At 37.9% G+C, this 71,862-nt stretch overlaps 4 protein-coding genes and 1 non-coding gene across 6 annotated transcripts in view; 2 read left to right on the top strand and 3 right to left on the bottom strand.

Moving 5' to 3' along the window:
- Positions 1–4,508, top strand: part of LOC112742290 (protein ALP1-like) — a 5,232-nt gene extending 724 nt beyond the window's left edge. Inside the window, exons 2-5 of the mRNA XM_025791528.3 lie at positions 937–1,089; positions 3,026–3,542; positions 3,628–3,850; positions 3,934–4,508. Coding sequence (XP_025647313.1) covers positions 3,027–3,542; positions 3,628–3,850; positions 3,934–4,382 — 1,188 coding nt within the window. The 5' untranslated portion in view covers positions 937–1,089; position 3,026 and the 3' untranslated portion in view covers positions 4,383–4,508. The remainder of the gene's footprint in view (positions 1–936; positions 1,090–3,025; positions 3,543–3,627; positions 3,851–3,933) is intronic.
- A 19,870-nt stretch (positions 4,509–24,378) lies between these two features.
- On the bottom strand, positions 24,379–28,077 carry LOC112741650 (nudix hydrolase 25). 2 transcript variants are annotated; one of them, XM_025790700.3, is made up of 6 exons: positions 27,777–28,077; positions 26,728–26,778; positions 26,203–26,295; positions 25,789–25,883; positions 25,055–25,166; positions 24,379–24,961 (listed from the first exon to the last, which is right to left on the bottom strand). In XM_025790700.3, exons 1-6 carry the CDS (start codon positions 27,840–27,842, stop codon positions 24,857–24,859), a joined length of 522 nt encoding a protein of 173 aa, XP_025646485.1. In that variant the 5' UTR covers positions 27,843–28,077; the 3' UTR covers positions 24,379–24,856. The 2 variants fall into 2 exon arrangements, with proteins under 2 accessions (XP_025646485.1, XP_072069930.1); XM_072213829.1 differs by having other exon boundaries at positions 24,379–24,957; positions 25,051–25,166; positions 27,777–28,075.
- Positions 28,078–38,207: 10,130 nt separating this feature from the next.
- On the top strand, positions 38,208–38,315 carry LOC112745381 (small nucleolar RNA R71). Its single transcript, XR_003173313.1, has one exon. It is a non-coding gene; the product is annotated as a small nucleolar RNA R71 (small nucleolar RNA).
- A 16,475-nt stretch (positions 38,316–54,790) lies between these two features.
- LOC112742289 (uncharacterized) lies at positions 54,791–55,546 on the bottom strand. The gene is made up of 2 exons (XM_025791527.1): positions 55,277–55,546; positions 54,791–54,976 (listed from the first exon to the last, which is right to left on the bottom strand). The coding sequence occupies exons 1-2, from the start codon at positions 55,544–55,546 to the stop codon at positions 54,791–54,793; spliced, it is 456 nt and encodes a 151-aa protein (XP_025647312.1).
- A 2,671-nt stretch (positions 55,547–58,217) lies between these two features.
- LOC112742288 (uncharacterized) lies at positions 58,218–59,306 on the bottom strand. Its single transcript, XM_025791526.1, has 2 exons — positions 59,029–59,306; positions 58,218–58,950 (listed from the first exon to the last, which is right to left on the bottom strand). Exons 1-2 carry the CDS (start codon positions 59,304–59,306, stop codon positions 58,218–58,220), a joined length of 1,011 nt encoding a protein of 336 aa, XP_025647311.1.
- Positions 59,307–71,862: the final 12,556 nt, after the last annotated feature.

Genomic DNA, 71,862 nt, shown 5'->3' with positions numbered 1-71,862 from the left:
ATTTTCTCCAATGTTGTGTTTGAGAGTTTGCTACTATGGTTGTTATTTTTTTGGACCATGCTTGATTGAGGGATTTCTTTGGACTTGTGTTGTATGCATTTGATTTCCAGTTGTGAAGCAAAAGAAGATTTTTTATTAGGCAAAAGAATTATTAATCCTGCTCTTGATATCATGAGAGCTTCAACAAGTAAACATAATTATGAGTGAAATGAAATGATGAATCATCAATGTAATATAACTATCTCATTAAATTTTGACTTGACTGTCCAATTTGCAATTTGTATCTCTAATAAGTACTCTTCCTTAATTTGAGTCAGAGTTTGCATTTTAGTTTAGTTGGTTCCAAGTCATTGTTATTGCATCATCATATAAATGACTCACTACTCAAGTCAAGCCATAGATTTAATATAAACCATAATTCGCACCAATACCATCTTTCACTTCTTTTATTTCGTATTAACATTTCTTTCCTATGAACAGAAGTTTTTTTGTTTTCACAATTCGCACCAATACCATCTTTCAACAAGAACTTATAGCTGTTGCTGCTTCTAATTGAGCATTTTTTTCTTTTTGGTATGTTGATGTTTCCTTCTTTTTCTCTCTTTTCAGTTTTGCTTTGATGATTTGATATGTGAGAATTTTAGATTGGTTGGAGTTTTATGTCAAGCTTTCTCTTTCTCTTTTTTAAAGTGAACTAAAGAACAAACAGATTCATAGTTTAAATCTGAGGTTCCACTTAAAAGGAAAAGTTCCATCTTAACGGAGAGATTGGTAGTAAAATCATGGTGTAAAAGGTTATTGGTTGTGGTATTCTTTAGTTTTTTCATGAAACAAGAAGCTGAATCTGCATCTTATAAGCCAAGTAGCTGTCTGATCTATGTTTTTGCTTCACATTTGAAAAGATTCAGATACTGTGCTTATGGTTTTATATCACAGTGTATTACACTGGTAGATCCACTGTCTGCTCATAATGCTTTTGCTGATATCACTCTGTGAAAATGTGAGAAGGACACACAAACAGGACTTCATGCTTTTCTACTTCTCAAACAATTAAATCAAGTGAAGTATATCAAATTTGAGGGTTCTGAGGTAGGCTTCTTCTCAAAAACCTCTTTTAACTTAGTGTTGACAACTTGACATGAAGGCCATATTGCATGTTATATAGTATATCTTTGTAGTTTCTTTTGTAAAATATTGTTTTGTTTGGAATTGATTTTGTGAACATGAGCTGGAGCAAAAGCTTGTTTTGTATTAGATTTTATGTTAAGAAACTTGCAATTGATTTTGGTTAATAAGTATCATGCATTTGAAACTTACTATAAAACTAGTTTTCCAAAATAGAGCTACATTTTATGGCCTCTTTACACTTCTCAAGCAGGGGTTTAGATGCAAATGTTTGATTAAAATTAATCAAAACAAAATTAGTTTAAGAATCATGTCACCTACTCTAAATGGGAGTTTATGATTGATACCATAAAACCAAACAAGCAATAAAATATGCTTCAATTGAGAACTTCCTGATATCAAATTGTAGTTTCCTATACCAATTGTATTAGATACTAGATAGTAACACTTTACTGTATTAGCTGAACAGCATTCTCATTGATGTTGAGTGCCACTGTCCTGTTGTTGATAGAAAATAGAAAAAGTAATTATAAAATTCACACTACAAATATAAAAATGGATTGAGAGAAACTTATCTGTCTATCTTGAATTCGCGATCTGGTTTTCAATCCACTGAAAAATATTTCTGTGAAAATTTGGATAAAACTCATTACTAATTTTATGACTAGTTTTTACTATTTACGATGGGAACGAACAAATGCCATTCAAGTGAGGGTTGGTTTGTTGCAATATATCTCATAGTTGTGTGATTCCTTGCTTCAAGATGATGAAAATGGGATTGCAGTGATTCTGTGATTGGCCTTTACTTACTGTTCTTTTCATACTTGTGTGATTCCTTGCTTCAAGTTTATAAAAATTGATAAAACAGCTTTACTTTTTCTGAATACCATGGCATTTAGCACATGGATTGTTATTATTGCGATTGTTTCCCTATAGCTTAGCTTATAGCTATATGGCATAATGTGTATGCTTTTTGATGTGTAGGAGTCACTAATCGTTAAGAAAGTAGGGTTCTGTTTTTTACTTCATTGCTCATGTTTCAATATTGAATTGTTAAAAAATTGTTAACATTATCTTTCTTGATATATATTATGAATTTTAATCAAAATTCATTTCCTTTATTTTTAAATTACCTCATACTCGTATACTAAATTATAAATTCAATAGACCTCAACTTAAGCTTTTAACTTACAATTCTTTTTGGGTATTTCTGGAAATTTAATATAAAAGTTTTTCCTTTTTTATTGGATTAAACATGCTAAATTTAAAATATTCAAAAATGCATTGTTCTGATGTTTCAGTTTATTCTCAATGTCTTCATTGCACAAATTCAAATAGTTACTGTTGTAGTTACTTCTTAGGCAGAACATATTTTCTTGTGTGAACTTTATTAATATGTATGTGAACTTTATACGAGTATACAAAAATGCTAGGCTTATGATGACATGGGAGTTCAATGAGGTTATGGTTATTATTTGAGTGGGTTCATTAGACTAGTATTAGTAGTATACCAGTGCCTCTGGCTGCTTGTGTTTTGGATTAGAATTGAAGTTCTCTAATTTGTATAAAGCATGGTTAAGACCGGGTTCTCTTTTTTGAATCAATATAAAAAGTAAGATATTTATCTTTTTGTGTCTTACTACAGGAGTTGCTGGTACTTCTTCATTACTCACATAGATTGAGCATGGTTTTCTTATGTAGCTTGTGTGCACCATCTGTTTGGACAAAATTAAACTTTGAAATAAAAAATATTTATATATATCATATTCTTATATTATATATATATTCCTAAACTTGTCTTTTCTTGTTGTTTCCTACTGCATTGACATTGCTACCAGAAAGAAAAGAAAAGAAAAGTTATTTATATTCCTAAACTGGCCCTGCTTGATTTTTTTTGCAGAATGGATTCCAAACAGAAGATGAAAGTTATTGCCTGCTTGATTTTACATTTCGAATTAATGAATGACCTTATGATTAAGTTGTTGATAATTTGCTATGTTTTGATTATATTGCAATTGAAAAAAAAGAAAAGAAAATGGAATGATAGTTATAGTAGGCAAGTAATAAGAGATGTTAGTGTTGATAGGATTATTTATTTTAGTGATCTAGCATGTATAGAAAACACAAGAATGGATAGATGTGCCTTTCATGCATTGTGTAACATGCTTAAAAGGGTTGGAAGGTTAGAACCAAGTAGGAATATGGGTGTGGAAGAAATGGTTGCCATGTTTTTACATATTATAGCACATGACATCAAAATTAGAGTAATAAAGAGACAATTTGTGAGATCTGAAGAAACAATTAGTAGGCGGTTTAATGATGTATTGCTTGCTATTTTGAGATGTCATAATCTCTTACTGAAGAAACCTCAACCATTTAGCCAGGATAAAATGGATGAACGATGGAAATGGTTTAAGGTAATTTATTTTGCTAATGTTGTTAAATCTCATATGGTTGGTGTTCTTTAGAATTGAGTTAATTGATCTTTGTTTTGGATTTTAGGATTGCCTAGGAGCCTTAGATGGTACTCATATCAAAGTCAATGTCCTTGAGGCTGATAAGCCTAGATATCGAAACAGAAAAGGTGACATAACAACCAATGTGCTTGGAGTGGTTGCTCCCGATATGCAATTTATCTACGTACTGGCGGGTTGGGAGGGTTCAGCTGCGGATTCTAGGGTATTGCGAGATGCACTATTTCGCAATGGGTTTAGTGTTCCCCAAGGTATTTTATTGAGACTTTAATATGTTATTAAAGTAACCATTTGATCTTTCATTAATTTTGTTCAATTGTGTATGTCACACTAGGTCATTATTACTTATGTGATGCTGGATATATGAATTGTGAAGGATTTTTGACACCTTATAGAGGACAAAAATATCATTTGAGTGAGTTTAATCCACATAATCAACCCAGTACAGCTCAAGAGTTTTTTAATATGAAACACTCACAAGCTAGGAATGTCATTGAAAGGGCATTTGGAGTATTGAAAGCAAGATGGGGAATTTTAAGGGGAAGATCATTTTATCCTATTAAGACTCAAGGAAGAATTATAACTGCTTGTTGCCTTTTGCATAATCATATTAGAAGAGTGATGGTTGTGGATCCTATTGATGAGACAGAAGATCAAAATATACTTGGAGTAGATGGTGAGACGATCCACCATATTGAAACGAGTGATGCTTGGGGTAGATGGAGAGATCAACTTGCACAAGAAATGTGGAACCAATGGAGGAGAAGACATCACGCTCGATAATTGTAATAATTTTTCTATGTGTAAGGTTGTCTGTCGTAACATTGATTTCATTTTGTTTATGTGTTTGTGTTCTTGTATAAGAGTTGTGCATGTATGCTTATTAGTGCAAGTAATTTTTTACTTTTGAGACTTCTTTGTAACTTTCATTTGGATAATAGTAATGTTTCTTTAGTGAATTTAATTGTGATAATGTTAATTTTAATTAAATATATTTGTTATTAGGGGTATTTTAGTAAATTTGAAAAGATTAGAATCGATAATAATTTTAATTAAACATATTTTTATTAAGGGTATTTTAGTAAATTTTTTATTAGAAGTATTTTTGTAAATTCAAAATGTAAAAAAAGTAATAATTTTAATTAAACATATTATTAAGTGAAATTTAGAATCAATAATAATTTAAGTAAAGATATTTGATATTGGGGGTATTTTGATAAATTTAAAAAAAATAGAATCAATAATAATTTTAGTTAAACATATTTGATATTGGAGGTATTTAAGTAAATTTAAAAAAATAGAATCAATAATAATTTTATTTGAACATATTTAATATTAAGGGTATTTTAGTAAATTTAAAAAAATTAGAATCAATAAACAATTTAGCTAAAGGTATTTGATATTAGGGGTATTTTAGTAAATTCTAAAAAAAATTAGAATCAATAATAATTTTAGCTAAACATATTTATTATTAGGGGTATTTTAGTAAATTTATTATTAGAGATATTTTGTAAATTAAAAAAAAACAATGTAAAAAATAATATTTAATTAGCTTTATATTTAATTTTTAGTCATTAATAATTTAATTTGAATGAGTAAGGGTAATTTTGACATATTACATAATATGACTAAGAAATTTAAACTCAACCAAACAAAAATTTATTTATTCCTAGGATTATTACATAACATTCCAAGACATTAAATTTTATAAACAAACATAGGTATCTTCTATTCCAAGTAATCTTATTCCTAGGTATTATATTCCTAGGAATAACATTCCTAGTAATAAAATTTAATCTTTGAACCACACACACCCTTTTAGAGTTTCGGGGGTGAGCGCTCTCTTCTATCTCTGTTTCACGCACTCTCCTTCTATCAGTTAATTGGTCAATTGTTATGAAAATATTATTTTAGTAAGAATACTACTAGCCATAACACTATTGCCACTAAAAGCTTTTAACTAAAAGTTTTTTTCATATATTTTTTAGTGGCAATAATAATAATTTTCATTATAATATATAGTTTTAGTGGTAAATATATAATTGCCATAAAAATATAACTTAAATAAAACAAACAGTAGCCATTAAGCTATTGCCGCTAAAAATTAGTCGCTATAGCTAATATTTCTTGTAGTGACATAAACATCCAAAATAGGAAAAAATAGATTCATCAAAGACTACATGTCTAGTGATGAGAATTATACCAATTTTCAATAGGCATTTATAGCCTTTATGTTAGGAGCATAGCCAAAAATTAAATTTAAAAGCAAGTTTAGTATCATTATATGAAGAAATGTCTCAAAAAACTTTGTTACTATATATCTTAGAAGAACTTAGACATAGTACAATTTAAAAGAGTCTATTTCACCTTAAGATTTAAGATCAAAGTATAGTACAATATTACTATCATGATTTTACAGTCAGAGATTCTGATCAATATAATGCATATTCTGATCAAAATAGGTCTTGGTGCTCTGCCTGGCCTAATTCCTTTCATAATTTGTGGACTACTCAATATACCATTTGCAAAGGTGATACAAAAGTCTCAGTTTCTTGTTAGCACAAGATGAGTGCTTAAGATCAACTTCAGAGATACTTAACAGCATGAAGATCATCAAGTTATAATCATAGGAGGAAAAATTCAAGAGCTTGGTTGAGTTGCTTCGCGCGAAAGAATTTATATGGTTATCTAAGACATAGATCATGAAGTGTTATGGCTCAATTCTTTATTGGATAGCTCCTACAATTGTTTCTGTTGTTGTCTTCCTAGGATGTGTTCTGTTCCATAGTGCTCCATTGCATGCAGGGACAATTTTCACAGTTCTTGCAACATTGAGGATCATGTCAGAACCAGTTAGGATGATCCCTGAGGCTCTCTCTGTTCTTATCCAAGTTATGGTATCTTTCGATCGGCTCAATACCTTTTTGCTTGCTGAAGAGTTAGGCAGTAATGAAATTGTAAGGAGTGTCAAGCAAAGTTCAGATGGTGACAACAATGCTGTAGAAATTGAAGGTGGAAACTTTACTTGGGATCAGGGATCAGTGTACCCAACTATTTTGATTATTTACCTTATCATTTTAGTATCTTACACATTTTTCTTATACTTAAATGGCATTTCATAATAATGCAAAACAGATTAATGTATATGGCACCATAGCATATGTTTCTCAAATTTCTTGGATCCAAAGTGGGACCGTTAGAGATAACATACTCTTTGGCAAGCCAATGAACAAGAAAAGATATCAGAATACCATTAAGGCCTGGCCTTGGATAAGGACATCAATGATTTCAGCCATGGAAATCTGATAGAAATCAGTCAGAGAAGGATCAGCATGAGTGGAGGACAAAAACAAAGGATTCAACTAGCTAGAGCAGTGTACAATGATGTTGACATTTATCTTTTTTATGATCCTTTCAGTGCAGTTGATGCGCACACTGCTGCTCATTTATTCAATGTAAGAAAGATTTCACTTTGGATTCTCAATCACAACAAAACTATAGCCCTAATATATTTGAAATAAACTAATGTTTTTTACATTTATGAAATTACAGGAATGTGTCATGACATCTCTCAGGGAAAAAAAGTTATTCTAGTGACTCATCAAGTGGAGTTTCTCTTAGAAGTTGATAAAATCCTGGTAAAGTATCTCAATTTTGTTGAGATTTCAAGCGTGAGTCATTTAATCTCACATTGGTTAAGTTTGACTTAAGTGAATGATATAAATTTGAAACAAAGCATAGGCTATTCATTTAAATGTTTTGGGTCAAGATGTAGCATTTTTGTTAAACTCTTTAGCTTTCTCTTGACCACTTGATACAATTTTGGTGTTATATTCCATTACACATTAAAGACTAATTCATGTCAAATGTCACAAAACATATTCCAGGTGATGGAGGGAGGAAAAATTACTCAGTCAGGTAGTTATGATGATATTCTAACAGCCAGGACAGCATTCGAACAACTTGTGACTACTCACAAAGATGCAATAACCAAATGAGCAAACACACTCTTTCTTTTATGCTCTATTTATAGGGGAAGATGAAGTGAAATAGTTTAGTTGCATATATAGTCTATGGAGTATTATAGTGTGCATTATACAACAGAAAATCTCTTAGAAATAATTTAGAAGTTTTTTATTTAAAAAATAGAAGAATAATTTAAAGTCTAGGATGTGATTTGTTTCTGATTTTTGCTCTTGCAGTTTATGATTGTTTCTCAAATTATTTTCAGGCGTTGCTTAACAACTGGTCACCAATTTCCTATCCACGTCTGAGATTGTCACATAAAGTCAGTGACTCAACATCTTCTATGTCACATAAAGCTCTGCACATGAAAATGGATCTGCATAGAGGGAAGCAAGTTCTGTTCTTGTCGAGTCTTCAAGTTTTTATTAATTTTTTTCATTGTTTTATTTTGTGATTTGTATGTTGATATTGAATGAGGAGTGAACCAAGACATGTTGATAAATACATTTTTCTAGGATTAGTATAAGGACCAAGTTTTTTATGTACTATGTATCACTTTTCTTTTTCTTTTTTATATGGAATGTTCATAGAGTTTAAGTGTTATAAGTATTTTTTTTCTTTTCTTATTTTATTTGCATCACGAAACAAACTTGTACAATAATTATTGATTAATGAAAGAGGCTATAAAAATTTCATTTTGTGAATTTGTGAATTTAATGAAATATTTCATGTTGTAGTAATTAATTTTACTATATTTATATTGTGTATAATATAAAATAAAAAATAGTATAATATAACTAAAAAAATGTTACTAAAGATCTTTTGTAATATTTTTCTAAGTGTTACAAAAAAATATCTATGGTAATATTTTTCTAAATGTTACATAAAATATCTATCATAACATTTTTTTAAGTGTTACAAAATATATCTATTGTAATATTTCTTTATGTGTTACCAAAAAAGGTCTATTGTAATATTTCTCATAATATTACTATAGAAGATCTATTGTGACATTTTACTAAATGCTGTTAAATCAAGGAAAAAGAGAACTATAACATCCTTCTAAAAAATACTCTCCTCATGAGTATGTGATGAACATTGAGACTGGGGAGGCAGAGAGCTACCAGGAAGCTATGTCTGAGGAGCATAAGGAAGATTGGTTAAAGGCCATGCCAGAAAAAATGAAATCCTTGCATGAGAATCATACTTTTGAATTTGTGAAGTTGCCGAAGGGTAAGAGAGCATTCAAAAATAAATGGGTGTTCAAATTGAAAGTTGATGAAAATTTCTCACGGCCAAGGTACAAAGATCGATTGGTTGTGAAAGGCTTTGAGCAAAAGAAAGGTATTGATTTTGAGGAGATTTTCTCTCCAGTTGTGAAGATGTCCTCTATTCAAGTTGTGCTTGGGTTGGCGGCTAGCTTGAATTTAGAGGTTGAGCAGCTTGATGTGAAGACTGCATTCCTTCACGGTGACATAGATAAAGAAATTTATATGGAGCAACCTGAAGGTTTCGAGGTTAAAGGAAACGAGCACCTTGTATGCAAGTTGAAGAAGAGCTTATATGGGCTGAAGCAAGCACCAAGGCAGTGGTACACGAAGTTTGATTCCTTCATGGAAGGTCATGGGTATAGTAAAACTTTTTCTGATCATTGTGTATATGTTAAGAAATTCTCTGATGGTGATTTTATAATTCTCTTGCTTTATGTTGATGACATGTTAATTGTTGGTCATGACACTAAGAAGATTGAAAGTCTTAAGAAAGACTTGAACAGATCCTTTGCTATGAAGAATTTGGGTCCTACAAAGAAAATCCTTGGCATGAGTATCACTTGTGACAGGAAAAATGAAAAACTGTGGTTGTCGCAGTAGAAGTACATTGAGAAGGTTTTCAAGAGATTTAGTATGAGTAATTCCAAACCTGTTAGTACTCCACCCATTAGTCATTTCAAGCTGAGTTCGCGGCAATGTCCTACAAGTGAGAAAGAGAAAGCAGAAATGAAGAAGATTCCATATGCATCTGCAGTTGGCAGTTTGATGTATGCTATGGTTTGCACCAAACCGGATATTGCTCATGCCGTTAGAGTTGTTAGCCGGTTTCTCTCTAATCCTGGCAAGAAACACTGGCAAGCAGTAAAGTGGATTCTCAGATACCTTAATGGTACTTCTAGAGTTTGTTTATGCTTTGGGAGTGGCCAACCTGTGTTGGATGGTTACACAGATGCGGATATGGCTGGGATCTTGATTCAAGAAAGTTTACTTCTGGTTATATGATGACTTTTGCAGGGGGAGCTGTGTCGTAGCAATCTCGACTTCAGAAATGTGTTGCTTTGTCTACTACAGAGGCAGAATACATTGCTGTTGTTGAAGCCTCTAAGAAACTCTTGTGGATGAAGAAATTTCTACAAGAGTTATGCATCAATCAAGAGAAGTTTGTGCTATTTTGTGACAGTCAAAGTACTATCCATCTCAGCAAGAATCTGACGTTTCATTCCAGATCAAAGCACATAGAGGTGAGGTATCATTGGATACGTCAAGCGCTTGAGATAAAGTCATATGCACTTGAGAAGATCCATACTGATGATAATGGTTCAGATATGATGACTAAGAGTTTACATGCAGTGAAGTTTGATTCCTGCAAAGAGAAGGCGGGCTTGGTGGAGCAGCCTATCCCCACCTGAGTTGGTGAGAGGGAGATTTGTTGGTGGATCCCCAACTAAGTGGGGCCCACAATTTTAAAAAAATAAATAAAGTGGCTTTAAGCCACGAGAAAGAGAGAGAGAGAGAGAGAGAGAGAGAGGAAGCATGAAGCTTCATTCTTTGAATGAAAAGAAAAATGGCATCGAGGGAGAAGAGAAAGTTTGGGGGAAAAGGGCAAGCTATCTTGATCCGATTGATTTGGTAAATTTGCTCAATTTCTTATGAAATTTTAGTATGTTATTCCTGGTTTAGAGATGAACATTAGGATATAACTTGCTAGTTGTATTGTCTTCTCTTTTGCCTGATTTGAGATATCCACTTTGTGGAGGTTTATGTTAATTCCATCAGTTTTGATGATGTATTTTGTTGATTGTTGAGATGCCCTAGTGTCACTAGGAAGACTGACTGTGTACCCGTTATTTTGATAGTGGAAGATTTTACTGGACTAGGTCCCATGAGTTTTTTGTCCCTCTTTTGGAAAAATTCTGGTGTCTGATTATTTAATTTCTGCCATTGTATTTGCTGATTGGAGTATCTTTGGTATTGCCTATTTAATTGCACAGGTTGTGGAAAAATTATTTTTGGTGCTTCCGCTGTTAGACAGGTTCTTATTTGAACCTTTGTTGAGTTTCCCAACAGTAGCTACATATGCCCTTGGATTATGAAAAGAAGGAGGAGGCGGTGCTGGCAGAGATGATTGATTTTTGAGAAGGTATGGAAGAAATAGGTTGTGGTTGAAAAGATTGGTCAAAACGATAAAAACATGAGAATGCGGAATGTCCAAATTTCCCACACACTTGGTATTGTTGGTGCATAGATTGATTCTGACCAAATCTACTACCCTCTTGATACGTGGTCAGGAGGGCATTTTCGTCATCTTAGAGCTAAGAGACGGAATGGTAATCTTGTCATATTCAAGGATCTGAATACTAGAAGAATTGTACCATGCCAGTCTTGGACATCAAAAAGACCAAGAGTTCGTCTCAAAAACAATGGTGCTGAAAGGGCGACAACTCATAAAGCCCATTGGGCTAAGTCAGGACAGCAAGAATCCCAATAATGCTTTTCAAATTCAATGAGAGGCATAATTTATTATTAATTTTCGAAATTTTAGGCATTTATGTTAGTTTGTTTTGTTGTTAGAGTTTGTTGAAAGATTTGAATTACTCCTGATTTGTTTAGTAGTATTTTTAGGGATTTTAAATTTAAATCAAATCTGATCTAATCCAATAAGATCAAATCTAATTTAAATTAGTTATCTTATCTTTTAGTTAGTTATTAGGTGCCTATTTAAACACCTTTTGTGAGACAATTTACATAACTTTGATGAATAAATTTCAGTTGCTTTTAAGCACTTTTTATTGTGTGAGAAGTGAGGTGAGTGATTTGCTTCACTTGTTGCATGAGGAAGATTGGAGGATCCAACACTAAGGTGATCTGGGTGGTGGTTTCTTTCAGTTTTCGTCCCTCTGATCTAGGTTGTCAAGGACAGGTTCTTTGAAGGTCTAGTAGGGAATCCCTTCCAGTGACCTAGGTTGCTAAGACAGGTATCTTAGAGGTCTAGTAGGAAAAATCCCTTCTCTATCTTTTTATTTTCTTATCATCTGGTATCAGTTACAGGTCGTAGGTAAATTCTTATTTATCTACACGTTCCATGGGTCTTGTTTAATCTCTTTGTTTTTTTCTTTAATTCACCTTAGAGTTCCCAAAAAAAAAAGAGTCGCAAAAAAAATGTTTGCGTATTACGATAGTGATGATGAAGGAAGCTCATATGCGAAAAAGGGTTCTCAGTTGCAAATCCCTGCATTCAAAGGGAGGAATGATCCGGAAGCGTATTTTAGATAGGAAAGGAAGGTAGAATCAATTTTTGCAAATTGCATCCTTTCAGAGGAAAAGAAGGTTCAACTGGTACAAGCCAATTTTTTTGATGCTGCCCGTATATGGTGGACTGAATTAGGAAGATCTAAAAGACGGTACGGAAAGAGCCCAATTTGCAGCTGGGAGAAGATGAAGAAAATCATGAGGAGGCAGTTTGTGCCATCATCATACCACATGAGGAATCGAGTTGTGCCATCATCATACCACAATGAATTTTTTGAAAGATTTTGTAAGTTGCAACAAGGTTCACAATCAGTAATGGAGTACCACACGTAATTTTTATATTTAATGGGCAAAGCTAATATTAAAAGGAGTCCTGAGGTTCTTATGGAACAATTTTTGTTTGGATTACGTGAAGAACTTGTAGATACAGTCCAACGTTACCGTTACGCAACCATTGAGGATTTGGTCAAATTGGCCATTGGCTGGGAGCATGTGCAACAAATGAGAGATCGCCATAACAAGAGAATTTCTTCTACAGCTATCTTTCATTCTTCTTCAAAGCCAGAGATGGAAAAATCTGTTGAGTATGCTGTAGATGGTGATGTATTCTTGGAAGATTCAAACGTGCAGAATTTCTCAACTGAGTCCTTGGGATATGAGCAATTTGAAAAATATGAGAGAAAAAAAATTGAAAAAGAGAGTGAGTGTTTGAGTGAAAAGAATCCATGTTTGTTTGAAAGCGAGAGTTTTGAGAGAAAAGATGAGAATAGTGAAAGAGAAGAGTCAATGAGTGACAAAGAAACTGAAAGTAATAAACACACTTGTGAGAGAGATCTAGAAAGTTCTAGCTTAGACAACAGTGCATTAGTATCATTGAATTTCACGGAATCCTTAGTTTCTCATACATCTAACCATGAAATTCCTAGTGTTTTTATATCAACTTTTACAGGCTTTGTAGATTCACTGATCAATTATGAAAGCATTAATATGGATGAAAAGAAAGGAAGACAAATTGTACACTTTGGACAAGATGGTGAACGTATGGTTGAAAAGATTGAACTGGCACACATGAATAGGGGTGGCAACGGGGCGGGTAGGGGCGGGTTTTTGCTCTACCCGACCCCGCCCCGCCCTACAAAAAACCCGCATGAAACCCGCCCCGCCCTACCCGCGGGTAGTAAAATGTAAAACCCTAACCCGCCCCTGCGGATACCTGCCCGCCCCTACCCGCCTCTATAATTATTAAATTCAACAAATAAAATAAAATTTTAAAAATTATATAACCACCATTTACATACATAACATAAATTAAAGTAAAAATTTATATATGATATAATATTATTAATCATTTTACTAATTATTTTATATATGTAACATATATTATATATTAAAAATATATATATTTATATATATATTATATATACCGGGGCGGGTTTAACCTAAACCCGACCCCGCCCCGCCCCGTTAAAACCCGCCCCGGTTACCCGCCCCGAGCGGGTAGGGGCGGGGTGGGTACCCGCGGGTTCGGGTAGTGTTGCCACCCCTACACATGAAGGACATAGCCACAATTCAGTGGGTAGAGAAAAGTCATCAAACCATGGTATTTAAACTTGGAGATTGGGTTTGGATTCCTTGGAGGGACGAAGAGCATCTCATGCAAGATTTGAGGACGAATCTTTTTGAAGAGGGAGAGAATGATACGTGGTCAGGAGGGCATTTTCGTCATCTTAGAGCTAAGAGACGGAATGGTAATCTTGTCATATTCAAGGATCTGAATACTAGAAGAATTGTACGATGCCAGTCTTGGACATCAAAAAGACCAAGAGTCCGTCTCAAAAACAGTGGTGCTGAAAGGGCGACAACTCATAAAGCCCATTGGGCTAAGTCAGGACAGCAAGAAACCCAATAATGCTTTTCAAATTCAATGAGAGGTATAATTTATTATTAATTTTCGAATTTTTAGGCATTTATGTTAGTTTGTTTTGTTGTTAGAGTTTGTTGAAAGATTTGAATTACTCCTGATTTGCTTAGTAGTATTTTTAGGAATTTTAAATTTAAATCAAATCTGATATAATCTAATAAGATCAAATCTGATTTAAATTAGTTATCATATCTTTAGGATTTTAAAATTAAATCAAATCTGATCTAATCCAATAAGATCAAATCTGATTTAAATTAGTTATCTTATCTTTTAGTTAGTTATTAGGTGCCTATTTAAACACCTTTGGTGAGACAATTTACATAACTTTGATGAATAAATTTCAGTTGCTTTTAAGCACTTTTTATTGTGTGAGAAGTGAGGTGAGTGATTTGCTTCACTTGTTGCATGAGGAAGATTGGAGGATCCAACACTAAGGTGATCTCCGTGGTTGTTTCTTTCAGTTTTCGTCCCTCTGATCTAGGTTGTCAAGGACAGATTCTTTGAAGGTCTAGTAGCGAATCCCTTCCGGTGACCTAGGTTGCTAAGAACAGGTATCTTAGAGGTCTAGTAGAAAAAACCCCTTATCTATCTTTTTATTTTCTTATCACCTCTGCCAGCTCTTTTTCTCTCCTTTGTACAAAATCACAATTACCTCCTCTACCATATTGAGTAAAATTGAATTGAATGATCCCAATTTTATGTTTTCGAAATTTTTCAACCATGGCTTCATGACCTAGCTACAAGGATTCAGCTTCTACCAGACTAATTGATTCAGATTTAGACATCACTATAAAAAAAAGGTGCATATTCCTCATTTAATCTGTTAGATATTTGCTTTAATATGATCATCAACAGAAAAAACATGACCAAGAAAAGCTAGAAAATGAACTATCTTTTGAATCTTGTTAAGATAATTTGTAGCAAACAAATCTTTTTTCTTTATGGATTTTAATTGTGCCTTTATTTGCTTAATCTGAACCTTAGAGGTTCGAAAAATGCTGTTGAATGCATTCCCATACCCGATACATGTAAATGTACAATCAAGAATATGATTCTTTAAGGAATAATCATCTATGGATGTAAGCAACCATATCATGAGAGAGTGGTCCTTTTGTTTCCATTCTTTGTATTTTTCAGATTTAGTTCCAGCTTGTTTCTCAATATCAGTGGAGAATTTTGGAAAAAAAAAAAAATTTCTTCTGAAGATGATCTTCCAGGCAGCTAACTCCAATGGAGTAAAGAGCAAGCTGCTCCTAGGTTTTGAACGAAATTTTGTCAGGTTTGTCTATGACCGGTATAAACAGAGAGGACTTTTGTGGTGGTGAGACGGTTTGAGACTATGACTAGTTGATTTGCCATGGATCCTCACCAAAACTCTTGATACTATATGAGATTAGTAAAGAGAGAATAAGATTGATGAGATCACAGAGAAGAAAATTGTATTCAATGTGAAAATGTATTCAATTGACTTTACATTGGTGAAAACATCTTATATAGCATAGCACTACCAAGAAAAAAAAAGCGGTTATAGACCATTATTCCCTTTTTTTTTTTATATTACTAGCTGTTATACTCTTATCAGCAAGGTAGTTATAATAGGTAAAAATATTTATTATGATAAAAATTAAAATTGTCAATCATACAATGAAATTATTTTAATTTAATCATGTTGAAAAGAAAAGAAAATGAGAGTCTAAATTTATTAGGTATTATATAAAATAAAATGATAGCATAAATTAAATAAAAAAATTCAACACTTAGTATTATAGTAGGAGAAAATAGTTATTAGGATAGAAATTAAAATTGCCAATCATACAATGAGACTATTTTAATTCAACCATGTCAAAGAGAATAAAAGAAAAAAACTTCGCTAGGAAAACAATGAAAAATCTTGACCATGTATACAATAGCTTTGAATTTGGCCCAAATACATATCAAAAATAAAAAACACTCCACAAATTATCTAAAATAACCATCTGGCTATTGAATTAATATTAAATGGTTGAGAGGATCAAAGACGTCAAGAGAGGAATATCGTCATTGATTTCGGCACCGTGCTCACATTCCTACCACAAGAGAGAGTTCTTCAATTGACTTCAGCTTTGGAATAAGCCATAAGCCTTCCCAGGACGACTGACCCTACCAAACAATTAAGCCTTTGTTACATTGTTGAGGGGAGAGTGAATTATCGAATATTACTGCAAATTTTAAGGGGGCTCATATGGTGCTACGCCAAATCAATACTTTCGTAGAGATTGCAGATGGTGTGGTGTGCTTGGCAATTTTGCAATCAAAACAAGTATCTATTTTTGGAAACATTGCCCATATCAACTTCTTAGTGGGATATGTTCTTGATGCTCGCGCGGTCAACATCAACAACTCCACGAGAGAGTTGTGCAACACCGCAGCAATGCCGTAGGGGAAGAGTGGCGCGAAAACAACGGCAGCAGTATTAGGCTGAACGTCAGAGGGCGAGGCGCGGGTTGACCGGCGGAGGTGGAGGCGGTGTCGGCGGGAGGCAGTGGCAGTGTCAATATGGCTGGCGAGAGCGGCGCGAGGTGAGGACCGGAGAAGATGATGGTAAGTTTTGGATTTGTATTGGAGGTTATGGTGAGATTAGGAATAACCATATGTAGTGTGAATGAGTTTAAATGCTAATCCTAAATTTTCAAATTTTAAATTTTAAAATTAAATAATTAATTAGGAATCTAATATTTAATTTTAATTTTTTTTAATTCATTGTACACATTGTACACTAATGTCATTGTCTCTCAATACTTTTTCAAAAAGAAATTAGAGCAGACACAAAGATGAGGCAGTGTCGACAATTATGTTGCGCGGAATAGTATTATAATAGGAGCAAATAGTTATTATAACAGAAATTAAGGTTGCTAATCATACAATTGAATTATTTCAGTTCAAGCATGTCGAAGAGAATACAAAAAATAGAATCTAAATTTATTTAGGTATTATTTATAAGTTGGAGCATAAATTAAATAAAAAATATCGAATACTTTTTAAGAAAGATATTTACACACGTTTATTCATCGTGTAAGATACACAGTACAAAAACTCAGACAAAGACTAGTGAGGCAGTTGCTCAAAGGAGGCATTGTTGGAGAGAGGAGGCTGCATGCATTTGATGCTTTCGAATAGGGGGGGGGGAGAGAAGAGTATAAGAAGGTGCTGCCAAAAAGAACTAATGTAATTCATTGGATGAAAGTTTGGAATGTATCACAAGATTGAAGAGAAGATAACAATTTTGATAGAGGTTATGGCGTAATATTATTTAACTATGGTAGGATTGTTAATAGGTTTATATAGAGGTAAGAAGGAAAGTGGTTCAATAACTACCACAAAGATTTCTATATAACTTCAAGGAGTAACTTCACAGGTTGTTTTGGATTATAGTAATAGGTAAAATAAAAAGAAAGAATTAGACATCAAATTCTTATACTCTCTCTAATTTATTAGGTATTAAGTAAAATAAAATATCACTATTTGCAGCATAAATTAAATAAAAATGTGCAATACTCAGTAATATAATAGAAAAAAAATAGTTATTGAAAGAGCCTAACAGCGGAAACAACACAAATGTCCAACACAAAAATAATATAGAAACACTCACAACACAATATAGCAGTAACTATAACAAGCAGATATAGCAAGTAAAGCAATAACAAGAATACACCGAGATTTTAACGTAGAAAATCCCTCAATGTGAGAGGTAAAACCCACGGGTCGTCCAGACCAATGAAATAGTTCCACTATAATCAAATGAGGTACAAGAAAGTCTCAAACAAAGCACAAAAACGTGCATATAACCAGCTAAAACATCAAATTACCAAAGCTTACAAATGAAAAGCAAGAAGATGAAATATACCAAAAAAACAGAGCTGCTGTCGAAGCTAATTTCTCCCTCTATAGACCTCCAATTAAAATCTCCACCGTCCAGAATGAAGAAAAAAATGTGAATAATTTACAGTTCAAATTTCCCATCGATCCAACGGTGAAAGAATGAGAAACTACCGTTCAAAGATTGCTGCTCTGTGTAAAAACGGGAAACCTAATTTCTCTCTTGCGAAACCAATTTCTCCTACTGAAAACCTCTAATCAACATCTCCACCAACCAGAATGAAGAACAAGATGAGAGGAACACGCAGTTCAAATTTTAAGTCGATCCAACAGTGAACAAATGAGAACTGTCATTTGAAATTTGCTACTTTACAAAAAACAGGAATTCTATTTTTCCCTCTTCTCTCTCTTTTGGTGGCTACTCTCTTTTTCTCAAATTGACCACAAAAATCTGAATAAGGTTATAGCACAATGGATGCAAAGAGACACCCTCAAAATGTTGGGCTTGGGCCTCACACAGGAGAGAAAAAACCCAACAAATCTCCCCCTTCTCAACTAGGTAGAGGCTCTCGCCATTCCGGCGATCAAACATGTTTCAAACTTTTCTCTTGACAATGCTTTTGTCATCATATCAGCACCATTGTCATTGGTGTGAACTTTCTCAAGTTTCAACAACTTGGAATCTAACATATCCCGTATCCAGTGATACCTAACATCAATATGTTTAGATCTTGCATGAAAAGTAGAATTTTTGGCAAGATGAATAGCACTTTGGCTATCACACAACAACACATAACAGTCTTGCTTGAAACCAAGTGCTGCAAGAAACTTCTTCATCCACAATAACTCTTTACATGCTTCAGTTGCTGCAATATACTCTGCCTCTGTGGTAGAAAGTGTAACACACTTCTGTAGCCTTGACTGCCATGAAATAGCTCCCCCTGCAAACTTGACCAAATAACCTGAAGTAGACTTTCGAGAATCAATATCTCCTGCCATGTCTGCATCAGTAAAGCCAACTAGCAAAGGTTTCTCACCACCAAAACTCAAACTTAAGTTAGTTGTACCTTTGAGATATCTCATAATCCATTTAATAGCATTCCAATGTTTTTTACGTGGATTAGAGAGAAAATGACTCACAGTACCAACCACATGAGCAATGTCTGGTCTAGTACACACCATAGCATACATCAAGCTTCCAACAGCTTAGGCATAAGGAATTTCATCCATTGCTTGTTTCTCCTCATCAGTGGTTGGACACTGCTTGGTGCTCAACTTAAAATGAGGAGCAAAAGAACTAGTAACACATTTGGCATCATTCATACCAAACCTTTGAAGCACCTTCTTTATGTACTTCTCCTGTGACAAATAAAGCTTCTTGGAATATCTATAACGAGTAATAGTCATGTCCAAAATCTGTTTGGCAGAACCCAAGTCCTTCATAGCAAAGAACTTGCTCAACTGTTTCTTCAACTCATTAATCCTCAAAGCATTCTTGCCCACAATCAAAATATCATCCACATAAAGTAAAAGAATGATAAAATCATCATCAGGAAAATTTTGCACAAATACACAATGATCTGAAGTTGTCTTACGGTAACCATGCTCCTCTATAACAGATTCAAATTTCTTGTACCACTGTCTTGGAGCTTGCTTCAACCCATAAAGACTCTTCTTAAGCTTGCACACAAAATCTTCCTTTCCTTTAACAACAAAGCCCTCCGGTTGCTCCATGTAGATCTCCTTGTCTAAATTACCATGAAGAAAAGCTGTTTTCACATCCATTTGCTCAATCTCCAAATCAAGAGACGCTGCTAATCCAAGCACAGCATGAATGGATGACATCCTCACAACATGAGAAAAGATCTCCTCATAATCAACACCTTTTCTCTGGCTAAAACCTCTAACAACCAATCTAGCCTTATATCGAGGCTTAGAATTGTGTTCTTCATTCTTGATTCTTAATACCCATTTGTTCTTCAAAACTCGCATACCCTTCGGTAGCTTCAACAAATCATAGGTATCATTCTCAAGTAAGGACTTCATTTCTTCTTGCATAACTTCGAGCCATTGAGCTTTGCTTTCATCTTCAACAGCCTCTCCAAAGCATTCAGGTTCTCCCCCATCAGTCAACAAAACAAACTCATGTGGAGAATACTTTGACGAAGACTTCCTCTCTCTTGTAGACCTTCTGAGTGCATTTGCAGGAATTTCCAAAGCTGGTTCTTCATCTTGATCATCATCACCAACTTCATCAAGTATCGGATCAACTGTTCCATCTTCACCTGCACTTGTATCATGCTCATTATTTTGAACTTCAACTCTACCAGCTTCCACCATAGGCATAGAAGGAGTAATATCAAAGTCAGAAAAATCATCACTAGACTGAACCATTGGCTTCTCTGCATTATCAACATCCTTCAGTGTTTGGTTTTCAACAAAGATATTATCTCTACTCCGAATCACCTTCTTGCTAACAGGATCATAAAACTTGTAACCAAACTCATCCATGCCATAGCCAATAAAAATACACTGCCTAGTCTTTACATCAAGTTTAGATCTCTCATCTTTGGGAATATGAACAAAAGCTTTACATCCAAAGACTCTTAAATGATCATAAGAAACATCTTTACTTGACCATACCTTCTCTGGCACTTCAAATTGCAAGGGAACACATGGTGTCCAATTCAAGACATGAACAACGGTGCTCAAAGCTTCACCCCAAAAGGATTTTGCCAATCCAGACTGTGACAATAAGCACCTAACTCTTTCAACCAATGTTCTGTTCATCCTTTCAGCCAAGCCATTCAATTGAGGAGTCTTTGGAGGAGTCTTCTGATGTCTTATACCATGCTCTTTACAATAAGCATCAAATGGACCTGAGTACTCACCACCATTGTCAGTACAAATACATTTCAACTTCTTCCCAGTTTCTCTTTCAACAGAAGCTTGAAATTGCTTAAATACATTCAAAACTTGATCTTTGGTCTTCAAAGTGTAAACCCATAATTTCCTAGAATGATCATCAATAAAGGTTATAAAATAAATAGACCCTCCAAGTGTTCTTGTCTTCATCGGCCCACATACATCAGAATGCACCAAGTCAAGTATCTCCGGCTTCCTTGAAGGTGGATGGCTCTTGAAAGAAATCCTGTTTTGTTTTCCAGCAAAGCAATGGTTGCACTTTTGCAAAGAAACCTTGCAACCAGATAAAAGATTCCTCTTGGATAACATATTCATGCCTTTCTCACTCATATGACATAATCTCTTATGCCATAAATCAGTTTTATCAACAAACTCAGCAGCATTAATAACATCTTTCACAATCTTTGCTTGAGTTAAATAAAGAGTAGAGTGTCGAGTACCTCTAGCAACAACCACGGAACCCTTGGTGAGCTTCCAGCTATCACGAGAAAATGAGCTATCCAAGTCTTCATCACACAACTTACCAACAGAAAGTAAGTTCAACCGAATATCTGGAACATGCTTCACACGCTTCAAAGTCAACTTAGTACCGTTGTAGGTTTCTAAGCAAACTTGTCCAATACCGGCACATTTTGCAACACCTTGATGAGCCATTTTCACATCACCAAAATCACCAGAAGTATAAGATGTAAACAAATCCCTCCTAGATGTAACATGAATAGAAGCACCACTATCAATCACCCAACTAGTGCTATTATCAACAAGGTTAACATATTCAAACTCCTCAACAAGAAGAAAATCATCATGAGTTACATTAACCTTGTCTTCATTGCTACCATCATCTTTATTTGTGCTCTTGCCTTTACTTGCCTTAGCTTTCTCCTTCTTTAGCTGCCAACAAAATTTCTTCACATGTCCCTTTTGACCACAATGATGACACTCAATATTCTTATACTTTCCTCGAGTCTTGCTTTTGCTTTGATCTCTACTTTTAGGACCTCGACTTTTGTTTCTCCCCTAGACTCAGAAACAAGAACATCTGAATGTGTAGTCGATGTACCTTGTGACTTTCTTCTCATCTCTTCATTCAAAACACTGCTCTTGGCAAGATCCATAGAAATTACACCATCAGGAGCAAAATTGGACAATGACATTCTGAGAATTTCCCACTAGTTTGGTAAGGAGCCAAGAAGTAAAAATCTTTGAACCTCTTCATCAAACTTGATACCCATGGAAGATAACTGATTCATAATTCCTTGGAAGTTATTCAAGTGATCTGTCATTGATGTCCCATCTGTATACTTCAAAGCCAACAACTGCTTGATCAAAAACATCTTATTACTCCCAGTTTTTCGAGCATACAACTGTTCAAGCTTAATCCAAAGGGTCCGAGCATGTGTCTCTCCAATAATATGGTTCAACACATTATCGTCAACCCACTGCCTAATATATCCATAGACTTGTCTATGCAACAGAGTCACATCATCAGATTTATCATTAGGCTTCTCTGTACCAAAAATTAGTTGATGAAAATTCTTGACATAAAGCAAATCTTCCATGTTTGACTTCCACAAATCATAATTAGGACCATTAAGAGTGATCATCCTACTAGTATTAGTATTAGCTTCCATTGTTCACAAAATCACAAGTCCAGAAAAATACCAACAAGCTCTGAGTATGAAAGAGCCTAGCAGTGGAAACGACACAAATGTACAACACAAGAACATTATGGAAGTACTCACAATACAATATATCAGCAACTATAACAAGCAGATATAGCAAGTAAAGCAATAACAAGAACACACCGAGATTTTAATGTGGAAAACCCCCTCAATGTGAGAGGTAAAAACCACGGGTCGTCCAGACCAATGAAATAACTCCACTATAATCAAATGAGGTACAAGAGAGTCTCAAACAAAGCACAAAAACGTGCATATAACCAGCCAAAACATCAAATTACCAAAGCTTACAAATGAAAAGCAAGAAGATGAAATATACCCAAAAAACAGAGCTGTTGTCGAAGCCAATTTCTCCCTCTGTAGACCTCCAATTAAAATCTCCACAGTCTAGAATGAAGAACAAAATGTGAAGAATCTACAGTTCAAATTTCACATCGATCCAACGGTGAAAGAATGAGAAACTGTCGTTCAAAGATTGCTGCTCTGTGTAAAAATGGGAAACCTAATTTCTCTCTTGCGAAGCCAATTTCTCCTACTGTAAACCTCCAATCAACATTTTCACCGACCAGAATGAAGAACAAGATGAGAGGAACACGCAGTTCAAATTTCAAGCCGATCCAACGGTGAACAAATGAAAAACTGTCATTTGAAATTTGCTACTTTACAAAAAAAACGGGAATTCTGTTTTTCCCTCTTCTCTCTCTTTTGGTGGCTATTCTCTTTTTCTCAAATTGACCCCAAAAATCTGAATAAGGTTGTGGCACAATGGATACCAAGAGACACCCTCAAAATGTTGGGTTTGGGTCTCACAAAGGAGAGAAAAAACCCAACAGTTATTACAATAAAAATTAAAATTATCAATCATACAATAATATTATGTTAATTCAACTATATCGAAAAGAATAAAAAAAAATAGAATCTAAATTTATTAGGTATTAAATAAAATAAAATAATACTATTTACAACATAAATTAAATAAAAAAATATCCAACACTTTTAAAATAAAAAAATTAGAGTCTTAAAAATATATACATAAATATTTATATACAAATTAGTCTTAACTAATACGGAATGTGAATTTTGTATAATATGAGTAACTGCACCATTTTAGATTATAATAATAAGAGTAAAATGATAAAAAATTAGATACTAAATTCTCATATCCGCTTTATATATTGTTATAGAGATTATAGTAGTAGAGGTAAAATGAGAAGAAAAAATAAGAACCAAACTTCTATATCCACTCCATAAGTAACTTTTTTTAACTTTTAACTTATGAAAAGTTATAGAATTAATATTTGGTACAATTTTTAAAACCAAATTGTAACATTTTAAAAAACTATTTAGGTATTTATAGAGAAGTTAAAAAAAACTTCTCTTATAATAAATTTTTTTTTATCACTTTTCTAAAATAAACCCTTTTAAGACTAAAAAAGTAAACACAAAATAACTTATTTATATACTATTTTTAATATAAATATTTATTGTTTATTTTTTTTTTTAAAAAGAACTTAATTAAACTATTTACTCTAACTAGGTCTAAATATTATATTGTATCCCGATATCTTATAAGAAATTAAAATTTATAGGTCTAAATATTATATTGTATCCCGATATCTTATAAGAAATTAAAATTTATATATCTATTTATTCTGTATTGTGTTGTATACCGTATCAGTATTATATGCATCATAGAAAGAAAAATCATGCGTCATAAAAAAAACTCAGTCGTTATAATTTACCTAGCCAAATTTAAAAAAAAAAAATTTCATTATAGAGGTCCATCGTAATTATTTATTAGCCTATGACTAATCTATTCTAATTATCCAAAAATACTTGACAGGATATTCCCAGCCTGGCAAAAAACAATAACAAACTTTGAAAATACCATTTGATAAATTCCAAACCAAATCTCAAGAACTGAGAGCCTCTCATGGCACCACAGAATTTTCCTAGTTTCATTAATTTCATCTGGCTCCCAATTTTGGCCAAATGTTATCTAGCAGAACTATTATCTCTTTCAGTAGCAAATAGCTGCAGTCAGTCTTACAAAACAAAGGCTCCCAAAAAACGCTTTAACATTCACTAACCATATTGTTCATCTATTCTGCAGCACCATATATGCTTCCCCTCCCACTTAGTTGACACTTCTATACACATCCACAAACCACAATCAACTTCTCAATAAAGAAAACTAGGTAAATTTTTTGCACATAGCCACATACACCTTATACATCTATTTATCTTTATTATTACAAAAAGTAGTAGCACCTAATGAGCAGCTTTCTACCTAGCATCCATTTACAAATAGTGGCAGTGGTATTCCAAACTCAGTAGTAAGTGAAAATTAGTGAAGAAAATGGATTGAACTACATTTTGAATCCATAACGTTCACCATTTTGCCGATTTGCACTTGGCAGATATTGCACTCCCTTGGAAGTAAGGCTTGAAGGTTCTCATAACTTCTTCATAGGTTGGTCTCTTGTAGTCTACTGCCTGTTAATCATTTAGCAGAAAAATTAGATCCTTGGAGAGAGAGATAATAAATTCTCACTATTTCATTTCAAAAAAAAAAAAAAGGAAACTAGCCTCCTCGATCACTTCTTCAGGGCTTGCCCATTTCCACTCTGCAAATTCCGGGTCTGCTTCCCCGGTAGCTAAGTTGACTTCAATATCATCATCTCTTAGTTGCATGAGAAACCTATCAAATGTTCATTTCAAGGTTAGAAGAAGCATAATTTTGGTGTGCTTTCTCAAAAGTAATAAGCATCAATGAGAAAAGACCCATGCTAATTAGTTTGAAATTGAACTCACAAAATGAATAATGAAGAAAAATGCATTATAGCAAATAGAAGTTATGTCCATATTTATAATACCAAGGCTTCTCATAAGTGAACAAAACTAGCAACAATAACAAACCTCTTTCTTTAATAGCTTAGTCTAAATCATAATTTGACAAATTGATTACCATGGGTAACCTTATCTGTCTATTGTGTATTACAATGTCTTCTCTAGATAGATACCGAATCGGTAATACTAGAGAGATAATAATTCAAAGTTAACTTAGTTAACATTTATAATTTCATACCTGTAATATATATAATCACATCTAATATTACTCATTTATTTCAGCGGTAACTAATAATTACAAAATAAAGTACTTTTGGACTGATTTAGGCTGATTTCTATTGTCTCCCAAACACTTTTTATACCAAATTACCAAACTTGAATGCATCAAAGTAGCATATAGAAATGTATTTTATATACACAAATAAACAAACTTCAATAAGTAGATAGAAACGCATCAACACACAAGTACACACCATTTTTGTGCCTGTCCATGCCATTCACCACCCCAGAGACGGTTGACTTTAGTCTTCACAGGAGGAGGGAAATCATAAGTCAACCATTTCGGAACCTGAAAATGTAAAGCGCAAGCTCAGTCTAATGTATGAAAAGATTAACATCCACTCATCTCTCAGATATGATCAAGAGTTCTGAAATAATGTATCTACAAAGATGTAAAATCCTTCTGTTAAATATGATTAACATTGCCCCAGTTTCTTACTTCTCTGAGCTTGGTTTCTTTTATGCAAAATGATAAAATTGTTCATAATTTACATACATCTGAATCTTGTAACTTATCAGTATATCACTCTTTTGTAGAGCTTAGAATGTAAGCATACACATTTGCAGTTTTCACTTCAGGAACAAAATTAATGATGTTCTGCACAAACCTCAGCAATTATCTCAGCAGAAGCTATTCCAGTTTCTTCTCGAAGCTCCCTAATGGCAGCCAATTTGGGCTCTTCACCGTCTTCAATTCCCCCCTGATATTTAAGATCCCAAAGAGACGAGCAATCGATTTAGCTGAAACTTTTAATACTATACTAGACCTAGGAAATAACTATAATATAACAGGCAACAAAATTAATATATCCATTTTTCTGCAATGACTTGGAACAATGCACAATTAATAATATAACAGGCATCAAAATTAATTCAGCTTCTGCACTCTGAACAAGCCTTTACTGTTGATGTATCTCTAACTTCAAAGTAGATATCTCGCAGGAAAGACAAAAATTAAAAAACAAATAAATAATTCTAACACTCAATCAGTGAACATAACAAATGGATCCCTTCCATATAATTCCTTGATCTAAATTTTTGGCTTTATTCTTTGTAAATAATTCAAACTTATGCTAAGAAAAGGAGGAAAATGGCAAAACAATTGAGCACGTAAAGTGAACTTGTAAATTCACCTGAGGCATTTGCCATGCTCCTGGAACATTCAATCTTGAAGCTACGAATATCTGATTGAAAAAAAAAGTGGGATAATTGTTAGTCATTTTTTTTTGAAACAACATAAGCTCAACACACTAATGTGGAGCAACAAAGGAAACAACAAGAATTTCGTAAAAACATAAAATCCCTATAGCTTCCCGCAACGCCATCAACCACCAAAAGAGACACTCTCAGTCCATTCATTTGAGATAATTGTTAGTCATGTTGCTCACACAGAGCAAAATATGATTATACTTTAGAACAATACTTTTTCTCCAATTCAAAAACTTGCACACTGAAAATTGTAGAACATACTCATAAAATTTCTAAATTATACACACAAATTCAAACTAAAAATCATAGCATATAATCTCAAATCTAAGCTATCAGACGGTTATTCTGCAACATTTCGGTTAAGCTCAAATAACCTTAGATAAATACCACACGTCACAATCACCAAAAGTCTGAACGAATTGCAAAACAGAACAGAGATCTCAGTATAGTTCATTAAATTATTGCATTTTTTCCCTTCTTTTGAATCAGTGGTCCAAAATACCAATCAATTATGACAAAGTAGCAAGGGAGTGAATTAAATTAAAATAAAATAAAATGTTAGCCAAATTTTCCATATCTAAACGACAAATATGCTGCACGCCTAAGAAAAATAAAAAATATAAAAAAAATTCCCGCTTGTGTTGCATATTTATTTTTGTCGGCGAACATATCTAAGTTTCGGATTTGAGACAGTATTGATATATAAGAATGCTTTACGAGTGAGGCATAATACACAAAATAGCATCAGAATTTTCCTTATAAGAAAAAAAAAATTACAACAAGTGAACATCCAATAAACTAAAAATAAGAAGAAAAAAATTCCAGCTGAATATAAGACTTAAAAACCAGAATATCTAAAACACCAAAATAAAAAATCAAATACTAAAAATAAGGTAGGGAAATAAGAAAACACTGCATTTATCATGAATTGTTAAAGAAAAAAGGAGTGAAGTGGGAGATGACAGATGAGGACCTGATTATGGGAGTTGATGAGACAGACTCCAACGTTGGGACGATAACCTTGTGGAAGATCCTCCATTATTGGATATGGGAGATGAAGGTGGTGAGGTTGATGGATTCGGATGATAATAACACACTGTACAGACTACAGAGAGAGAGAGAGAGATGATAACTTCTTGTTGTTGGAGGTGTCAGAATATGAGTTCCCGAATCCAAAAGGCAGAGGAAAAAGGAAAGAGAAAGAGAAAGAGAGAGAGAGAGAGAGAAAAAGAGAAAGTGGTGTGTGTGTTTTTGAGTGGGAAGCGCTGACTCTCGAGGACAGAATTTGTGGAGTTGAGTTTTTAATTTTTTTTTAGAAGCGCTAGAGGGCCAATAGTTTTTGTCATCTGTAGTTATCAAATAGTTATTAATAATAATTTTAATGATGTGAGATTGATGTGAAATTTTATTTAATAGCTTATTTTTTTTTGCTAATTACATAATGGTCAAAATTTAATAAAGTTGCTAGCTCTACACTTTTTCAATTTTTTTTTTATTTGCGATTCTTATCCTGCGCACTCCGCCTCCCCCACTTCACATATTTACACAATTTTGAGAGTCAAATTAGGAAAAAAAATTGTTTTAACTTCTAGCTCATAAAATACTAAAGTATTAAGAGTTTAACTTTAAGAAAGTATTATAGTTTTTTAATACTATAATAAGTTCATTCATGATCATCAAAAAGATAAGTTCATTCATAAAAAAATATTTATTAATAAATTAATTAGGATATTATTATTGTTAGTTCTTTATTAAAATCTATTAACAAAAAAAGCTGAATATTAAAGTGTTTGAGTTTTAAAAAATTTATTTTGAATGAATAATGTTTCAATATTCTGGTTTTTTTAGTGACCAAATTAAAATATAAAATATAAGATATAATATATAAAACCTTAAAAATACATGAATTATATATAGTATATTGTTTGTTATACAAAAAGCAGAACCTTGTTAAATATACTTTTTTTTAAAGCTAATTACATAAAATAATGGCTAATATTAAATATACACAAAAAATTATTATTAACGCACTTAATAAATTAAATATGATAAAATAAGATTAAAAACGATGTCTTTGATAATTTAACACACGGTTAATTATAACTAAAAGAATCTAGGAGAACTAATACACAAAATCAGTGTTCCTAAACATAGATATCCGCTCTAGCCCTTTCTAAATACTTCGATTTCCCCGTTATCAAATTTTAGACATTTAGTTAAAAGAAAATTAAATAACATTTTTTACTCAATCATATTTTCAAAATTAGTATGTTTAAATATTAAGTATGATACTTGTATCTCATTATTATTATTATTATTATTATTATTATTATTATTATTATTATTATTATTATTAAGTTGTGTGAATCTTTATTGAAAAGAAGTTTATATTTTATTTAATTATTTAATTTTACATTAATATTAAATACTTTATTATACATATATTTAATTACTTATCGTTACATTATTATAAAAATACTTTCTACCACATAAATAATTTTTCAAAAACAAAATTATATAATTTTCATTAAATAAATATGTTAGATATTTACAATATAAATATAACAAAATTAAAATATTTTTATCTAGTATGATAAAAATACTAATAATTAGCCGATGAATCCATCCAATATGAAAAAATATAATTGGACTACACATACACAGACGCATCTCGTACTATAAAGCGGTGCCACTCAACTTGTGGGGCCCATAAGCCAAGGCGTTGACTTTCTGTGCCTTCGCCAAGCATTTATCATCATTCATCAATCAACCCACAATTTCAACCTCTTTTCTCTTTTTTAAAATTCTTTCTTTTGTGTGTTGCTGCATGGGAATATGTTATATATTATTAAAATCGAATTTTTTTAATTAATGGTACAGTTGACGTTTGATGTTTCTAAAAGTATTTTTATTTATTTTATTTAACTAACTAATTAATTAATTTTAATTTAGATAAATATTAAATTATATAATATTTTTTTGATTATATTCATTATAATTAATCGATTATATTAATTATTTAATTTGATAAACATAAATAAATTTATTTTATTTTAATTTACATTAATTATTTATCTTATATATTTTAATTAATAATTTTAAAATATCATAATTAATTGTTTATTTTATTTGATTAAAATAAATATCAAACTATTTAATATTTTATTTACCCATATTAATTATTTAATTTGACTAAAATAAATAAATTAATTTAGTTTTAATTTGTATTATTTTTTTGTTTTGTGTATTTTAATTAATAATTTTTAAAAATGTTATAATTTTTATATGACATATTTATAAGATATTTTTTATTTATATAACTTACTTTATTAAACCAAACAATGATAATTAATTTATGAATTTAGTTAACATGTGTTTTTAGGTTATATGATAAGTTTATTATTAGTAAAAAAATTTAAATATTTTTTATTTAATAAATATAAAATAAATATATTAAAAATTTAAATTTTTTATATTTTTAATAAAAAATTTTTAATTTATAAATTTAACATATACCCTATAAATAAAACCCTTAATTTATTATATCAATACTTAATTTAATTAATTCAAATATATTTATTTAACTTATTTATATGGATGCATATTTTATTTTTGGATTGATACAAGAGAATATAAAATTTAATGACACCATTGTAAAAGCAAGTACATTGGCCTCAATATTACATGTGAGGAAGTTATTTGTTATTTTACTACTTTCTAATAATATCTCAAGACCAAAATATGTATAGAATAATTATTGACATGACCTCTTAATGATATTTTGTATCAATAAAGAATAATATCAAACATGAAGCATGAGTTTTATTAGCTACAATAATATAAATTTTAATTATTAATCATTTTAAATTGATTGAATTTTAATATTATTATATATTATGTATAGAATTAACTATATAAGATAATGAAATTGTGTAATTGTACTTATTTAATTTAAATAAAATTTTATAATTTTGTGATAAAATCTTAAAAAACTATTTTTTTTTATGTCTTTAACAATTATTGAAGTAGATATTTTTTTATTAGTTAAAAGAATAGCTATAAGAGAACTAAACTTTAAAAAAGATGAGTTAAAATAAATAACCTCAATTATATTGGCCAAAAAGAAAAAAAAAATATACATTTAATAAAGTTATTACGGTTATATACATAGAAAAGGGATTTTGGCTTTGTGTCATGAGATGCAACATAAAAAGTGGTATTATATCTTTATTCCTTTATATTAGAAGAATGAGATATACTTAAGATTCAAAATACTATTAAATGTAATTAAGAATTCTATATTCATGATCTAACTCAATCACTCCTAAAGAATATTGTTAATGAGAACCAAACTCAATTTAAAAAAAAGACTACTACTCCTTGGATAATAAGTATTGTTATAAAATACTTGATAAATGCTTGAGTGATATTTTGATTTTTTTTTTACACATAACAAAAATTTATATTTTGAAAAATAAGTTATTAATTTATTATACGACTTGACGGTCAAATCGACTTCAATTCTTAAATAATTAATATCATTTTTATTTATATTATAAGAAAAGATTTTTTTTTTTTAGAAAAGGCATGTATTAATAATAATTATTTTAAGTATAAAGAATTTAAGATTTTAGATACAAATTCTTCCTATCATTCTACAAGAGTTAAAATAAGATATTGTATATTTAATTATGTATTCATCTTATCTTTATTAGTAGTTTTTGTAGATCTTTAAACTAACAAAAATATAAAATTGGTTATAGGTAAAAATACAGTTACTTCAACTTAAGAATAGATAAAATATATTGATAAATTTTAACATGTAATAACGTTGGTCATATTATTTTAATTTCAATAATAAATATGATACTAAAATATAAAATAGTTTTAGATAAATTTTAACAAAAACAGTTCTTTGCAAATAACTTTATTTTTATGATAATAAAAAAGATAATTTAATGAAAAAATTTATTTAATGTTAGATTGTACTTATTCAAATCGATTTTAACATAAAAATATAAAGTTCTAAATTTTTCCTCATAAATTATAAAAAATACTACAAAGTCTACCATTAATATTATTTAAAGAAAAATCTTTAAAAAGATATGATTTCAGTATAAATATTTTAATTTAATCACAAATTATATATTACTATTAATGAATAATTGTTATATTTTAAAAATAAATTAAATTATTATTCATTGATTTTATTATTTTTAATATTAAAAATAGTTAAATTTTAAATTTAATTAACTTTATAAATTTTATATAACAAAAGTTATTGTGTATATTTTTATTTAAAAATTTTTAAAAATATTTTATATATTTTTGTATATTATTCCGTATAGCACACGGATATATATATTAATAAACCAATAAAATACTATCATTCAGAGATAGATGACAACAAAGTTTTAAGCAATGCCGTTAGTATTATAATAAAAAAGTTTAATTATTCTATTAGTTTTTATAATTTTAATAAATTTTTAATTAAGTCTTTATATTTTTTTAATTAGATATTTATATTGTTTTTAATTTTATAATTAGATATTGTACGGTAGCTCGGGTATCGGACGGTTCGGGGAGATCCTTCGATTGGTAAGGTGGGGTATCGCCTGGTTTCGGGTTGCAGGGTTGGAGCTAAAGCAGCCGACGTCCCGAGATCTTGGTGTGGAGAGGGGGTGCCACTTGCAAAGACACTCTGACGCTCTAGTCAGTCAGGTGTGCAGGCAAAAAATAGGTAAGGTGATGTATGTGACGTACCTTGGGGGAGGGGTAGGACTCTCCCCTTATATACTGGTGCACGAAATTGTGATGTCCAGGCTCGAACAATCCCTGGTAATGGCTCCAAAGCTTGGTGCTTTGATCTTAATTCATAATTGTCACAACTTCGATACAACTAACCAGCAAGTGCACTGGGTCGTCCAAGTAATACCTTACGTGAGTAAGGGTCGAATCCCACGGAGATTGTTGGTATGAAGCAAGCTATGGTCACCTTGTAAATCTCAGTCAGGCAGATATAAAGTGATAATGGTGTTTTCAAATTTAATATAATAGAATAGGGATAGAGATACTTATGTAAATCATTGATAGGAACTTCAGATAAGCGAATGGAGATGCTTTTCGTTCCTCTGAACCTCTGCTTTCCTGCTATCTTCATCCAAGCAGTCTTACTCCTTTCCATGGCTGGCTTTATGCAAGGGCATCACCGTTGTCAGTGGCTACATCCCCTCCTCTCAGTGAATAATATGCTCACGCACCCTGTCACGGCACGGCTATTCATCTGTCGGTTCTCGATCATGCTGGAATAGGATTCACCCTCCTTTTGCGTCTGTCACTAACGCCCAACAATCGCGAGTTTGAAGCTCGTCACAGTCATTCAATCATTGAATCCTACTCAGAATACCACAGACAAGGTTTAGACCTTCCGGATTCTCTTGAATGCCGCCATCATTCTAGCTTACGCCACGAAGATTCTGGTTAGGAGATCTAAGAGATATTCATTCTAGCTTAATTCATGTAGAACAGAAGTGTTTGTCAGGCACGCGTTCATAAGGGAGAAGGATGATGAGCGTCACACATATTCATCACCTTCATCACGTTCTTGGGTGTGAATGGATATCTTAGAAGTGAAATAAGAAGAATTGAATAGAAAACAGTAGTACTTTGCATTAATCTTTGAGGAACAGCAGAGCTCCACACCTTAATCTATGGAGTGTAGAAACTCTACCGTTGAAAATACATAAGTGAAGGTCCAGGCATGGCCGAGATGGCCAGCCCCCTAAAACGTGATCAAAGGATCATAAGGTAATCCAAAGATCCAAAGATGATCAAAAGATGGTCAAAAAGACTAGTAAAAGGTCCTATTTATAATAAACTAGTCACTAGGGTTTACATGAGTAAGTAATTGATGCATAAATCCACTTCCTGGGCCCATTTGGTGTGTGTTTGGGCTGAGCTTGAGTGTTGCACGTGCAGAGGCCATTTGTGGAGTTGAACGCCAGTTTCTGTGCCAGTTTGGGCGTTCAACTCTGGTTTTGGATCCTTTTCTGGCGCTGGACGCCAGATTTGGGCAGAAGGCTGGTGTTGAACGCCAGTTTACATCATCAATTCTTGGCCAAAGTATGGACTATTATATATTGCTGGAAAGCCATGGATGTCTACTTTCCAACGCAATTGGAAGCGCGCCATTTCGAGTTCTGTAGCTCCAGAAAATCCACTTTGAGTGCAGGGAGGTCAGAATCCAACAGCATCAGCAGTCCTTCTTCAACCTCTGAATCTGATTTCTGCTCAAGTCCCTCAATTTCAGCCAGAAAATACCTGAAATCACAGAAAAACACACAAACTCATAGTAAAGTCCAGAAATGTGAATTTAACATAAAAACTAATGAAAACATCCCTAAAAGTAACTAGATCCTACTAAAAACATACTAAAAACAATGTCAAAAAGCGTATAAATTATCCGCTCATCACAACACCAAACTTAAATTGTTGCTTGTCCCCAAGCAACTGAAAATCAAATAGGATAAAAAGAAGAGAATATACTATAAATTCCAAACTATCAATGAAACATAGCTCCAATCATATGAGCGGGACTTATAGCTTTTTGCCTCTTGAATAGTTTTGGCATCTCACTTTATCCATTGAGGTTCAGAATGATTGGCTTCTATAGGAACTTCAGATTTCGAATAGTGTTATTGACTCTCCTAGTTCAGTATGATGATTCTTGAACACAGCTTCTTTATGAGTCTTGGCCGTGGCCCTAAGCACTTTGTTTTCCAGTATTACCACCGGATACATAAATGCCACAGACACATAATTGGGTAAACCTTTTCAGATTGTGACTCAGCTTTGCTAAAGTCCCCAATTAGAGGTGTCCAGGGTTCTTAAGCACACTCTTTTTTTGCTTTGGACCTTGACTTTAACCGCTCAGTCTCAAGTTTTCACTTGACACCTACACGCCACAAGCACATGGTTAGGGACAGTTTGGTTTAGCCGCTTAGACCAGGATTTTATTCCTTTAGGCCCTCCTATCCACTGATGCTCAAAGCCTTGGGATCCTTTTTATTTCCCTTGCCTTTTGGTTTTAAGGGTTATTGGCTTTTTGCTCTTGCCTCTTGGTTTTAAGAGCTTTGGCTTTTTCTGCTTGCTTTTTCTTTTTCTTTCTATATATTTTTTTTTTCGCCCCTTTTTTTTTTTCTGCAAGCTTTGTTCTTTGCTGCTTTTTCTTGCTTCAAGAATCATTTTTATAATTTTTCAGATTATCAAATAACATGTCTCCTAGTCATCATTCTTTCAAGAGCCAACATATTTAACATTCTTAAACAACAACTTCAAAAGACATATGCACTGTTCAAGCATACATTCAGAAAACAAGAAGCATTGTCACCACATCAATATAATTAAGCTAAGTTCAAGGATAAATTCGAAACTCATGTACTTCTTGTTCTTTTGAATTAAAACATTTTTCATTTAAGAGAGGTGATGGATTCATAGGACATTTATAACTTTAGGACATAGTTACTAACTACTAATGATCATGTAATGAAGACACAAACACAGATAAGCACATAACATAGAAAACGAAAAACAGAAGAAATAAGAACAAGGAATGAATCCACCTTAGTGATGGTGGCGTTTCCTTCTTGAGGAACCAATGATGTCTTTGAGCTCTTCTATATCTCTTCCTTGTCTTTGTTGCTCCTCCTTCATTGCTTTTAGATCTTCTCTGATTTCATGAAGGATGATGGAGTGCTCTTGATGTTCCACCCTTAGTTGCTTCCAATAATTGTGTGGAAGAAAATGTATCCCCTGAGGTATCTCAGGGATCTCTTGATTTGCAATCAAATGTTCTACCACTGAGCTATAGACCCTTGATGGAAGCTTTTGTCTTCCCTTTCCTCTTTCTAGAGGTTTCTCTGGCCTTAGGTGCCATCAATGGTTATGGAAAAAACAAAAAAGCTATGCTTTTACCACACCAAACTTAGAATGTTGCTCGCCCTCGAGCAAAAGAAGAAAGAATAGAAGAATAAAAAGAAGATATGGAGGAGATGGAGGGAGATGTGTATTCGGCCATATGGGTGGGATTGGGTGGGAAAGAGATGTTGGATTTTGAAGGAAAGTGGGTGTTTGGATGTGAGTGGTAAAGGGTTAATTAGGGAAGAGTGTTTATTGGGAATAGAGGATGATTGAGAAGAGAGAAGAGAGTGAGTGGAGGTGGGTGGGGATCCTGTGGGCTCCACAGATCCTGAGGTGATCCTGTGAGGTCCACAGATCTTGAGGTGTCAAGGCATTTACATCCCTGCACCAATTAGGCATGTAAAATGCCCTTGCACACAACTCTGGGCGTTCAGCGCCAGGTTGGTGCCCATTTTGGGCGTTCAACGCCCATTTGCTGCCATTTCTGGCGTTGAACGCCAGAACCATGCTTGTTCTGGGCGTTCAGCGCCAGGATGCTTCCATTCTGGGCGTTCAGCGCCAGAACTATGCTCTGTTCTGGCGTTTGAACGCCAGACAGATGCTCCTTCAGGGTGTGATTTTTCTTCTGCTGTTTTTGATTCCGTTTTTGATTTTTTTTTGTTTATTTTGTGACTCCACATGATCATGAACCTAAGAAAACATGAAAAATAATAATAATAAGAATTAGATAAACATTGGGTTGCCTCCCAACAAGCGCTTCTTTAATGTCAATAGCTTGACAGTGGGCTCTCATGGAGCCTCACAGATGTGCAGAGCTTTGTTGAGACTCTCCAACACCAAACTTAGAGTTTGGATATGGGAGTTCAACACCAAACTTAGAGTTTGGTTGTGGCCTCCCAACACCAAACTTAGAGTTTGACTGTGGGGGCTCTGGTTGACTCTGCTTTGAGAGAAGCTTTTCAAGCTTCCTCTCCATGGTTGCAGAGGGAGATCCTTGAGTTTTGAATACAAGGGAGTTCTCATTCCATTGAAGGACTATTTCACCTCTGTCAACATCAATCACAGCTCTTGCTGTGGCCAGGAAAGGTCTTCCTAGGATGATGGATTCATCCTCTTCCTTTCCAGTATCCAGGACTATGAAATCAGCAGGGATGTAAAGGCCCTCAACCTTTACTAAAACGTCCTCTATTTGTCCATAAGCCTGTTTTCTTGAACTGTCTGCCATCTCTAATGAGATTTTAGCAGCTTGCACCCCATAGATTCCCAGTTTCTCTATTACAGAGAGGGGCATGAGGTTTATCCCTGAACCAAGGTCACACAGAGCCTTAAAGATCATGGTGCCTATGGTACAAGGGATTATGAACTTTCCAGGATCCTGTCTCTTCTGAGGCAATGTCAGTTGATCCAGATCACTTAGTTCATTGATGAACAAGGGAGGTTCAACTTCCCAAGCATCAATGCCAAATAATTTGGCATTCAGCTTCATGATTGCACCAAGAAACTTGGCAGTTTGCTCTTCAGTGACATCCTCATTCTCTTCAGAAGGGGAATACTCATCAGAGCTCATGAAGGGCATAAGGAGGCTCAATGGAATCTCTATGGTCTCTAGATGAGCCTCAGAGTCCTTTGGTTCCTCAGAGGGAAGCTCCTTATTGACCACTGGACGTCCCAGGAGGTCTTCCTCCTTGAGATTCACGTCCTCCACTCCCCTTGTAGGTTCGGCCATGGCACTTATGTCAATGGCCTTGCACACTCCTTTTGGATTCTCTTCTGTATTGCTTGGGAGAGTACTAGGAGGGATTTCAGTGATCCTTTTACTCAGCTGGCCCACTTGTGCTTCCAAATTTCTAATGGAAGACCTTGTTTCATTCATGAAACTTACAGTGGCCTTAGATAGATCAGAGACTAGATTTGCTAAATTAGAAGCATTTTGTTCAGAGTTCTCTGTCTGTTGCTGAGTTGATGATGGAAAAGGCTTGCTATTGCTAAACCTGTTTCTTCCACCATTATTAAAGCCTTGTTGGGGCTTTTGATCCTTCCATGAGAAATTTGGATGATTTCTCCATGTTGAGTTATAGGTGTTTCCATAAGGTTCACCTAAGTAATTTACCTCTGCTATTGCAGGGTTCTCAGGATCATAAGCTTCTTCTTCAGAAGATGCCTTTTGAGTACTGTTGGATGCAGCTTGCATTCCATGCAGACTCTGAGAGATCATATTGACTTGCTGAGTCAATATTTTATTCTGAGCCAATATGGCATTCAGAGTATCAACTTCAAGAACTCCCTTCTTCATAGGCGTCCCATTACTCACAGGATTCCTTTCAGAAGTGTACATGAACTGGTTATTAGCAACCATGTCAATGAGTTCTTGAGCTTTTGCAGGCGTTTTCTTTAGGTGAATGGATCCACCTGCAGAAGTGTCCAGTGACATCTTTGATAGCTCAGATAAACCATCATAGAATATATCCAGGATGGTCCATTCTGAAAGCATGTCAGAAGGACACTTTTTGGTCAACTGTTTGTATCTTTCCCAAGCTTCATAGAGGGATTCACCTTCTTTCTGTCTGAAGGTTTGAACATCAGCTCTAAGCTTGCTCAGCTTTTGAGGAGGAAAGTACTTGGCTAAGAAAGCCGTGACCAGCTTATCCCAAGAGTTCAGGCTGTCTTTGGGTTGAGAATCCAACCATAATCTAGCTCTGTCTCTTACAGCAAAAGGGAAAAGCATGAGCCTGTAGACTTCAGGATCTACTCCATTAGTCTTAACAGTATCACATATCTGCAAGAATTCAGTTAAGAACTGAAAAGGATCTTCAGATGGAAGTCCATGAAACTTGCAGTTCTGCTGCATCAGAGAAACTAAATGAGGTTTCAGCTCAAAGTTGTTTGCTCCAATGGCAGGAATGGAGATGCTTCTTCCATGTAAATTGGAATTAGGTGCAGTGAAGTCACCAAGCATCCTCCTTTCATTATTATTATTTTCGGCTGCCATCTCCTCTGCCTGTTCGAAAATTTCTGAAAGGTTATCTCTGGATTGTTGTATTTTAGCTCCTCTTAATTTTTTCTTCAGAGTCCTTTCATGTTCTGGATCTGCTTCCACAAGAATGTTCTTATCCTTGCTCCTGCTCATATGACAAAGAAGAAGGCACAGAAAAATAATAATAATAATAGAGATCCTTTATACCACAGTATAGGGATCCCTGTGTGAGTAGAAGAAGAGGGGGAGATAAAGGATGTGATGTAAAGGAAGAAATACAACTGTACGGATGGAAGAGATGTGAGATGAGATGTTAGGATATGAATGAATAAATAGAATGAGATGGGAGAGAGAGAATTTTTTCGAAAAATATTTTTGAAAAAGAGTTAGTGATTTTCGAAAATGGTTTTTGAAAAATGTTAGTAGTTTTTCGAAAATTAAGATTTAAAATTTAAAATAATAGTTAATTAAAAAGAAATTTTGAAAAAGGGGGAAGATATTTTCGAAAATGAGAGAGAGAGAGTTAGTTAGGTAGTTTTGAAAAAGTTAAGAAACAAACAAAAAGTTAGTTAGTTAGTTGAAACAAATTTTGAAAACCAATTTTGAAAAGATAAGAAGTTAGGAAGTTAGAAAAGATATTTTGAAAAGATATTTTTGAAAAAGATAAGATAAGAAGATATTTTTGAAAAGATGTGATAGGAATTAGTTTTTGAAAAAGATTTGATTTTTAAAATCTCAATTAATGACTTGATTCATAAGAAATCACAAGATATGATTCTAGAACTTAAAGTTTGAATCTTTCTTAACAAGCAAGTAACAAACTTCAAATTTTTGAATCAAAACATTAATTGATTATGTTATTTTCGAAAATTTGATATAAAAGTAAGAAAAAGATTTTTGAAAAAGATTTTTGAAATTTTCGAAAATAACTAAGAATTTTGAAAAAGATTTTATTTTTGAAAAAGATTTTGAAAAAGATAAGATTTTCAAATTGAAAATTTGATTTGACTCATAAGAAACAACTTTGATTTTTAAAAATTTTTGAAAAAGTCAACTCAATTTTCGAATTTGATGGGAGAAAAAGGGAAAGATATTTTTTTGATTTTTTTGAAATTTTTATGAAAAACATGAAAATTATGCAATGCATGAAATTTTTAGATCAAAACAATGAATGCATGCATGAATGATATGAATGTCAAGATGAACACCAAGAACACTATGAATGTCAAGATGAACATCAAGAACATAATTTTGAAAAATTTTTAATGCAAAGAAAACATGCAAGACACCAAACTTAGAATTCTTTAATGCTTACGCACTAAGAATTCAAGAATGCATATGATAAACATGAAAAGACACAAAACAAAAATTCATCAAGATCAAACAAGAAGACTTACCAAGAACAACTTGAAGATCATGAAGAACACTATGAATGCATGATATTTTCGAAAAAAATGCAAGATGCATATGCAAGTGACACTAAACTTATAATGTGACTCAATACTCAAACAAAAAACAGAAAAATATTTTTGATTTTTTTATGATTTTCTAAATTTTTTTGTATTTTTCGAAAATTAATATGAAAAAGAAAAATAAAGATTCCAAAATTTTTAATATGAATTCCAGGAATCTTGCATTCTTAGTCTAAAGCTTCAGTCCAGGAATTAGACATGGCTCACTAGCCAGCCAAGCTTTCAAAGAAAGCTCCAGTCCAAAACACTAGACATGGCCAATGGCCAGCCAAGCTTCAGCAGGTGATCATGGATCAGCAGCAGGTGGATGAGCAACAACTAAATTGCTCTTGATAACAAATTGCAAGCCTCAGTCCAAATGAATTTAGACATGGCTTTACAGCCAGCCAGGCTTCAACATGCTTCATGAAACACTAGAATTCATTCTTAAAAATTCTGAAGCCATAGAATAATTTATTTTTGAAAACATTTTTATATTATTAATTTTTTTTTCGACAACAAAGGAGAAATTTTTGAAAGATTTTTGAAAAATATTTTTTTGAAAAGAAAATAAAAAGAAAATTACCTAATCTGAGCAACAAGATGAACCGTCAGTTGTCCAAACTCAAACAATCCCCGGCAACGGCGCCAAAAACTTGGTGCTGTTGCCGGATCAAAAGGGAATCTGGCACTGATGTTACCGGACCAAAAGCTTGCCGAAAACTCAAACAATCCCCGGCAACGGCGCCAAAAACTTGGTGCACGAAATTGTGATGTCCAGGCTCGAACAATCCCTGGTAATGGCTCCAAAGCTTGGTGCTTTGATCTTAATTCATAATTGTCACAACTTCGATACAACTAACCAGCAAGTGCACTGGGTCGTCCAAGTAATACCTTACGTGAGTAAGGGTCGAATCCCACGGAGATTGTTGGTATGAAGCAAGCTATGGTCACCTTGTAAATCTCAGTCAGGCAGATATAAAGTGATAATGGTGTTTTCGAATTTAATATAATAGAATAGGGATAGAGATACTTATGTAAATCATTGATAGGAACTTCAGATAAGCGAATGGAGATGCTTTTCGTTCCTATGAACCTCTGCTTTCCTGTTATCTTCATCCAAGCAGTCTTACTCCTTTCCATGGCTGGCTTTATGCAAGGGCATCACCGTTGTCAGTGGCTACATCCCCTCCTCTCAGTGAATAATATACTCACGCACCCTGTCACGGCACGGCTATTCATCTGTCGGTTCTCGATCATGCTGGAATAGGATTCACCCTCCTTTTGCGTCTGTCACTAACGCCCAACAATCGCGAGTTTGAAGCTCGTCACAGTCATTCAATCATTGAATCCTACTCAGAATACCACAGACAAGGTTTAGACCTTCCGGATTCTCTTGAATGCCGCCATCATTCTAGCTTACACCACGAAGATTCTGGTTAGGAGATCTAAGAGATATTCATTCTAGCTTAATTCATGTAGAACAGAAGTGTTTGTCAGGCACGCGTTCATAAGGGAGAAGGATGATGAGCGTCACACATATTCATCACCTTCATCACGTTCTTGGGTGCGAATGGATATCTTAGAAGCGAAATAAGAAGAATTGAATAGAAAACAGTAGTACTTTGCATTAATCTTTGAGGAACAGCAGAGCTCCACACCTTAATCTATGGAGTGTAGAAACTCTACCATTGAAAATACATAAGTGAAGGTCCAGGCATGGCCGAGATGGCCAGCCCCCTAAAACGTGATCAAAGGATCATAAGGTAATCCAAAGATCCAAAGATGATCAAAAGATGGTCAAAAAGACTAGTAAAAGGTCCTATTTATAATAAACTAGTCACTAGGGTTTACATGAGTAAGTAATTGATGCATAAATCCACTTCCTGGGCCCACTTGGTGTGTGTTTGGGCTGAGCTTGAGTGTTGCACGTGCAGAGGCCATTTGTGGAGTTGAACGCCAGTTTCTGTGCCAGTTTGGGCGTTCAACTCTGGTTTTGGATCCTTTTCTGGCGCTGGACGCCAGATTTGGGCAGAAGGCTGGCGTTGAACGCCAGTTTACATCGTCAATTCTTGGCTAAAGTATGGACTATTATATATTGCTGGAAAGCCCTGGATGTCTACTTTCCAACGCAATTGGAAGCGCGCCATTTCGAGTTCTGTAGCTCCAGAAAATCTACTTTGAGTGCAGGGAGGTCAGAATCCAACAGCATCAGCAGTCCTTCTTCAACCTCTGAATCTGATTTCTGCTCAAGTCCCTCAATTTCAGCCAGAAAATACCTGAAATCACAGAAAAACACACAAACTCATAGTAAAGTCCAGAAATGTGAATTTAACATAAAAACTAATGAAAACATCCCTAAAAGTAACTAGATCCTACTAAAAACATACTAAAAACAATGTCAAAAAGCGTATAAATTATCCGCTCATCATATACCTTGTTAGAAAAGTGGGCCCCATAGGAGAAGACCTCCTTCCAGGAAGTTTCCTTCTCCCCAGCTGTTATGCAGCTGGCAAGGAGGGTGCGTGGCCGGGTCACCAGATAGGCGGGTACGGTGACTCGCCCAACCGGGTCGGTAGGTCTTCAGGCTAGGTCGGTCTACACGCCTAGATGGGCTGGGCCATAACAGTGCCCCCAACGCGCCAGCAATGATCGTGAGTGTTTTTGGTGGCGTGTTATGTTCTCTCTTGTGCGTTGTTGCTTGGTCCGCCGCTCGTGGAGGGGACGCGCTTCCTGTGCGAGTGAGTCTGCTCCTTGTCGTTGGGATAACCTTTGTCGCCTCGTTCCTCGCGCTAGGCATTTAATGCTCATAATGGGTTGTTTCAAACCCTGCGAGTAAAGACTGTTTTGTCCTTGCCTTTCGCGCTTCTTGAGTTAGTTTTCTACCCCCCCAGTTTTGTGTTCCATTTTCTCTTGAGTGCCTGGTTCTTTTCTACCTTCATCTTCTCCCCTCTCGAATTTCCTACTGCGATTTTTGTTTCCTTGTGCATTTGCCCCTTCTTACTTCCTTTCGAATCCCTTCAATTGTCCTGGTAAGAACTCATCCCTCGCTCTCTGTTTCAGGTTTATCTTCATTGTCTATGCTCCTGTATGCATGCTGCTCTCCTGATTTGACTTGTATGTTGGATGACATTAGTGTTAGGTAGGTACATTAGGGGGGTTACCATTCCAGGGTATTAGTTTTTAGGCTTTTACTTAGGATTTGCTTTGGCCATGCTTGGTTGCGGTTATTGAATAGGCTAAATGTAGTTTCTGGACCTTTTTCAAACTCCCGACCTCGTAGACTAACTGAGTGGTGCCCCCACTGTAGGTATGGCCCCCCGTCATGTTACACGAGGTTCCGCCTCAAGCGCAGCTTACGACCGCTATGCCTGGGTGACTTCTGACGTGAAGGATTTCCCAAACCAAATGGGTGAGGAGGAGCTGACCGAATTCCGCCAAGCCGAGTACTTGTGCGGCGGGACCGACGAGGAATCTAATTACGATGTTTTCGTCCCCGCTCCTCAGGAACAGATATACAAACTCAACCCCCACTCCCCCCGAGTTGTCGATTGGATCTGGTTCTACAAGGCAATGTTTACCCAATTGGGGGTTCGCCTTCCTTTTTCTCCTTTCCAAATGGCGCTCCTTAACCGGTGTTCCGTAGCGCCGTCGCAGTTGCATCCGAACAATTGGGCTTCCATCCGCTGTTTCGAGATGGTGTGTGAATATTTAGAGCTGCCGGTGTCCGTCAACGTTTTTCTTTATCTCTTTAACCTTATGAATCCTTCCAAAGAAGGGAAAGCAAGGAAAGGGTTCATGTCCTTCCGATCTGCCAGGGTCGGAGGATTTTTGGCTTGTTTGAGGACTCTTACCACGGGTTCAAGGACAAGTATTTCAAGGTGCGCCCAGTTAAAGGTCACCATCCCTTCTGGCTGTCGTTGGAGGGGCAGCGCCTCATCCCGACATATTGGAGTTTCGGGGCGGGGTCCAATACCTTTATCAAGGTAACATACAAAGGAATGTCCTCTGTGGACAAAAAGATTGCCGACGTGTTGTTGGCTGTTTTTGGGAAAAACCATGTGAACCCTCATCTCTTTATGGGTGATCGGGAGGTCGCTAGAAATTATATTTGTGAGTAGCTTTAACTTGCATTCCTTGCGCTATTGTTGCTTTGATTTATTATGCCGATTTCACGACTAACCTGTTTCACTATTTTGCTGCAGTGAGAATATCTGCCGAAGTGACCGGTCTTGAACATTTATTCAATACCTTCCTTGCTGATGACAGTAACGAGGAGCAGTCCAACGAGAACTAGGAAGCTCCACCTGAGAATAACGAGAATCAGGCGGTGCCTCCCCCCAATGCCGTCGAGGTGCCGGCCCGGAATGCTGACGGGGCGCGTGTCTCTCCCGTCCGAGACGAGGCGGTCGGCACTGGTGGGGACTCGACCTCTAGTCCACAACTCGAGGAGGATGATGTGAAGGTCATAAGCAACCCGAAGAGGAGGAAGTCGTCCTCCAGCCCTGAAGGAGTCCTCACTGTGATGGAGAGAAACTTCGATGCCGGGAACTTTATAGATTCCCAGTTGCTTCCTAGAACGGAGGAATATTTCTATGGATCCGACCTCCCTGGGCAGGTGAGGTGGATGTAGCGTTCTCTCTTTCGAGGCGCCACCATCGCAAGGAAGGCCGAGTTTGAGCTGTCGGGAATGCAGTCGGTGCAGAGGAAACTCGAGGCTTCTGTTCAAGCTAATAATAAATTCAAGGTTGAAGTGGAAACACTTCGGGAGCAACTGTCCAGTGCCGATAAGAAACTCAAAGCTACCGAGATTGAAGGTTTCAGATGCGGCTGTTTCCTGGTTAACTGAGCGGGAGCTGACTTTGGAGAGCCAGCTTAATGCAGCTCAGGGTCGGGTGGCTGCTTTGGAAAAGGAACGCGACGAGGTGACCTCATTGGCCAAGACTGCTCAAACCGAAGCTGAAGAATTTAAGAAGAAGTACAAAGAGACCGTAAAACAGGGAAAGAGCGCCATTTTGATGACTGAAGAGGCCCTTAAAGCCCAAGTGAAGCTCGTGGCTCCTGACTTCGACACGTCGGCAATCGGGGTCTTTAAGACCATCAAGGACGGCAAGATTGTCGATATGCCGAAGAAGTGATCTCCGTACTCTTGTATGTTTTGTAATTTTTTTTGTTCTTGTGGACCTTGTCGTGCGGTTTGATGAACTTTATTGTTGTGCATGTTGGATCTTGTAATTTTGAACTGCTTTAGTAGTCGCCTGGTCGGCTTATGATTACTGTTTTTCCCCGTTCACTCGGTAGTGCATTTTCGTTCTATTTTATTACCGTTTTGTTGGTATTGGCTTGTCGCTTGCATTTGTTTACCGTTGCGTTGGTAATTTGATGAAACCAAGTCGTGGCTTCATTATTGCTACAGCCGTTTGTTACGGTGCTAACTTAGTTAGTTTCCGGGGTGATCAGTCCTTGGATACCGTGTCATTGCCTCGTTTAGCAGGTATCATAAGAAGTTTGTTGTCGTGGGATGTATAAAAGGGAAAAAGTAAATTTAACCACAAGTGAACATTAATCGGCAGTTGAACAAGTCTATTGCAATGATAAGTATTTAACAAAAGTAAATTATTTGATGATGAAACGAAACCCGGGTCTTACTGAGCTGGTGGTCGCCTACTCGGCGTGTTTGGACTAAGAATAAAACCTTTTTAAGTTACCCGCGTTCCACGTTCTCGGGACTTCCTTGCCGTCGAGTCTTTCCAATTTATAGGCACCCTTTCCAATCACCTCTTTGACCCTGTAAGGGCCTTCCCAGTTAGCCGTCAGTTTACCTTCCCCCTGACAAACATTAGTGGATATTCCTGGATCAGTACAAGCACAAGCCACCATGACAAGGAGCTCACCACATGTCCAACTAAAGGACTTTAACTAAAAGTGCTAGGTGGGAGACAACTCACTGTGGTATGATCATTCCTTTTCATTCTTAGCTTTATTTTGTTTTATTTTTATTAGTAGTATTTTTCTTACTTATTTAATTTTTGCTAAATTTTTACTGTTTTTCAGATCATGCAGCTATCTTAGAAAAGGAGCCGAACAAAAAAAAAAAAAAACAAACACATGACGCGCTAGCGTCGCTGACGCATACGCATCATATGTGTGTTCGTGAAAAAATAAAATTGAACAGAGAGTTGCGCGGGACTAGCGCAGGAATGATGCCTTGCGCACAAACATGCTCACGCGTACGCGTCTATGACGCGTCTGCATCGTTTGCAATTTTGGCACTCCACGCATACGCGTCAAGCACGCGCACGCGTGGATGAGTAAAATCGGCGTAAAAGGTGTTTTGGCCAGAGAGTTATGCTGGTGTGGGGCTGGAACTATGCTGGGCGCACAAGCCCCACCACGCGTACGCGTCCCTGACGCGTTCGCGTCGTTTTTCCATCCTGGCCGTCCACGCGTACGCGTCCCTGACGCGTACGCGTCACTTGAAATTCATGCGATCCACGCGTACGCGTGCCTTACGCGTACGCGTCGCATGCAACGCCCAATTAAATCACCTCAGCGCCTGATTTCAAATCATTCACCCCCAATCCTAATTTTCTCTTGTTCTTTTATACTTTTATTCTTCCTTCATCTTACTATTTGTTTTTATTTTCAGTTCTTCTTTGCTTGAGGACAAGCAAACATTTAAGTTTGGTGTTGACGCTTCACTTAAGGGTTTTCTGTCTATTCCGATGGCACCAAAAGGGAGGCGAATCATCTTCATTGAGGAGCATGACCTGAAGAGTAAAACGACCGCTCAGATAACTAAGGAGGTTGAGTTCCTTTCATTTTTATTCCCTCCCGCTTTTATTATATATGTTCCGGTTTTCTGCTATTTTGCTTTGTTTGCTGCATGATCCTTTATTAGTAGATTCATAGGTTCTAGTTTAATTTTTCTATTAAGTACTTTAATTCTGAAAGATGTCTCATGTATTGCCCACTAAGCTTGAAATCAAAAAGAAAGAAGAACAGATGTAGGGCATGAGAATTTGAGTTTAATTTTTAGAGTAGTCTCATTTACTTAGATGTGGTGATATTTTCTGTGATTCTGAATGAATGTTTGAACAGTGCATATTTTTGATAGTGAAGTTTATGAATGTTAAAATTGTTGGCTCTTGAAAGAATGATGAAAAAGAGAAATGTTATTGATAATCTGAAAAATCATAAAATTGATTCTTGAAGCAAGAAAAAGCAGTGAAAAACACAAAGCTTGCGAAAAAAATTAATAATAATAAAATAAAGAAAAAGAAAGGAAAAAAAAAGAAAAAGCAAGCAGAAAAAGCCAATAACCCTTTAAACTAAATGGCAAGGGTAAAAAGGATCCAAGGCTTTGAGCATTAATGGATAGGAGGGCCCAAAGGAATAAAATCCTGACCTAAGCGGCTAAATCAAGATGTCCTTAACCATGTGCTTGTGGTGTGAAGGTGTCAAGTGAAAAGCTTGAGACTGAGCGGTTAAAGTCGTGGTCCAAAGCAAAAAGAGTGTGCTTAAGAGCTCTGGGCACCTCTAACTAGGGACTCTAGCAAAGCTGAGTAACAATTTGAAAAGGTTCACCCAGTTAGGTGTCTGTGTCATTTATGTATCCGGTGGTAATACTGGAAAACAAAATGCTAAGGGTCACAGCCAAGACTCATATAGTAGCTGTGTTCAAGAATCAACATACTGAACTAGGAGAGTCAATAACACTATCTGAATTCTGAGTTCCTATGGATGCCAATCATTCTGAACTTCAAAGGATAATGTGAGATGTCAAAACGATTCAGGATTGTAGTTGTAAACTCCACTATAAGAAGAGACATAAGCTTAATCGAACTCTCACTCTCATTCAAATTCACACCCTAAGCCTATATTAGCTTTGGTTGCTTGAGGACAAGCAACAATTTAAGTTTGGTGTTGTGATGCGTGAGCATCTTTCCTATTTTTTCCTAGTGAATTTGCATGTAATTTGTTGAGTTTAATTAAGAATTAACTATATTTTAGCCACTATGGATGTTATTTTGAGTTTTGTGCAATACTGTTTATTTTAGGTAGCATTCGGCTGGATTTGATGGAGTTTCTGCAGCACAAGAATCAAAGGAGATGGCAGCAAGGAGCGACGTGCACGCGTGCTTGACGCGTGCGTGTGAATTTGGAGCTTTACATGGCGACGCGTGTGCGTGACTGGCGCGTACGCGTGATTTGAAGATTTGCTCAGCAACGCGTGCGCGTGACCAACGCGTCCGCGTGACTTGCAGAAAAGACCATCGACGCGTACGCGTGACATGCGCCACGTGCAGGAAACGCAGAAAAACACTGGAGGCGATTTCTAGGCTGTTTTAACTCAGTTTTCCAGCCCAGAAAACACAAATTAGAAGCTGCAGAATGGACAAAACAAGTGGTCCCCACCCATCAATTGAAGACTTGATTATTTAGTTAATTTTGATTTAAATTCAAATTTGAATTCTAGGAAAAGATATTATTTTAATTTTATCAATTAGATTTTAAATTTATTAGGATTGGTTATAAAAGGGAGAAGAAACCTCTCTTTTGAAGGAGGTCCGGGGGGAGGATCCCATCCTATTCCAAATTTATATTCCGTATTCCATAACATTCTACCATGAGCAACTAATCCTCCATTGTTAAGGTTAGGAGCTCTGTCTATTGTATGGATTGATATTACCATTTTTCTATTTTAATTCATGTTTTGATTTATATTTCAATAATTGTTTTCGTTCTTTATTTTATGAATTTGGGTGGAACGGAAGTATGACCCATATTCTGATTGAGTTTTTATATAACTTGGAAAAGCTCTTTACTTGAACAATAGCTTGAAAACATATTATCTTGAATTTCTAATTGTTTGTATTTAACGGGATACGTGACATATAATTCCTTTATTTTTGGATAATTAGGATTCTTGTGGCATATAAACTAGAATTTGATCATCACCCTCTAATTGGAATTAATTGACCAAGGAATTGGCAGTTGATGAATTTTAGAGGAGACTAGGAAGGACTAAGGAATTAGGGTCTAGTCAAAAATAGTTTGCCATGAATTAAATCTTACATGATTAAAATTAGTTAATAAGAAAAGTCAATCCAGAAAATAGATAACTCTGAAGCCTTAACTGCTTTCTCAATATTTTATTCCCAACTTATTTATCTGCCTATCTTTAATATTCTAAATTTACTGTTAATGCTTTTGAACTCTCAATTACTCTTTTCTATTTGTCTAACTAAGCCTATCAAACACTATTGTTGCTTAATCCATCAATTATCGTGGGATCGACCCTTACTCACGTAAGGTATTACTTGGTACGACCCGGTGCACTTGCCGGATTGTCTGTGGTTATAAATTCCGCACCAAGTTTTTGGTGCCGTTGTCGGGGATTGACTGTGATTGACAACTACTCGTTGTTTGATTGCTTAGATAAGATAATTTTTCTTTTAATTAAAAAAAAATATTATTTATTATTAATTTTTATTTTTTATTTCTTTTGTTTCCTTTATATTTTTTTTTCTCTTCTTGTTCGTTTCCCATCCCCGTATCCCTGTTTTCTTTTTTTTCTTACTTCCTTTTAAATTTTTCTTATTTAAATCTCGCCGCTCTTTCTTTTATTTTTATTTTTCTTTTTATTTATTTTTTTATTTTCGTTTTATTTTGTTTTTCTTTTCATTATTTTTCACTTTCTATATTTTTTAGTTTTATTTTATTTTTGTCTTAAAAAAATTTAAATAAATAAATAGTAGTAATATTTTTCTTAATTTCTGAAATTAACTTTGGTGTTTCCTAATTAGTTTTATTTTTATTTTTCTTATTTTAATTTTTAGAATTCTGTTCTTTCTTCTTTGTTCTCCTGTTTGTCACATGGTGCGTTTAATTCTGTTTGGTGTTTTGTGCTAAGGAAAAATAATGGAGAGAGATCATATAGGTTACTACTCACACCCAAGTAGTAATTCATATGATTGTGGGTGAAGGAACTACCAGAATTTTGGTTGGCAAAGTCAAAACCAAAAAAACTTCAATGCTCCATGTTTCAACTATCAAGAAGCACCATCTCCATATTCATATCAAGAACCATCACCTCTCTATCCATATCAAGAACCATCATCTTTCTACCCATGTCAAGAGCCACTATCTCCCTATCCATACCAAGAACCATCATCTTTTTACTCTTATCAAGAACCATCACTTCCTTCTTATTCATATCAAGAGCCACCATCTCCTTATTCATTTCAAATACCATCAGGCTTTAAGCTTCTCATGAAAGAATTCCTACATGATATAAAGACGAGTGTCAAAAATGTAGAGAAACATGTGCAGTCAATGATCAAGAACCAGGAAGAGGAACAAGCAAATTCCTTTCCAAGAGATACAATGCAAGAGCCTATGAAAGAAAGTGAGGAAATTAATCAAAGGAGTTCATACTCCAGTGAACTAAAGAACTTTCCATCCTCACACATGGAAGAAGAGGAAGATGCAAAAACAAAGGAGGAAGATGCACCCACAAAGGAGGAAGATGCACAACCTCCCATGCCCTTGGTAAGCAATGAAGAAGAGGTTGAAATTGATGAAGCTTGCAAAGAAGTGGAAGAATTCAAAGAAGAACACAAGGGAGTGGAGCTTGCAAGACCTCTCTCAAAGCTATCACCATCCAATACAACATTCAAGTGGGTGAAATTCCTATCCTTAACCTTTACGTTTCCACTTGAATATGGGCTACTGGAGACGGATGGTCAACTTAGAGCTCTTTGTGGCATTAAAAGTAAGAAGAAGATGGTTAGTGGTAAGAGTTGTCAAGCAAGGTTCAATATGGTTGCATGCTCCAAATTGAAGTGCAAGGATTGGTGTAGAGCTCAATTGAATGGGTCTAGAAGGTTGTTTGGATGTCTCTGTGGGAATTCAGATCGCTTGCCACCCGGTGAGAACAATGGTGATCCACAAGGAGACGGGTATAAAAGCAAGGTTTGGGACCCTTGAATTCATTCTCACAATCAACACTCTTGGGGCCTTTTCACTTGCTTCAACTTGCTCGAAGGCGTTATGCGCCTAGTTTGGAATCCCGGTAGCCATTGGATTTACAAACATTGGTGGAGATTCTTGGATCAGTACAAGCACAAGCCACCATGACAAGGAGCTCACCACATGTCCAACTTAAGGACTTTAACTAAAAGTGCTAGGTGGGAGACAACCCACCGTGGTATGATCATTCCTTTTCATTCTTAGCTTTATTTTGTTTTATTTTTATTAGTAGTATTTTTCTTATTTATTTGATTTTTACTATGTTTTTACTGTTTTTCAGATCATGCAGCTATCTTAGAACAGGAGCCGGACAAAAAAAAAATGAACACATGACGCGCTAGCGTCACTGACGCATACGCGTCATATGTGTGTTCGTGAAAAAATAAAATTGAAAAGAGAATTGCGCGGGACTAGCGCAGGAATGATGCCTTGCGCACAAACATGCTCACGCGTACGTGTCTATGACGCGTCCGCGTTGTTTGCAATTTTGGCACTCCACGTGTACGCGTCAAGTACGCGCACGCGTGGATGAGTAAAATCGGCGTAAAAGGTGTTTTGACCAGAGAGTTATGCTGGTGTGGGGCTGGAACTATGCTGGGTGCACAAGCCCCACCACGCGTACGCGTCCCTGACGCGTTCGCGTCGTTTTCCCATCCTGGCCGTCCACGCGTACGCGTCCCTGACGCGTACGCGTCACTTGAAATTCATGCGATCCACGCGTACGCGTGCCTTACGCGTACGCGTCGCATGCAACGCCCAATTAAATCACCTCAGCGCCTGATTTCAAATCATTCACTCCCAATCCTAATTCTCTCTTGTTCTTTTATACTTTTATTCTTCCTTCATCTTACTATTTGTTTTTATTTTCAGTTCTTCTTTGCTTGAGGACAAGCAAACATTTAAGTTTGGTGTTGACGCTTCGCTTAAGGGTTTTCTGTCTATTCCGATGGCACCAAAAGGGAGGCGAATCATCTTCATTGAGGAGCACGACCTGAAGAGTAAAATGACCGCTCAGATAACTAAGGTGGTTGAGTTTCTTTCATTTTTATTCCCTCCTTCTTTTATTATATATGTTCCGGTTTTCTTCTATTTTGCTTTGTTTGCTGCATGATCCTTTATTAGTAGATTCATAGGTTCTAGTTTAATTTTTCTGTTAAGTGCTTTAATTCTGAAAGATGTCTCATGTATTGCCCACTAAGCTTGAAATCAAAAAGAAAGAAGCACAGATGTAGTGCATGAGAATTTGAGTTTAATTTTTACAATAGTCTCATTTACTTAGATGTGGTGGTATTTTCTGTGATTTTGAATGAATGCTTGAACAGTGCATATTTTTGATAGTGAAGTTTCTGAATGTTAAAATTGTTAGCTCTTGAAAGAATGATGAAAAAGAGAAATGTTATTGATAATCTGAAAAATCATAAAATTGATTCTTAAAGCAAGAAAAAGCAGTGAAAAACATAAAGCTTGCAAAAAAAAAAAATTAATAATAATAAAATAAAGAAAAAGAAAGGAAAAAAAAAGAAAAAGCAAGCAGAAAAAGCCAATAACCCTTTAAACTAAAAGGCAAGGGTAAAAAGGATCCAAGGCTTTGAGCATTAATGGATAGGAGGGCCCAAAGGAATAAAATCCTGGCCTAAGCGGCTAAATCAAGATGTCCCTAACCATGTGCTTTTGGCGTGAAGGTGTCAAGTGAAAAGCTTGAGACTGAGCGGTTAAAGTCGTGGTCCAAAGAAAAAAGAGTGTGCTTAAGAGCTCTGGGCACCTCTAACTGGGGACTCTAGCAAAGCTGAGTCACAATCTGAAAAGGTTCACCCAGTTAGGTGTCTGTGTCATTTATGTATCCGGTGGTAATACTAGAAAACAAAATGCTTAGGGTCACAGCCAAGACTCATAAAGTAACTGTGTTCAAGAATCAACATACTGAACTAGGAAAGTCAATAACACTATCTGAATTCTGAGTTCCTATGGATGCCAATCATTCTGAACTTCAAAGGATAAAGTGAGATGCCAAAATGATTCAGGATTGCAGTTGTAAATCCCACTATAAAAAGAGACATAAGCTTAATCGAACTCTCACTCTCATGCAAATTCACACCCTAAGCCTATATTAGCTTTGGTTGCTTGAGGACAAGCAACAATTTAAGTTTGGTGTTGTGATGCGTGAGCATCTTTCCTATTTTTTCCTGGTGAATTTGCATGTAATTTGTTGAGTTTAATTAAGAAATAACTATATTTTAGCCACTATGGATGCTATTTTGAGTTTTGTGCAATACTGTTTATTTTAGGTAGCATTCGGCTGGATTTGATGGAGTTTCTGCAGCACAAGAATCAAAGGAGATGGCAGCGAGGAGCGACGCGCACGCGTGCTTGACGCGTGCACGTGAATTTGGAGCTTTACATGGCGACGCGTGTGCGTGACTGGCGCGTACGCGTGATTTGAAGATTTGCTCAGCAACGCGTGCGCGTGACCGACGCGTCCACATGACTTGCAGAAAAGACCATCGACGCGTACGCGTGACTGACGCGTACGCGTGACATGCGCCACGTGTAGGAAACGCAGAAAAATGCTGGGGGCGATTTCTGGGCTGTTTTAACTCAGTTTCCAGCCCAGAAAACACAGATTAGAAGCTGCAGAATGGACAAAACAAGTGGTCCCCACCCATCAATTGAAGACTTGATTATTTAGTTAATTTTGATTTAAATTCAAATTTGAATTCTAGGAAAAGATATTATTTTAATTTTATCAATTAGATTTTAAATTTATTAGGATTAGTTATAAAAGGGAGAAGAAACCTCTCTTTTGAAGGAGGTCCAGGGGGAGGATCCCATCCTATTCCAAATTTATATTCCGTATTCCATAACATTCTACCATGAGCAACTAATCCTCCATTGTTAAGGTTAGGAGCTCTGTCTATTGTATGGATTGATATTACCATTTTTCTATTTTAATTCATGTTTTGATTTATATTTCAATAATTGTTTTCGTTCTTTATTTTATGAATTTGGGTGGAACGGAAGTATGACCCATATTCTGATTGAGTTCTTGTATAACTTAGAAAAGCTCTTTACTTGAACAATAGCTTGAAAACATATTATCTTGAATTTTTAATTGTTTGTATTTAATGGGATACGTGACATATAATTCCTTTATTTTTGGATAATTAGGATTCTTGTGGCATATAAACTAGAATTTGATCATCACCCTCTAATTGGAATTAATTGACCAAGGAATTGGTAGTTGATGAATTTTAGAGGAGACTAGGAAGGTCTAAGGAATTAGGGTCTAGTCACGAATAGTTTGCCATGAATTAAATCTTACATGATTAAAATTAGTTAATAAGAAAATTCAATCCAGAAAATAGATAACTCTGAAGCCTTAATTGCTTTCTCAATATTTTATTCCCAACTTATTTATCTGCCTATCTTTAATATTCTAAATTTACTGTTAATGCTTTTGAACTCTCAATTACTCTTTTCTGTTTGTCTAACTAAGCCTATCAAACACTATTGTTGCTTAATCCATCAATCCTCGTGGGATCGACCCTTACTCACGTAAGGTATTACTTGGTATGACCCGGTGCACTTGCCGGATAGTCTGTGGTTATAAATTCAGCACCAGGAGGTGAGTTCGTCAGTCCATGCTCCCTTTTTCTTATCAAGCCGCTTCTTGAGGCCTAGCAAGATAACCTTATTCACAGCTTCAACTTGGCCGTTCGTCTGGGGGTGTTCCACATATGAGAACTTTTGCTTTATGCCCAAACCGGCGAGGAACTCTACGAAATTCTTATCCGTGAACTGCATCCCATTATCAGAGATAACGACCTCAGGGATGCCAAATCGAGTTACCACTTGTCTCCACAAAAACTTCCGACAGTTGGATGAGGATATGCTGGCCAGTGGCTCAGCCTCTATCCCCTTGGTATAGTAGTCGATAGCAACTATGAGGTACTTGACTTGCCCCGGACCGACCGGGAAAGGTCCCAGGAAGTCGATTCCCCAATGTGTGAAAGGTCGGGAAGACGTCAATAGGCTTAGCTCGGTTGCCGGCGCCTTGTGGAAATTGGCGTTCTCTTGGCACTTGACTCATTTCCTTACGAATTCTTTGGAGTCCTTTATCATCGATGGCCAGTAATACCTTGCTCTGATAAGCTTTCTTGCTAAAGCTTTGCCCCCGATGTGGTGACCACAGCACCCCTCATGGACCTCTCTGAGCACATAATCCGTTTGGTCGGGATGCAGGCATTTCAACAAGGGTTGGCTGATTCCTTTTTTAAACAACTGGCCCTGTATGATTGCATACTTGGCTGCTTCCCGCCTTATCGTTTTGGCCAGCTTGTCATCGCTGGGGAGCCTTGCCTTCTCCATAAAATCAATGATCGGGTCCATCCAAGAGGATTCTGATTGAGTCAGTTGTAGGACCACAGATGGTTCCTTTACCAAACCTTGAATGAGAGACCGGTTGCTGGCCCCTGGTTTTGTGCTTGCTAGCTTGGACAGGAGGTCTGCCCGTGTGATCCTTTCCCTCGGAACGTGTTAGATCATGACCTCCTCGAATTGATTGCTCAACTCTTTGACTTTCTCCAGATACTTTTGTAACAGTGAATGTCTGGCCTGGTAGGTCCCATTAACCTGAGAGGTAACGACCTGCGAGTCACTACACACCTCTAGCCTTGTGGCTCCGACCTCCCTGGCCAGGATTAAGCTGCCCAGAAGGGCCTCGTACTATGCTTGATTGTTTGACACCGGGAACTCGAACTTGATCGACTGTTCATATATGACTCCGGATGGGCTTTCCAGGATGATGTCGGCACCTCCGAATGTTTGGTTGGAGGCCCGGTCCACGTGGAGCTTCCACCGTATGTTCGTTGCCTCGGTTGGGTCCCCCGTTACTTCTACCAAGAAATTGGCCATGGCCTGCACCTTAATCGCATGCCTGGGTTCATACTGCAAGTCATATTGGGATAGCTCGATAGCCTAAGTCATCATTCTTCCCGCTAAGTCGGGTTTCTGGAGTACTTGGCAGATTCCCTGGTCTGTCCTTACGACCACTTGATAACCCTGAAAGTATTGTCGTAATCTACGGGAAGAGGTCAGGAGCGCAAGTGCCAACTTCTTTAATTTGCTGTATCTCAACTCTGCTCCTTACAGCGCTTTGCTCACAAAGTAAATTGGTTGTTGGATCTTCTCTTCTTCTCGCACTAAAACCGCCGCCATCGCTTCATCCGTTATGGCTAAGTATAGGTATAGTGGTTCTCCGACCTTAGGCTTCCCGAGAACAGGTGGTGTTGTAAGAATCTCTTTGAAATGCTTGAATGCTTTTTCGCACGCCGGGGTCCATTCAAATGCTATCCCTTTTTTTATCATGTTAAAGAATGGCAGCGCCCTGGCAGCCGACGCCCCGAGGAATCGTGATAGTGCGGTGAGCCTCCCTGTCAACCTTTGAACGTCTTTTATGCACCCCGGGCTCTTCATCTGGAGTACTGCTTCACACTTTTTCGGGTTGGTCTCTACCCCTCTCTGGGTTATCATAAACTCCAAGAATTTCCCCGCTTCCATGGTGAAGGCACATTTAAGTGGGTTGAGCCTCATGCCGGGTTGTCGGAGGCAGGTAAATACGTTTTCCAGATCACCTATGAGATCATCAGGTCGGGTGGTCTTTACTAAGATATCGTCTACATATACTTCCACTGTTTTGCCTATAAGGTCGCTGAATATCTTATTCAACAACCTTTGGTAGGTGGCCCCTGCATTCTTTAGCCCGAACAGCATTACCTTGTAGCAATATGTTCCTCCTGGCATTATGAACGCCGTCTTCTTCTCATCTGGCCAGTGCATCGGTATCTGATTGTAACCAGAATAAGCATCCATGAAGCTCAGATACCGATATCCCGCCGCCGCATCGTTGAGCGCATCTATATTGGGGAGGGGGTAGGAGTCTTTGCGACATGCTTTGTTAAGATCGGAGTAATCTTCCTCCATTTCCCATTGTGCTTTCTAACCAGAACTACATTTGACAGCCAAGTCGAGTAGTCGAGTTCCCGGATAAATCCCGCTTCGAGAAGGCTGGCCGTCTGCCTGGCCACCTCCTCTGCCCTTTCTTGTGACATTTTCTTTCTCTTCTGAGCAACTGCCTTGGCCCCCGCTCTGACGGCCAAATGATGCGACATGAGCTGGGGGTCTATCCCCGGCATGTCGGCTGGCGTCCAGGAAAATAGGTCGCCGTTAGCCCTGATAATTTCCATTAAAGGTTCCTTCAGGTCATGTGGGAGATTCCTGTTCACAAAAGTGAACTTTTCCTCTATGTCGCCAACCCTGAACCTTTCTAAGTTCCCTTCCGGTTCGAGTCTGGGTTTGTCATCGACTCTAGCATCCAGGTCAGCGAGGAATACTCCCGATGCTTCTTTGGATTTCTTCCTTAAGGAGAGACTGGCATTGTCGCAAGCGACTGCCGTTTCCAAGTCTCCCTTTATGGATCCGACGGATCTGTCATTATCAACATCTTTGTACTAATCACTGCCCCGAGATCGTTGATAGTCTTTCTCCCTAGGATGACATTGTAGGCCGTGGAGTCTCGTAGAACTACGAACTCTGCCATTACCGACCTCCTTCCCTGTCCTAGTCCTACGGATATCGGTAGGGAGATTATCTCGTCGGGCTTGATAAAGTGGTCGCCCAAGCCCACTACACCGTGCTGGTGAGTCCTTAAGTCGGCATCCCGGAGACCCAAGGCATCGAACACGTTACGGAACATTGTATTCGAGTCAGTCCCGGCGTCTACGAGGATCCACTTGACGAGGCCGGTTCCTACTCTGGCCTTGATGACCATGGGAGGGTTTTCCGCAACCTCGTCGAACCATTGGTCCTCCAGACCGAACGAGATGGGCGAGACCCTTTTGGAGCTTCGCGCTGGAGACGAGGAGATTGCCAAAACTTTGGCGTCCTTCTTGTGTGCCGACCTCGACCTTGGAGCCTCGTCTCTTATTGTTACCATGTTTACTATGGTAAGGCCGTGTTCGTTGTCCTCTGGCTCTTGACGTCACTTCACCTCGCAGGTCTTATCCTCTCCCTCGCGATCACGATCTCGTCTCCTCGGCTCCCTGATGAGGTGGTAGAATTCGGCCAGCTTTCTGTCCCGGATCACTTGTTCTAGCGCGTTCTTGAGGTCGAAACAATCCTGTGTCTTGTGCCCATAGCCCTTATGGTAATCACAATAGAGGCTCTTGTTCCCCCCGGGTCTATCCTTTAGAGGTCGGGGCTTCGACCGAATTCTCTTCTCAGCTATCTGCTGATAAACTTCTACTATGGGGACGATAAGGGGGGTGTAGTTGGTGAATTTCCCAACTTGGGGAAACGGCCTGGATGTCTTGCCCAACCCGCCGTCTCTGGCGTGCTCCTTCAGCCTTTCCCCTCCACCGTGCTGCCGAGGTTGATTGTAGGCGGGCTGCCGCTTGTTGGCTGCCACCACTTGACTGACTTCTTCATTGTTGATATATTCCCTGGCCACGCTTTGGATCTCTTGCATCGTCCATACCGGTTTTGTGGTGAGGTGCTTCCTAAAATCCTCGTTCAGGTGTCCATTCGTCAAACACAGACTAGCCACTGAATCAGTTAGCCCGTCGATCTCCAAACATTCATCGTTGAACTGGTCCAAGTATTTTCTGGTCGGTTCGCCGAGCCTTTGTGTTACCCCGAGTAAGTTGCTCGGGTGTTTCGCCTTCGCGATTCTGGTAGGAAATTGGGCCAAGAAAGCGCGGCTAATGTCCGAAAACCTGGCAACAGAGCCCTACGGGAGGCTGTTAAACCACCGTATTGCAGGTCCCACCAGAGTAACCGGAAACACGTGACACCTTACTTCGTCACCTACTCCCTCCAAGTTCATTCTGGCATCGAAGGCCGTAAGATGCTCCTGGGGGTCTTGGGTTCCGTCGTACCTAATGTCCGTCGGCTTATCAAAGTGCTTTGGTAGCCGGACTTCGAGGATGGAACGATGAAACGGGGTTGCGCCCATTATCACAGGTCGCCGCATTCTCCTTGGCCTTTCTCCGCCGTCTTCCCGGTCCCGCTCTGCGGCGCGTCTCCTTTCAGGCCGAGTGTATATCACGGGCCACGACATCTTCTTGGGCATTCCTGTTCCTCCCAGATGCTTTCAGATTCAGATCGTGGGCAACGTGTTCGCCGGGAGTGACTTCTCTGAGGAGTTCTTCTCCGTGTCACGGGAATAGCTTGGTTCGAGAGTTCGTTGATGATGTTCCTGATCTGCCAGCTGGCGTTCCAGATTCTGCATCCTGTGACGTAGTTTCTGCATTATTCTGGCGCTATTGCTGTCTGTTCCCCCAAAGGGGCGCCTCTGTTGAGATCGTGAAGACGGCTCGGGTCATCGTGGAGGGGACCTCGTGCGCTCCCGGGAGGAAGCCACGGAGGCTTCCCCTCTAGGCTCGGCCCCGCGACCTGGTTCTCTAGGACCCAGTACGACATCCATTTAGGCGGTTCCCCATAGACGGCGCCAATGTACGGTAGCTGGGGTACCGGACGGTTCGGGGAGATCCTTCAGTTGGTAAGGTGGGGTATCGCCTGGTTCCGGATTGCGGGGTTGGAGTTGGAGCAGCCGACGTCCCGAGATCTTGGTGTCGAGAGGGGGGTGCCACCTGCAAAGACACTCCGATGCTCTAGTCAATCAGGTGTGCAGGCGAAAAATAGGTAAGGTGATGTATGTGACGTACCTTGGGGGAGGGGTAGGACCCTCCCCTTATATACCTTGTCAGAAAAGTGGGCCCCATAGGAGAAGGCCTCCTTCCAGGAAGTTTCCTTCTCCCCAGCTGTTATGCAGTTGGCAAGGAGGGTGCGTGGCCGGGTGCCCGGGTCGCTAGATAGGCTGGTACGGTGACTCGCCCAACCGGGTTGGTAGGTCTTCGGGTCGAGTCGGTCTACACGCCTAGCTGGGCTGGGCCATAACAGATATTTTTTAGTGTAAAAAATATTAAAATTAACTGAATATTTCTCCACAAATTAAACGTATTTAGAACTAAGAACAGATCATTGATCACAAATTTTTTGAAAAAAATATGCTGTTAATTTTAATATTTTTGATATAAAAATAATATAATTATAAAATTAAAAAGTAGTGTGCAGATCAAACCTAATTAAAAAAAATATATAAAGACTTAATTACAAATTTGACGAAACTATAAAAACTAAAAGAATAATTAAATTTAATAAAAAATAGTTGTTCTAAAGCACATTTTAAATATATAATAATAGAATTTTTAAAATTTGAATGTATTTAATGTATTAGAAATGTAAAAAAAATTATTTTTAAATAATTTTAATAAGATATTTTTTATGATATTTTTAATTTATATTTTTGGAATACAAGTTAGGATTATTTTTATTATTATTATTTCTCCCCATCTACAACTCTATATTAGAGAATAAATGTGAACCTTTTCATCTTTAAATTAAAGTAGTTGGTAAAATTCAACTACTAATTAGCTTGTATTAAAAATAAACGATGATTATAAACTGAGTGAAGGGCTGGCAATGAGTAGAGTAATGTAGAGTTTAGACTTTATCCTAATCCTACTCGCAAGTTGAAAACTTTTTTAAAATTTTATCCTACTCTATCTGTAGGTTGAGAATCTTTCAACCCTAAACTTGCCTGCATTCTAAAGTTTTAAATCCTACCATACCCGACCTTATCCGCAGAAATAAAAAAAAAATTCAAATAAATATAAAATTTAACCATTTCAAATTTCATACATATTAAAAAATAAAAAATAAAAAACTAAGTTTAAATTAAAATTAAAAACAATAAAATCTTAAAAAATCCAACATAAAATTACAAATAATATGATCATAAACTAGTTTAGTGATTATTTCAAGTTTTTATAAGAAGATTGTGAGTACAAAACTCACTTTTTTCCCTACATACATAACTTTTACATATATATTATAGAATATATTAAGAATGCGAGTAGGATATATTCTAAACCCGTATCCTACCCTATCCGCATGCAAATTTGCACCCTATCTTACCCTACCCGCAGCGGATAGAATTAACAACTCTACCCGAATGGGTTAGTTCGGATTGAGTATCCGCAAGTAAAGTATATATTGCCAGCCCTAAGTAAAACTAACGGAATAAACTTTATGTTAAGGTGTCACGCCATATTTTTTATAGAATGCAATTTAAATACATGTAACATTTTCACCATTTCTTTTTGGTCAGAACTCTTGAACGTTTCTTAAACAGATTTCTTTTAATAAGAAATTGACTTTCATTAGTCATATCATTTTGACATTTTTCATTACAAAAAAAGATGGTAGGCTATTATTTTCTGAAAGACCTTCCGGCCTATTTGGTTTATGCTATGATGCACGGATGTTCATAGGAATATACGATCCCATATAATGATGTGAGATATGCGATATAAGAATTTAAATTGTTCGGTAGGTCGGATACCGGACGGGTTGGGTTGATATCCTGATCAAAGAAGGGGAAGTCGTCTGGTCGCACGTCTTTGGGCTGAGGGTAGGCGAGGTCCCGAGCTCTTCGGATGTAGAGGGAGGTGTCACCTGTAAAGACACACCGACGCTCAAGTCAGTGAAATGTGCATGCGAGTAAAGGTTGGGTGGTATGTGACGTGCCTTGGGGGAAGGGCAGGATCTTCCCCATATATACCATGTCAGAGGTGGGCCCATCAAGGACAGGCCCACCTTCCCTGATGCTCTCTCCTCACAACTGTAGCGTAGCTGTCAGGGACGCGTGTCCGGTTCGGATGGTGCTCGGGTCGGGCTGACCCGCTAGCAGTTTGGGCCAGGCCGTAACAGTGCCCCCGACGCGTCGGTAACGACCGTGAGGATCGTTGATGGCGTGTCATCTCTCCTTTCGTGCGTTGTCGCCAGGTCGGCCGTCCATGGGGGGGACGTGCCTCTTGTGTGCGTGTCTGTTCGTTGTTGGAAGGACCGCTTGTCACCTCGTTCTTCGCGCGGGGTATTTAATGCTCATAATGGGCTAGAAAACCCTGTGTGCAAAGATTATTTTGCCCCCAAGTCTTTCGCGCTTCCTGGGTGGCAGTTTTAAACAGTTTTGCTTTGATTTTTCCCTTTTCACTCTTGCTCCTACTATCTCCCTGCTATCTCCCTCTTTTTCACTCAAAAGTCTCAGAGCATCGTTCTAGCATCCTCGTGCATCTTTCCTTCTTCCTTCTCAGTTTTCGCAACTGATTCAGGTAATCTTTCATCCTTTCTCTTTTCCACATCATTGTTGTATGTTTGTTGCTTGTATTTGCTCCGTATCCTTGCTGTTTTGCTTGATTCTTGTTGGTAGATGGCTCATTAGTGTCTGGTAGATGCGTTAGGGGAGGGGTACCATTCTAGGGTAGGTGTTTAGGTAGCTTGCGTGATAGATGACTTTTAGCCATGCTTGATCTTAACTGTTGAATAGGATGAACATAGTTTCTGGGCTTTTTCTGGACTCCCGACCTCATAAACTAACGGAGTGGTACCCCCACTGTAGGTATGCCTCGTATCGTTTCCCGGGCTTCTCCTTCTGCTGCGAATTACGATCCCTACACCTGGGTGACTAAGGATGTGAAGGACTCGCCGAATCAGATGGACGAGGAGGAGTTCACGGAGTTCTGGCAAGCCGAGTATCTATGTGGGGGAACAGACGAGGAGGCCAATTATGACGTCTTCATTCCTGCCCCCAACGAACGGCTGTATGAGATTAATTTCCACTCCCCCCGGGTTGCCGACTGGATTTGGTTTTACAAAGCCATGTTCACCCAGGTGGGCATTCGCATACCGTTCTCCGACTTCCAGATGGCGCTTCTTAATCGGATATCCGTGTCACCGTCGCAGCTTTATCCGAACAGTTGGGCTTCTATCCGTTGTTTCAAGATGGTGTGTGAATATCTCGAGCTGCCGGTGTCTGTGGACGTCTTTCTCTTTTTCTTCAACCTTACCAACCCTTCCAAGGAGGGGAAAGCGAGGAAAGGGTTCTTATCTTTCCGATCTGCTCAGGGTCGGAGGATATTTGGCTTGTTCGAGGACTCTTATCATGGGTTCAAGGGCAAGTATTTCAAGGTTCGTCCCGTCAAAGGTCGCCATCCCTTTTGGTTGTCGTTGGAGGGGGAACGCCTCATCCCGACATATTGGAGCTTCGGGGCGGGGTCCAACACCTTCATTAAGGTGACCTATAAGGGGATGTCTGCCGTAAATAAGAGAATTGCCGATGTGTTGTGGGCGGTCTTTGGAAAGAACCCCGTGAACCCCCACCTCCTTATGGGTGAACGGGAGATCACCCGAAATTATATTGTGAGCTATTTGGTCTTACTTTTGTGTTGTTTATCTTTTAATTTGTTATCGCTGACTTCACAACTGACGTATTTGTTTGTCTGTTGCAGTGGAGATGTCTGCTTCGGTAACCGGGCTCGAAAGTTTAGTTAAGACCTTCTTGGAGGATAGCGATGAGGAGAAGGCTGACGAGAAGGTTGCCGAGAAGCCGGAAGGCCCTACTGAGGAGAAGGAGGATCAAGCTGTGCCTTCGCCTCGGGACACCGAGATGTCCGATAAGAACTCTGCCGGCATGCAAGCTTCTCCTATTCCCAAGGAAACGACCGGTGTTGGGCAGTCGTCTTCTACCCATCGGGAGTATGATGATCTGAAGCTTGTCCCTACTCCCAAGAGGCAGAGGGCATCCTCCAGCCCGGAAGGTACTCTCACCGTGATGGAGAGGAACTTCGATGCTGGGGCCTTTATTGATAATCAGCTGATTCCTGGTACGGAGGATCACTTTCTTACTACCGAACTCGCGGGGCAGGCGAGGTGGATGTACCGCACCCTTCTCCGTGGAGCAGTGATAGCTCGGAAGGCCGAGTTCGAGTTGTCGGGCATGCAGGCTCTGCGAAGGAAGCTCGATACTGCTACCCAGGCCAACAACGAATTCAAGGTCTAGGTCAAAAAGCTTCAGGAACAACTGGCTGCGGCAAAGAATGGGCGCAAAGATGCCGAGGAGAAGGCTGCGTCCTTTAAGGAAAAAATGAAGGTTTCCGATGCCACCGTCTCCCGTTTAACCGAGTGGGAGATGACTCTAGAGAGCCAGCTTAACGCCGTGCAAGGTCGGGTGGTCGCTATGGAGAAGGAACGTGACGCGGCCGTCTCGTCGGCTGAGGCTGCGCGAGCAGAGGTCGAAGAGCTGAAAAGGAAACATAGGGTGGTCAGGGAGCAGGGAAAGAACGTGATCTTTACGACCGAGGAGGCTCTCAAGGCCCAGGTGAAGATCGTGATCCCAAACTTCGACACGTCGTCTATCGGAGTCTTCAAAACAATTCAGGACGGCAAGATTGTTGACATGCCCCGAAAGTGAATTCTTGTAATTTGCGTTTTTTATGTGGATTTGTAGAACACTTGTTGAAACTGTTAACTTTTGTTATACTTTAGTGGTCGCTTGGTCGGCTTATAATTATCGCCTTTATCTTGCTATTTAGTAGCATTTTTTGCTTTGTTACCGTTTTTTTAGTGTGGACTTATTGCTTGTGTCCGTTTCGCCGTTTGTGTTGGTAACTTGGTGGAAACCGTCTTGGTCTTATTATCGCGGCCATTTGTCATGGCTATGATTTGATTGGCTCCCGGGGTGATTAGTCCCGGGTTACCGTTGAAGGTTGCAATGGTATGGGATACATATTGGAGAATAGTAGATAGGGGAACACGGACAAGTAAACATTAACCGTCAGCTAAACAAATTCATGAATATGGTTGGCATTTAATAAAAGTAAATCACTAGAAATTAAAAGATTGTCTAGCTCGTCAGGCCGTCGAACCGGTGTATCCCAAGCTATGAATAGAATCTCCTTAGGTTACCTGCATTCCATGTTCTTGGGATTTCTTTGCCATCGAGTCTCTCCAGTTTGTAGGCGCCTTTGCCGAGCACTTCTCTGACCCTGTAGGGACCTTCCCAGTTTGCCGCCAGCTTTCCTTCTCCTGGGGTTGGTAGCCCGACGTTGTTTTATCGTAGGACGAGGTCTCTTTCCTCAAACTCCCTTCTGAGGACCTTGGTATTGTAACGTAGGGCTATTCTTTATTTCAGTGCCACCTCCGACAAGTGGGCCATCTCTCTGGCCTCGTCCACCAGGTCTTTCTCCACCGCTTCTTCTACTCCCTTCAGAAGTAGTCGTGGGCTCGGTTCGCCAATCTCCACAGGTATCACCGCGTCGACCCCGTATGTTAGGCGAAAGGGGGTTTCCCCTGTGGAGCTTTGCTCGGTTGTTCGGTAGGACCAGAGGACCGAGGCGAGCTCGTCGGTCCATGCGCCTTTTTTGCTATTTAAGCGCTTCTTGAGGCCTAGCAGGATAACTTTATTTGCGGATTTTACTTGTCCATTTGTCTGGGGGTGTTCAACCGAGGAGAACATCTGTTTTATCCCCAGGCCAGTGAAAAACTCTGCAAATTTCTTGTCGGTGAATTGCGTCCCATTATCCAAAATGACGACTTCCGGAATGCCGAACCGGGTTATCACCTGCCTCCACATGAACTTTCTACAATTGGATGAGGATATGCTGGCCATCGGTTCAGCCTCAATCCATTTGGTGTAGTAGTCGACGGCAACTATGAGGTACTTGACTTGCCCCGGGCCAACCAGGAAGGGCCTCAGGAGGTCGACTCCCCATTGTGCAAAAGGTCGGGAAGACGTCAGTAGGCTCAGCTCGGAAGCTGGCGTCCTGTGGAAGTTGGCGTTCTGCTGACACTTGGCGTATTTTTTCACGAATTCTCTGGAGTCATTCATCATTGTTGGCCAGTAATATTCGGCTCGGATGAGCTTCCTTGCTAGGGCTTTGCCCCCGATATGGTGGCCGCAACATCCCTCATGGACTTCTCTGAGCACGTAGTCCGTCTGGTCGGGATGTAGGCACTTCAGCAAAGGTTGGCTGAGGCCCTTTTTGAATAGCTGGTCCTGTATGACTGTGTACTTGGCAGCCTCCCTTCTCAATATTTTGGCTTCCTTCCCATCCCCGGGGAGTTTGCCGTTTTTCAAAAAATCGGCGATGGGGTCCATCCAGGAGGGGCTCATCTTGGTCAGGTGTAGAGCAATTGCGGGCTCTTTCGTGATGCCTTGGATGAGAGAGCAGTTGCCGGTTCCAGGTTTCGTGCTTGCCAGCTTGGATAGGAGGTCTGCTCGTGTGTTCCTTTCCCTTGGGACGTGCTGGACCATGACCTCCTCAAATTATTTGCTCAGCTCTTTGACCTTTTCCAAGTATTTTTACAGCAGCGAGTCTCTGGTTTGGTAGCTTCCATTTACTTGCATGGTGACGACTTGTGAGTCGCTGCATACTTCCAATCTCGTGGCCCCGACTTCCCGAGCTAGAGCCAAGCCTCCCAGAAGGGCTTCGTATTCTGCTTGGTTGTTTGATACGGGAAACTCGAACTTAACCGATTGTTCGTAAATAACTCCGGTCGGGCTTTCTAGGATGATCCCGGCGCCTTCGGACATCTGGTTGGAAGCTCTGTCCACATGGAGCTTCCACTGTGTGCCCGTGTCCTCGGTTCCGGTTACTTCCACTAGGAAGTCCGCCATCGCTTGAGCCTTAATCGCGTGTCGGGGTTCGTAGCTTAGATCGTATTGGGATAGCTCGATGGCCTAGGTCATCATCCTCCCTGCCAAATCAGGTTTTTGGAGCACTTGACAGATCCCCTGGTTCGTTCTCACGACCACCTGATGGCCCTGGAAGTATTGTCGTAGCCTGCGGGAAAAGGTCAAGAGCGCTAGTGCCAGTTTCTCCAGTTTGCTGTACCTAAGTTCTGCCCCTTGCAGTGCTCTACTCACGAAGTAGATCGGTTGCTGGGCCTTTCCTTCTTCTTGCACCAGCACCGCTGCAAGTGCTGCTTCTGTTATGGCTAGGTATAGGTAGAGTGGTTCTCCGGCTCTGGGATTCCCGAGTACAGGTGGTGCTGCTAGGATTTCTTTGAAGTGGTTGAATGCCTCTTCGCACGGGGGAGTCCATTCAAACGCTATTCCCTTCTTCATCAGGTTGAAGAAGGGTAAGGCCTTTGCTGCCGATGCACCAAGGAATCGGGACAACGCGGTGAGCATTCCCGCCAGCCGCTGAACGTCTTTGATGCAACCCGGACTCCTCATCTGGGGTATCGCTTGGCACTTTTCGGGGTTGGCTTCCACTCCCCTTTGGGTTATCATGAACCCTAGGAACTTTTCGGCCTCCATGGCAAAGGCACACTTAAGCGGGTTGAGCCTCATGCCATGTTGTCGGAGGGATGTGAACACATTTTCCAGGTCGCATAGGAGGTCATCGGGTCGGGTGGTTTTCGCAAGGATATCGTCCATGTAGACTTCCACCATTTTGTCGATAAGACCGCTGAATATTTTGTTCATCAGCCTCTGGTATGTCGCCCCCGCGGTTTTTAGGCCGAAGGGCATCACCATGTAGCAGTAGGTCCCTCCTGGCGTTATGAACGCCGTTTTATCCTCATCTGGCTGGTGCATCGGTATCTGGTTGTAGCCGGAGTAGGCGTCCATGAAGCTTAGATACCGGTACCCCATGGCCACGTCAACGAGTGCATCAATGTTGGGGAGGGGATAGCATTCCTTGGGACATGCCTTGTTGAGATCAGAGTAGTCTACACACATCCTCCACCTCCCATTATGCTTTTTTACCAGGACCACATTTGACAACCAGGTAGAATAGTCCAGTTCCCGGATAAACCCTGCCTCAAGGAGGCCGGCCGTTTGTCTGACCACTTCCTCTACCCTTTCTTGAGACATTTTTCTTCTCCTTTGAGCCACTGGTTTGGCTTCCGGCCTGATGGCTAGGCGGTGTGACATGAGTCTGGAGTCTATCTCCGGCATATCGGCGGGTGTCCAGGCAAACAAATCGCCATTGGCTCTGATCATTTTCATCAAGGGCTCTTTTAATTCATGGGGGAGGTTCCTATTTACGAACGTGAACTTGTTCTCCGTGTTCCCGACCCTAAACTTTTCCAGGTCCCCTTCTGGTTTGGGCATGGGCTTGTCGTCAATTCTGGCATCCATGTCGGTGAGAAATACCCCCGATGCTTCCCTAGATTTCTTTCTTAATGAGAGACTGGCATTGTCGCAAGCGACTGTCGTTTCCAGGTGACAAATAGATTTTTCTGCCGGTATAGAAATTATCAAATGATCAATCGTAGTATAGTCTAAACCGACGCAAAATCCTTCATCAAACAAATCTACAATCTATATCCGAGAGTACTAGTCTCCCGAGTCGTTCTCCCTTGGAATTGCCAAAGTATGCATCTTATTGATTTAGTAAGCTTTGTTGGAATTCTTTGAAGGTTTTAGCAAAGCAATGAAAAACAAACAATCAATTATCAAAAGACTTGGCTTAGGGTTGGCATTAGAAATCCTATCCTTATAGTCCATTCAATGTTGACAACAATTAGGCCTTGCTCCATTTAGTTATCCCCTAGGTATAGAGGAAGGTCAAATGAAAGTAATCAACTTGAGTCACAAGTCCTAGCTTCACCTTATGGGAGTCTAGCTTTAGTGCACTCCAAGCCAACTAGCAATCCCTAATTCCAAATCAACTATTGATACACTATTCAACTTCTTCCAAAGACCAAACCCTATGCCAAGTGTGAGAATTCTACTCCATAGCTAGTGTTGTCATTTTATCAAACATGTGATGAGCAAGAAGGGAAGGCATAATAAAATGAGAAGAAAAGTCAAATTGAAAGTATTGCAACACAAAGATCTAACAACAAGTCTCAAAGAGTAGCAATGAAAATCCAAAATAGAGATGGAATCCAAAATTACAAAGTTGAATTCTAGATCTATGAGAATTGATCAATTGTATCTACTACTTGAAATTGGAGAAGAAAATCTATGACATGAACAAAGTGGAATGAGAATTGTAGTGGATCTCACCAAAAAGTCATTGAAAATTCAGAAATTAGATGAGGATGAACCCTAGTGAAGCTTGGAATCTCCCTCTTCTTCTCCCAAAAAAAATGTAACTAACTCTCTCTTCTCTCCAAAAAAAGGAAAAATATCTAGATCTAGAAGAAATGAACTAAAAGTCCCCTTAACCCTTGCTCCTTTGGTCTTCTTAAGCTTTTCCCGCCAAGGTGCTTCTCCAAAAGTGGGATCCTTAACTGCCTCCACACCTAAGTCACGTGACTTCACTAAAAAATCATTTTCGCAAATCGGCGCGCACGCGCAAGGTACGCGCACGCGCCGTTGAGACGTCTTGTAATGTGCGCGGAGGCGTGATGTACGCGTGCGCGCCCATGAAGATCCTGGCTTAGCCGCTTCTCAAGCCGGCTCGTGGCTTGGCTCTTGGCTTTGGCTTCACGTTGCCCTATCCGCGCGGGCGCGCAAGGTGCGCGCACGCGCCCATGCGGAAATTTCCAAAGCTTAATCCTCATGCTTCCTTCCTTTGTACCCGTCTTCCTTCTCTCTTTCGGTCCATTCCTACTCTATATCCTAAAACCACTTAACACACAAGTCACGGCATCGAACGGCATCAAGAGAAGATTAGAAATGTATCTATTTTAGTGCAAAATAAGCATGTTTTCATTCATGAGGCAAAACTAGGAAAGGAATGCAAAATCTTGTATTTTCATATAGAAAGTGTGTGGAATCATTGATAAAACCCCTGAAATCAGCACAAGATAGACCCTCAAATTGGGGTTTGTCAACCTCCCCACACTTAGATTCTAGCATGTCCTCATGCTTAGAGAAATGCAAAGAAGCACGGAAGACCGAGGGATCACAAAAGTATAGGACTCATGAAGTGCAACCTACTTATATGCATGCAACTACGACTAGTGCTACTATCTACTTGGTTGGGAACAAATTAGCCTTCTTAGGACATATGCGAGCACATGGGGCACGATGGTGGTCAAAGCATGGGACTTGCCACTTTCTAAGCATCAAATGCAATATGTGCAACCTTGCATGAGGAATGCTCGCGAGAGCCGGGAATCAAAGGATTGAGCTTCGAACCCTCACCGGAAGTGTTTGCACTCTAATCACTCGGTGTTTGGGGTTTATTCTCTCAATTCTCCCCTAATCATGCTTTCCAAGATTTGTTTTTCATCTAACAATCAACAATTATTCAATGCATGCATACACTTATCATGGGGTCTTTTCCTTAGGTTGTAATGGGGTTAGGGTCAAGGTAGGGTCATATATGGCTAGTGGACTTAGGATTTGAATCTTTGATTAACTTAAACTTTCCCACCTAACCTATATAATGACCTATACAATTAGGTACTAACCTAACTACCCATTCCTCACTTTTCCACATACTCATGCATTTTTCTTTTCGTTTCACAATATTTATGCATTGATTCCTCTTGAGCTGCACTTTGGGGCATTTTGTCCCCTTTTCTTTTTCTCTCTTCTTTCTTTTTTTTTCTATATATATTTTTTTTCTTTTCTTTTCCATATTGTTTTCTTTCTTTTTTTCTTTTTTTGTTTTCTTTTGTTCTTTTGTTTTTCTTATTTTTTTTTTATATATACAAGAGCGTCAATGCATAAGATTTTACATTCGATCAATTCATGAATATGTACCCAATTCCCAATATTCCAATAATAATACAAAATACCCTTCTATTCACCCAATGCCCCAAGGTTCCCACACTTGAATGATACTCACACACACTAGCCTAAGCTAATCAAAGATCCAAATAAGGACTTTTATTGTTTTCCGCTCTAAGGCTTGTAATGTGCTAAATTAAGAACAAAGTGGGTTAATCGTAGGCTCAAGTTTGGCTAACAACGGAGGATAGAAGGTACGGCCGTTTGGGTGAGTGAGCTAATGAAATGATGGCCTCAATCATATAAATGCATGAATACACCAAATAATGGACATAAAGAATCAAACAAATCAAAGATCACAATCATAGAGAGAGAATAATGCACACAAGAAGGAAAAATAAGTGGTTATAAGATGTAACCACACCATTAGGCTCAAATCTCACAAGCTTGTGTTCTTAACTCAAAACCATGTTCCAAAATATAATTCTCCATGCAACTTTGGCATCAAAGCATTTAAAATTTTGCAATGCCATGGTCGTCCCATAGTGTTGGTTTCCTAAGAGAGAATTTCATTATTCCAACCGAGCAGGCTTATCATGCGAATGGTGCCAACTAAAACCTAATCATGCAACCTATTCTACTTTATTCAGATTTATTCAGATGTTACCTACGGAGATCGGTCGGCCGACCTCCCCACACTTAAAACTTAGCACGGTCCTCCGTGCTAGAGGTTAGGCGCAGTGGGTGGTGGAGCTCCGAGTGTGCCACATCTCCAATGCCATTGCTATCTCCGCTTGAAGTTGCGGTGGAGGTGGAGATATCGGGTTCCTCCATTGGTGGGGTGATCATGCTTAGAAGCCCCTTCACATGAGCATAGCGGCGTTGGTTACGCCTCTCATAACGGTCTAATTTGTTGTGAAGGTCCTCGAGGCGTTGGGCGGCCGATTTTTGTGATGTAGATGAAGTGGTGGCGTGGCCAGTTGGTGTGGGCAGTTCAATGCCCATGGTGACTTCCGGAGGCTTGAGGCATCTCTTGGTTGGAATGATATCACCGTCAACCGGTATTGAGGTTCGCCTATCTTTAGTCTCCCGGTTGACGCCGGCTTTCGCAACTAATGCCGTCACTAAAGCGGGGAATGGGAGATTTCCC

Source organism: Arachis hypogaea, chromosome 14 (genome assembly GCF_003086295.3).
Source record: "Arachis hypogaea cultivar Tifrunner chromosome 14, arahy.Tifrunner.gnm2.J5K5, whole genome shotgun sequence".
Classification (NCBI taxonomy): Eukaryota; Viridiplantae; Streptophyta; class Magnoliopsida; order Fabales; family Fabaceae; genus Arachis; species Arachis hypogaea.
The sequence above is the reverse complement of the archived record's forward strand: the minus strand, read 5'-3'. Positions and strand labels throughout refer to the sequence as shown.

Excerpts from the sequence above, each read along its gene's own strand:
- LOC112742289 (XM_025791527.1), bottom strand. The coding sequence starts at position 55,546 with ATGGAGAAGGCAAGGCTCCCCAGCGATGACAAGCTGGCCAAAACGATA. Across the intron at positions 54,977-55,276 it reads TAAAGGACTCCAAAGAATTC|TTCACGGATAAGAATTTCGT; the intron begins GTAAGGAAATGA and ends AATGGGATGCAG.
- LOC112742288 (XM_025791526.1), bottom strand. The coding sequence starts at position 59,306 with ATGCCCAAGAAGATGTCGTGGCCCGTGATATACACTCGGCCTGAAAGG. Across the intron at positions 58,951-59,028 it reads GGAGTAGGTGACGAAGTAAG|GTTTTCGGACATTAGCCGCG; the intron begins GTGTCACGTGTT and ends CTCTGTTGCCAG.
- LOC112741650 (XM_025790700.3), bottom strand. The coding sequence starts at position 27,842 with ATGGAGGATCTTCCACAAGGTTATCGTCCCAACGTTGGAGTCTGTCTC. Across the intron at positions 26,779-27,776 it reads TCATCAACTCCCATAATCAG|ATATTCGTAGCTTCAAGATT; the intron begins GTCCTCATCTGT and ends TTTTTCAATCAG. Across the intron at positions 25,167-25,788 it reads CATGGACAGGCACAAAAATG|GTTTCTCATGCAACTAAGAG; the intron begins GTGTGTACTTGT and ends AACATTTGATAG.